Source organism: Thermobia domestica, chromosome 1 (genome assembly GCF_964235325.1).
Source record: "Thermobia domestica chromosome 1, izTheDome1.hap1.1, whole genome shotgun sequence".
Lineage (NCBI taxonomy): Eukaryota > Metazoa > Arthropoda > Insecta > Zygentoma > Lepismatidae > Thermobia > Thermobia domestica.
In genome coordinates, this window is record NC_137454.1 from 90,985,749 (window position 1) to 91,057,837 (window position 72,089).

General features: G+C 35.2%; 2 protein-coding genes across 4 annotated transcripts in view; both read left to right on the forward strand.

Annotated features, from left to right (window-relative positions):
- Nucleotides 1-2,001, forward strand: part of LOC145687261 (uncharacterized) — an 11,101-nt gene extending 9,100 nt beyond the window's left edge. The window contains exon 5 of the mRNA XM_081760737.1: nucleotides 1,454-2,001. Coding sequence (XP_081616863.1) covers nucleotides 1,454-1,564 — 111 coding nt within the window. The 3' untranslated portion in view covers nucleotides 1,565-2,001. The remainder of the gene's footprint in view (nucleotides 1-1,453) is intronic.
- Nucleotides 2,002-21,580: 19,579 nt separating this feature from the next.
- LOC145666276 (uncharacterized) lies at nucleotides 21,581-40,391 on the forward strand. 3 transcript variants are annotated; one of them, XM_081733339.1, is made up of 4 exons: nucleotides 21,583-21,686; nucleotides 24,940-25,030; nucleotides 30,085-30,310; nucleotides 39,768-40,391. In XM_081733339.1, exons 2-4 carry the CDS (start codon nucleotides 25,007-25,009, stop codon nucleotides 40,265-40,267), a joined length of 750 nt encoding a protein of 249 aa, XP_081589465.1. In that variant the 5' UTR covers nucleotides 21,583-21,686; nucleotides 24,940-25,006; the 3' UTR covers nucleotides 40,268-40,391. The 3 variants fall into 3 exon arrangements, with proteins under 3 accessions (XP_081589474.1, XP_081589465.1, XP_081589470.1); XM_081733344.1 differs by having other exon boundaries at nucleotides 30,103-30,310; XM_081733348.1 differs by lacking the exon at nucleotides 24,940-25,030 and having other exon boundaries at nucleotides 21,581-21,686; nucleotides 30,103-30,310.
- Nucleotides 40,392-72,089: the final 31,698 nt, after the last annotated feature.

Genomic DNA, 72,089 nt, shown 5'->3' on the forward strand with positions numbered 1-72,089 from the left:
ATTTCAAACTCTTTATAAACATCTGATTGGCATTATATTTCATACAGAAACATAACTTAGTTTATTGTTAATTTCAAATAACGTGAGGACGAGAGAGAAAGAAAGAAATGAAGTGAAATTTTTAAGTTTTACGTCCCGCGGTTATGCTAATTAGGCTAAAGGAGACGGTGATGATGAGAAATGAATGAAGTGGTGGAATGAAAAAAGTGGGAGGAAAGGGGAGAACCTCAAGAAAACCCACGAGCACGATATTTGTGCACCACAAAGTCTACACGGCGTGAGCTGGGATCAAACCAAGGACCCCAACCACCGGAAGTGAACGCTCTACCAATGAGACACCGCGCCCCCGAGAGAGAGAAGTAGATTATTATCCATTGCTGGCTATCCATAATTATCCAATTGTATCGGGCGTGGACGAAAGGTTCAGTTTTCTAGAATACGTAACACAGTTCGTAGTCCGACTGGGATTTTGGGGTATGCTTGGAGATCACACAGCGAAGGTTCAACAACTTGTTTATTAATAGAGTTGGTCTTCTTCCCCTATCTCCGATCATTAAGTTCGGAGGACTGTAGCGTAAACTAAAGTAATTTGTGCCTTTCAAAGTGGTATGAAAATGTTCTCGCCAATAATTCTCCCCCCCCCCCACACACACACTCTTCAAAGACACACGTTGGAAAGAAAATTAAGGTTACGCCAAGAACCCTGTTTTCGGAGTGTGAAGCTGAGCTACGACGTTTCATTACATGTGAACAAATACGAACTCGATACATTTATTTAATAATAACCAAACAGTGGCCGCGGTGGCTCAGTGATAGACCGTTCATCTCTGGTGCATGAGGTCCCGGGTTCAAACCTTGCTCCAACCAAGTGAACTTTGTGGTGAACTAACACCGTGTGCGTGGGTTTCCTCGAGGTTCTCCAGTTTTCTCCCACTTTCTTCATTACACCATTTCATTCATTTCTCATCACAGTCTCCTTAAGCGTAGCCGGCATAACTGTGGGGCATAAAACTCAAAAATTTCATTTCATTTTAATAACCAAAATCACTTACTGAGCATAAATGTGATCTATTCTATATTCTCTGTTGGTAAATGCTAGTGAGGAAGTTCTTAAGTCTATTTGAGGACAAGTTGTCGAGTTTTCGTAATTTAGTAGCTTCTGTCCTTGTTTGAACGTATCGTTTTTGCAGTCAGATATAAATAGCTTTTGAAAACCTTTGCAGCTTTTAAAGCATTTAAGAGCTTTTAAAACTTTGCAGTATTAGTATTACTTACCAATTTTTTAGCTTCAAAATAACATATATTTATAGGCGCAAAATGCATATGTCATTGTAAATGTACAATAAATAATGCTTCAGACTATTGAGGAAGAAGAAGTGTCTTTGTTCTTATATGTAAGAAAAATTATTTAAGTATGTAACATGATCAGTTAACCTCTCTCTGATTCCAACAGGTAATGGGTGATGTTCAACCTTTCATGGAAACGAGAGACCTGCAACATTCGTTGAGTGTTCGTTGTTGGCAATTACGGAATAAGGAGCTGCTTTACATACAGCTACGTTAAATAACTTTCGTCTGCAATATAGATTTGTGTGTTTCCTCCGAAAATGAACTCTAAGTGATTTGGCCCCTTGAAATTCGCGAAAACAACCTTCATCAATACATCTAAAGACTCCATTGAAGGATATTCTGTGTTTGAGCTTTAAATGAAGGATAAGTGTTGCTACTAGCATAAAATTTGATTTGCAAATTGAACAAACAGGCATTGTTACAAACAATTCCATATAATTCATTCAATTACGTATAACGCATGGTACTGAAATAACATTTGTTTAGAGAAACGTGATTCAAGCAAGCATAAAATATCAGTAGTTGTATCTGTTTCGACCACTATTGTTTACAGATATTTCATATCAGTTAAAAAAAAAAAAAAAAAAAAAAAACAATCATATCCAACAATAGTGTATCGTCTGTTTATCGTGAGGAGTACTTATGTCATATACAACTTTTTGCAGAAGAAGCCAAAGATGTTCCCCTTCCTTAGGGAATTCTGCGTTAAACACAAAAAAGTTTTAAAACATATGTCCACACCCTTGAGCACGTTGTCTAGCTCAGTTAAGAATAGTTTATAATTTATTTGAAAGATCTTCAATGCTGTTTGCTGGGAGTAAATTTATAACTTTTCTCACAGTTTTTTACCTTTTTTGTTATAAAGATTTATATTTGGCCTAAAAATGTTATTTTATTTTCACTAACCAGTTGATACATGTTAATATCATTGTTTAATTTTGCATAGATTTATATTTGGCCTAAAATGTTACTTTGTCTTCAGTAAACAGTTAGTTTCGTTATGTAATTTTGAAAAGATTTATATTTGGCCTAAAATGCTATTTTATTTTCAGTCAGCAGTTGATAAATGTTAATATCATTGTTTAATTTTGAATTTAATATTTTTGTTTAATTTTGAAGTCTGTATGGCTCAGTTGCTATACTCAGTTATAATAAAATTCTTGTGTAGAAAAGTATTGTAAGTACATGCTTTATATCCTAAATTCGTTCTATTTTTCTCCTAAAGTTGATTTATAACTTTGTTCATATATGTGTGTACATGTATTAGAACTTCATGAAAATGTACATGTATTCATGTACATGCATGCTATTCTAGGAATAAACCGACAAGCCTCGAATATGTGTTCAGGACCTCAGTATAAGAAAACCAAGTTTATTTGCAACTTTGGTCGGAAGCGCCTAATTATGCAGATGACACAAAAAGATAATTTAAGACATACAAGAGTGAAGAAATGCGTCTGAGCCGTGACTTGAACCCGGGATCTTCGTCTTACCATGCAGATGTGCTACCCAGTCCGCTCTCGGTAACAACAATACATTCTTTCACTCTTTATAACGATGCTGTTCCACAAGGTGGAAGAATGTATGGCTGTTCTGGGAGCGGACTGAATGGTGCAGTGGTAGCGCATCTGCATGGTAAGCGGGAAGTTCCAGGTTGGAATTCCGGTTCAGTTATATGTTTTTCAGTCTTTGTATATCTTTGATTTCGTACCTACAAAGGGTTTGGTGTGACAAAATTGGTTGTTTTCTCAATTTATCAATATATTAATGTAATTATTTAAATTGATCGTAGGATACTACATTGAATAAAACAATCGAGGAACTTTGCATACGGTTGAGTACCTCGATACGAGAGGGTTGTTTTAATTTGATCCGAAACGTTTGATTACGGAAAAGAAAGTATGTTCTACTTACCTTCAATTGGCCTCATTTCTGTAATTAGGCTTTTCCAACCGAAGTCGCAAATAAACTCTTTACTTATAGTGAGGTTCTGAACACGTGTGCGACGTTTCTCGGTTGTTTTATTCATTGTAGCCGCTCCTGCGAACAATTCTACTGATTATCTTAAATTGGCCCCAGTTACGTAAATATGTATTTCCGACCAAAGTCGTAGATAAACTTTTTTCTTGCATTAACATTTTAAATACGTATGCGAAGTTTTTCAGCAACTAGTTTCTCATTTATTTGAAAAATCTTCAATGCTGTTTACTGGGAGTAAAATTACAGCATAAGTTTTCTTTAAGTTCTTTACGTTTTTTCTTGAAGTTTTCAATTTGATCTAAAAATCTTACTTTCAGTACTTTAACAGATGTTAATATCATTGTTTAATTTTGAAACCTGTATGACTCAGTTGCTGTTTTTTTACTATTATTATTTACAATAAAATGATTTTGTAGAAAAATGTTGTGTGTAAATTCTTTATATATTAAATAGTTCTATTTTCCTCAAAAAATTGATTTGCAACTTTGTGTACATATACATAGAGTTTTAAATTTACATGTATTCGTATACATATTTCGTATGTTGCTTCAAAATGTATATGTAAATCTTATTTTTGAAGAAGTTCTTAGTAACTAGAAGCAATAACTTCTAACTTTATATGTGGGTTACCGCAAAAGTCATGGCAACTTTTTTTTTTTTCTTTCTTACGAAAATGGTCACGCATCAAAAACTTCTGAAATATCCAAATGGAAGGTTAGCATATACGTAAACGTTACATGTAAGGAATTGTGTAAACATACACATCTCCATCAGAATATAGCACGAGAAAAAAAAAAGTAAAAATGATTGTTCGTATTATGGGAATATGTATTTATATCCAATCTATACGTAATATTTACATATGTATTAACTTTCCATTTGCATGTTTAAAAATTTCTTGCTTTGTTACCATTTTCGTTAGAAAAAATTTCCCATGAATTTTGTGATAACCCTCGTATTATTTTCAGTTTAGTACCTATAGCAACAGTCTTTGGTAATTGCTACCAAATGGTTTGGTCAAATTCACTAAATACGCGTTTAGTATTTGCAACCAAATTATTTGGTTCCAAGAACCAAATTTCGTTCATTTTAACCAAATTTTTGGTATTCCCAACCAAATTCTACTTGTTTGGTCATTATTTGGTCAAAATTACCAAATGCATATTTGGTACTGGTAACCAAATAATAGGTTCCTGCAACCAAACAAATCGTGACCAAACGATTTAGTGCTGGTGACCAAGCGTTTGGTTGGCGCTATATTGACCAAACGATTTGGTACCCGGGAACTATTTTTTGGTCAATTTGACCAAACTTTTTTTTCAGTGTACATATGTTGAGGACTCCAAAATATTCATGAGTGGGTGATTGTTTTCCCCAACCATTTGTGAATATGGACAATATTAATTTTTATTATAGAACTCATTCAGAAGATCAGTTCTATGAAGTCATCTCTATCCACTCATATCTCCGTTTCGAAAACAGAGTCTAAGTTCTAATTTTGCTTATACAAATTTTTACAAATTCATTTACCATCAATAATACACTCCAGAGCTAAAATGTTTAATGGAAATAGTAACAAATTCATTTGCGAAGTAGTGATGTCGAATTAAAAAAAAATGCGTTCCTCTGGTTTACCTTGAGATCAAATAGATACACATATTTGAGTAAGCATTTCAAATTTATTGAATTGGTGCAGGTACAATGTAATATTTTTTTTGTTACAAATTGTCTAAAAAAATTTGGACAATTTTCATATGGATTCTGAATAAGCCTTTGGCCTGGAAGAGTTGACTTGGTGATAAATTGGCCGTTCGTTGAATAACAATTTCTAATCTTTATTCGTACATGATTTCAATGCAAATCATAAGCAAATTTTCCTTCCGCTTTTATGAATTGCGGGGAAATTTGGTTGCACGTTCTCGTTCGAATCGAATACTATTTTGATTGAATACAAAAAAAAAAAAAAAAAAAGGATTGCAATGCCCAGGAAGACTGCAATGAAAATTTCAATTTCTAGAAATTGGTAAGGTTGGAAATTCTAATTTTGAGAGTACAAACTGGTACTTACTTGGCACAAACTTTTGGTAACATTTTAATCCGAATTCGTAAACCAAATGTGTTGCGCGAGCCAAGTTTCGACGTTAATTTGGCTCCAGCATTGAAAATTCAAATTTCTCCAAATCGGTGAGGGTACAAACTCTAATTTTATTGGTAGAAATTGATACATATCGAGTACACATTATTGGTACTGTTTTCATTCGAATTGCAAAGCAAATAAGTTATGCGGGCCAGTTTCACCCGCCACCAAAAATCATAATTTCTCGAAATTAGTGGGGGTACAAATTCTAATTGCGGCGGTACAAATTGGTACATATTTTGTTCAAATTTTTGGTGAGGTTTTGATTCGAATTTGAAACAAAAATAAATTGGCCGGCCAGTTTGACCTGCAATTAAATTCATATTTCTTGAAATTGGTTGCTGTACAAATTCTAGTTTTGGTGATATCAAGTTGTTACATATTGGATACAAGCTTTTGGTACAGTAATGATTCGAATTGGGAAGAAAAAAGTTTTGTGCTCGCCAGCTTGACTTCCTAACAAAAATTCAAATTTCTCGAAATTGGTGAAGGTACAAATTCTTATTTTGGTAGTTCAAATTGGTACATAATGTGTACAAATTTTTGTAAGGTTTTTGATTTAAATTGGAAAGAAAATGTTTGTGGGTCAATTTGAACCGCCATCAAGAATTCAAGTTCCTCGAAATTGGTGGGACTAGAAATTCTAATTTTTGTTGAAAAAGTTGTACATATTGGGTACAAATTTTTGAACAATTTTGATTAAAATTGGAAAGAAAAATAAGTTGTGTGGGCAAGTTTGACCTGCCAACAAAATTCTGTCTGACGTGACCTGCCACACTCCACGAAATTTCTTGGGATATTCTAATTTTGGTGTTACAAATTGGTACACATTGGGTACAGAATTCTGGTACCGTTTTTATTTGAAATGGGGAGAAAAAGAGTGCAAGCCTACTTAACTCACCATTAAAAATTCAATTCTCGCGAAGTTGGTGAGGGTGCAAATCAGTTTTGGAGGTACAAATTGGTTCATATTGTTTACAAGGTTTTAGTACAGTTTTCATTCGAATTGAAATAAAATGTGTTGTGTAGGCCAGTTGACGTCATACTCCATTACATCCCCATTTTGTCGAAATAGGTAGTGTGTACAAATTCTAATTTTCGTGGTACAAGTGAGCGCATAGTAGGTACAATTTTCTGGTACCGTTGAGATTCGAATTTGAAAGAAAAATAAGTTGTGCAATCCAGTTTGACCCGCCATCAAAACTTAAAATTTCTCGAAACTTTCTCGAAATTGGTGGAAGTACAAGTTCTAATTTGGTGGTACAAATTGGTAAGTATGGGGTACCAATTTATGGTGCCATTTTGATTCGAATTGGAAAGAAAAAGAGTTGTGCGGCTCTGCTCCACCCGTTATCAAAAATCAAATCTCTTCCGAAATTGATGAGGGTACAAACTTTAATTTTGACGTTACAAATTTGTACATATCGGGTAAAAATATTTGATACCGTTTTGATGTGAATTTTAATAAAAAAATAAGTTGTGCGGGCCAGTTTAACCCACAACTCTAAATCTAAATCAAACTAAAACTCATTGTTTTACAATCCGCTACAAACCAAGTACTTTCATATGACAAACAAAACTCATGTGTACCCGGTGTATTAAGTCGTGATTTGAGGGCCTGCTTGATCTGGACCCCCATTTTGTATCGTTAATTTTTCATAATCCAGAACGGTACAAACGAAACAAACTACGGTACAATCCGGTACAAACGAAAATCTTTCAAATGAAACAACTAAATCGTTTGTACAACGTGGTGGATGGCCAGGTTCACACAGCCCCCCCAATTTTGTTTTCTTAATTTTTCATAATCTATTTTGGCTAAAATAAAAGTCTTTCTGGTACAATCCTGTACTAACCAAGTACTTTTAAGTGAGATACAAAAATCATGTGTACCCGGTGTATTAAGTCGTGATTTGGGGGCCTGTTTGATCTGGGCCCCCATTTTGTTTCGTTAATATTTCATAATCCAGAACGGTACAAACGAAACAAACTACGGTACAATCCGGTACAAACGAAAATCTTTCAAATGAGGCAACTAAGTCGTTTGTACAACGTGGTGGGGGGGGCCAGGTTCACACAGCCCCCCAATTTTGTTTTCTTAATTTTTCATAATCTATTACGGCTAAAATAAAACTCTTTGTGATACAATCCTGTACTAACCAAGTACTTTTATGTGACATACAAAAATCATGTGTACCCGGTGTATTAAGTCGTGATTTGGGGCCTGTTTGTTCTGGGCCACCATTTTGTTTCGTTAATTTTTCATAATCCAGAACGGTACAAACGAAACAAACTACGGTACAATCCGGTACAAACGAAAATCTTTCAAATGAGACAACTAAGTCGTTTGTACAACGTGGTGGGGGGGCCAGGTTCACAAGCCCCCCAATTTTGTTTTCTTAATTTTTCATAATCTATTACGGCTAAAATAAAACTCTTTGTGGTACAATCCGGTACTAACCAGGTACTTTCATATGACATACAAAAATCATGTGTACCCGGTGTATTAAGTCGAGATTTGGGGCCTGTTTGTTCTGGGCACCCATTTTGTTTCGTTAATTTTTCATAATTCAGAACGGTACAAACGAAACAAACTACGGTACAATCCGGTACAAACGAAAACCTTTCAAATGAGCCAATTAAATCGATCCTAGGACAATGTGGGGGGGCTGCGTGAAGTTGGCCCCCCCACTTTGTTTTCTTAATTCCTCATACTGCAGTACAGTACAAACAAAAATATTTGCGGTACAAACCGGTACAAACGAAGTACTTTTTATTGATATGCGGAAATCGTTTGTACCGAGAGGTGGGGGGGCCAGGTTCACAAGGGTAACCACGTTGCCTATCAAGAAGTGATACTGGAGTATAACTTCTTCAAAACTTTCAATCATGACGCCATGAAGACGCAAGTTTGATCAATGATTTATACCTAGGTAGACCGAAATTAACTTTTAAGCTGTAATTTTCGTTTGCCTATAAAAATGTTCAAAGACAGACATAATACCTACCACTCGAGATGAACAAATTTATACACTTGAGGTTAAGTTTACATGCGTAATATTCGAGAAAAATTCGAGATCGATATTTTTGTTTTATTCTAGTGGAAGATATAGATTATTTATTCACTGAATTTATTGTATATGTAAAACAATACAGTGGCTGGAGGCAATAAGATAGATGCAACGGAAAAACAAGGAGGGAAATATTTAAAAAAAATTACGAGAAAAAAAAACAATACTGAAGTCTGAAGGTATTTAAAAACAGGTAGGAATTTTGCTTAATACATGGTTTCAAGGAGAAATGTATTTTATGGATTTCATAGAAAGTGCACTCGGAAAGGAAAGGAATGAGAGGAAGAACTATTGTAGTAAGCGATGGATAATATCAAACCAAAACACTTACGGGGAACTTTAATGCATCGAAAATTCCCAGTTTAAGGCAAGCAATGTTGTGGAATTGGAGTCTGTCCTAATTTGAATCTCAAATCATCGTTTCGTGCCAAAGTCGTTACACCTGGAAGCCCAGCAGTGCACAATAACTGAGATATATGTATTAAGAATAATCTTGATAAGGATTTTTTTAATAATCATATTGTAGAAGAAAAAAATCAGCTTAGATATAATGGTGACTGACTTTACGTATTGACATTTTCAGGATTTAAATTTTAGATTTCTGGGCTTTCGGCATCTATGGCCATGTTAGCCCTTCACGTTTGAGGGATGACTTCCCTCCGCGAGCACACAATCCGGGGAAAGGGAAAGAAGAAACGATGGGGGAAGGAAGCGGCCTGGGACCTATAAGTTAGGTACCGCCCCGGCATTTGCCTGGTGTAAATGATGAAAACCCTGGAAAACCTCATTCAGGACGGCTGGCCTCAAAGAACTTTACACACTTTCATTTGACCGAGTGCCCCCACCCGGAATATTAACTTTTTCATCACGCCATCTATAGTATCTCACCCGGACTGTCCATACAATTCTTAACGATACCTTATTTATTTAAATTGTTCAGAAGTTTGAGCTCCACGGTGAAACTAATAAACGTGATTACAAATCCACATACGGATATATCAAACACAACACAAACCTTTTGTCTCCGCTGTAGTCGGGTGAAAATTAAACATAAAAATGAATGCTGATAGCTGATTTATATCTCTTATCATCATAAATGAAAATATTTTGTTATGAAAATAAATTGATCATTTGACACATTGAGTAGGCCTATATGAGTACCAGAATAGGCCTAAATGCAGTAGTATATGATTTTGACGAAGTGTACTGCAGTATGTGGTTACTAGCATATACTAGCACTATAAATCTTCTTCTTCTTCTTCTTCTTCTTCTTCTTCTTATTATTATTATTATTATTATTATTATTATTATTATTATTATTATTATTATTATTATTATTATTATAAATTGAATTTTCCCGGTAGAGTAGAATTAGAAACATCAAGATTATGCCTCCGAGTCATTACTTTCTTTTACTTTTTGTAAGAAAATAAAATTGCTATTCTAAAAGAGGAACAAAATATCCCCTAAATAAAAAAAAAAAAAAAAAACCAGAAGCGGACATTAAATATAATTAAATGAAGAGCACTTAATTTTGTGAGCTGTAAATATACACATATATAAACAAAATACTTTTAAATGAAGCAAATAAAAAATGAAATACGAAACTGTAGCAATCGTATAACGTTTCATTTAATAAAAGAGAGGAAATTTAATGAAGACAAAATAAATGTATTTAAATACAGTAAGTCAAAGTTAGAGATCATATGACGAACATGATTTATAACTCTGTGGTTAAATGAATGATGTAATAAAAACGAGTAATAAAACATAATGCAACTGGTTATTAATTAAAAAAAAAGAATTTCTATTTCATACAGTGTTAAAATATAAGATTTTTAATCGTGTATGTGTATATTTGTAACTATTACTTTCTGTGAAAATGCTCGACTAACAGAAAAAATTAGTGTAGTTTAGTTAGATCAACTTACATCATACTTTATTTATTTATAAGTAGCTGTAAGTGTCCGTCATTCCCAGGTCTTAAATTCAGAACCTGGATTTAAGAAAAAGAAAAAAAGAAAAGAAAAAAAAAGAGAGAGAGTAGTACATTGTTCGAATATTTATCCTGTGCTGTTCTGCAATTCCGCACACCAAACATGAAATTGTGATTGCATACATGCAAGTGGTTCTTAGAAACTGCTAGGAACGTGCATATAGGTATTATTTTTGCATACACATTCACACCCCGTAAATGTCTCCCCTATGTAAAAATCGAAAAAGCGCATATATGTGTGCTTAGATCTATTAAAGATCTATATGTGTATTAAATTTGGCGACTCTAGGATCAGGGGAAGATCCAGAACGGACTTCTGGAGGTGGGGGCGGTGGGTTGTAATACTGCTACTTAGAGCTACTTTTAAGAGCTCAAAACTCTGGGATGGGTTTTATTTTTATATAAAATAAGAAAGTTTCGTCTTCTGGGGGGTGATCGCCCCTGTCTAGGACATTCTTTTCGATGCGAAAAATAACACGCACATACACACTATTTCACTATTATTAAAGATTATTTGATTTGATTTCATTTCATTTTGTGTTTAGCATCCCTTTCAGCAGCAAGATTATTTGAAACGTGGACCTACAGTTTAACGTGGGATTGAAATCACATGAACTCTCACGGGGAATCGAACCCGAATCTCCCACGCCAAAGGTGCATACGCTAACCGCTTAATCATGATGGATCTCTTATTAAAGATTATGTTTTACCCTAATGTAAAGTGTGTTTTATTTAAATAATGTATCTCAAATGTTTTTCTAAATATTTTATTTTCTCCCTATTTATTAATACAAATTATCTCCTCGCTATTCACTGTAAGCTAAAATCGTGCTTAATTTAAAAGTATTCATTGTTTACACTTAACCTTTTGTTTGTTTGATCTCCAATCAACTTTCGGTTAAGCAAATATTAATGCTAAAATCTAAATATTATTATGGCCCTTGTCTTAATAATAAGTGGCAAAGCATTCTCATGTGAGATAAAGGGAGAAGGAGGCTACAGTTGATGGGTTGGTATCAAAACAGAAAAATCCTCGTACATGAAAACAAAGAGGTAAGCTGAACACCGTGAAGCATGGAAGTTTCCCAGTTTGCAACAAGTAACCTGCCAATACTGATAGGATACTAATAATGATTATGAATCATAATTATTCATTTTCAAATAATTAAATTGAAATGATTTTAGTTTATGTTGGAATTAACTCGTCATCACAATACTCTCAAAATGTACGCTAACTCTTTAGCCACGAGGGAGTTCAGGCTTCTCTTAACAGAAGGGGTGATGAATTACTCGGATTAAAAGTAGGCACTGACCATTAAACTTATCAAAATTTACACTTTGTAATGTAATTGAATTTGTGAGTGGAAGAACAGTACAAGTCTAAAAGAAGCCATTGTACTTCATGTCAAAAATATTTGTTGAATGAATGAAAATCGGTTCCTTATGGATAATAGTTTTCATCTTATTAGGTAATTTAAAAATAACTTAATCTGTAAGACGGGATAACATAATTTTATAATTGAAATATTCATGAGGTGTGACTTTGGATGTATACTGTTCTTCCACTCACCGATTCAATTTAAATTATTATATTCTTAATAAAAAATGCAGTTATATTTTCCCCTTAATAATTATTAATGTGGGATGAAACAAACCCCAAGCTAATATATTTTAGAAGTTTCTGTACGCACTAATAACTTATAATAATAATAATAATAATAATAATAATAATAATAATAATAATAATAATAATAATAATAATAATAATAATAATAATAATAATAATAATAATAATAATAATAACCCTGTCATTTAATTACTTACCGTCTCTTTCGTTTTTCTTCTTACAGTCGTTAAAAGCTCTTTTGATATTTTTGGTTGGATCTTTGCTTGGACACATGGCAATAAAACACACATCTAAATCCTCCCCAGCCCCAAATTATACTGAAATAGGCGCCACTCCTCATAGTTATAATGATTGCTACGACTAATTGACCCCAAAACAGATGTATTTGATTGTCAAGTAAGCGTTTTATGTTGACAATGAGAATTTACTTTGAACAAGATTAGGATATAGCCGGAATCGTTAAGGGATTTTATGTTGCACAAACGTTGTACCCAATAAACCTTGTAGTGTTTACAGATTTTAGCTTGTAAATTGACATGTTGAACTTAAAAGATATAGCTAACAGTTCTCACTCTGAACTAGGCCGGTAGCCAGCCCAAAAATGTAGGGCAGGCGGTAGAATTTAGGGGGGCCGACTCAACCATATAATAATTCATTTGAAAGCCTACCGTGAAAATTTTAGGGGAGGCAGTGAAAATTTAGGGGGGCCTGGCCCACCCTAGCCCCCCGTGGATACGGGCCTGCTCTGAACTAGTCAGGTGACTATCTAGTAGTTAAAGCATTGCATTAAAGAACTCAGAGATCTCTTCATTTTTTTTATGTATCACTTTTGAATTTCACATTTTCAATTATATTGCATGTAGCGTAGCGAAAAGAAGAAGAAAAAAACATGTTTTGGCATGTAGTTCATTTTTATATGAAATTTATTATTACAGTATTATAGGTAAAAGGTAGGGAAAATGTTAATGGCGTGTCCATTTAGTTTAACGCTATGAAAAAAAAAAGTTTTATATGCTCTTGACGATGTTGAAAATCAGTTATTTGAGGCCAAAGTAGTCAGTCAGAGAATCGTGTAGAAAGCGTTAATAATACCCTGTTTTTTTCTGACATCAATGATAGTGGTAACTGTAAAACTATTGTTTGTAATAACTAAACAATTATGTCAGTAAAGAAAATATAATTTACTCATAATATGTAAATAAAAAAAAAACGCACACGCAAAATTTGATTTCAATTTATTCGTACTTCAAACTGAACTAATTAAAGCGAATGATTCTCGCAGGATGTTAGAATATTTACAGCAATTTCTTTAGAGATATGTTTTAATGCTCTTAACGTTAATTTCCCTTACGTATGAATGTTTATTGCAGCACGTACAACAACATCTTTTGTTTAAAACTAACAAAGAATAATTTACGGTGTATTTTTCTTAATATAATTTACGCGTAATCATAAGACTAAACAAAAGCAAGAAAGAAAAAGAACGAAATAAAAAGAATACGAAAATGAAAACAATGCCAATTAAGAAATAAAAATATATATATTTGCAATTCTTTTAAACTCACTTAGAACACTAATTTGACGCCAATGCAATTTGTTTGTTCGTGTTAGTGACCTTGATGAAGAAGACAAAATAATAAAAAAAATGAACTCTTAACAAGATGGTAATGACTGTTTTAAAAAGGTAAATTAATTTAAAAAAGTAACAGTCATCTTTCTGTCTGCATCATCTTATGAAAAGAAACAAGAGAGAAACACACACATTGAAATGTAATAATAAGAAAACTGCAAAATGTGTTCTCAAATGAAGACAGAACTGAAATTAAAGACTCAATGTATTAGTGTGAATAAGATTTTTTTCGCACCTTTATATTTGTAGCAATAGTTAACTTAGTTGACAGTTGGACTCCACCCAAAAGGATGGAACTTTTTAAACCTTTTACAAAAGGATGCCGATATGCATATATGATATAGACCGCACCGAACTGAAATGAATACGCCCCGCCCCTGAGCTAATATACATTTTAAGAGTTCCTCGACGTTCGTTCGAATTTGCAATATATATATACTCAAAGGTCCATATCTTGTTATAGAAGAACTGATTGTGGTTGTAGAGGTCCTGATGTGATTTAATATGATCAATTTATACATTAGAATGAATACGCATAAACTAGTTATCGTTTTTTTAAACATGATTTTTATATCCATCACATTCCATATGGACATAACTTGTTCAAAAGAAAAATTATGATTTTCTTCATGATTTTTTTTTAAATAAAGGAAAGGTAACTCTATTTATGAATTATTTGTATATATATATATATATATATATATATATATATATATATATATATATATGAGGTGTGAATAAGTATCTCTGTATAGGTTCATGAACATGTATACTTATCACATTAGCTTGTCCTCTCGTCCTTCTTCTTACTTTGACAGAATCTTAAATTCAATAAAGGCTTGTATATTAAGAGACCCATCACGTCACTGTGAGAATATCAATGACCTTAATAAACCAGTTTGGGTCTTCATGTTTCAAACACACAGAACTATAAATACTTTATATATATATATATATATATATATATATATATATATATATATATATATATATATATATATATATATATATATATATATATATATATATGTATATATATATATTCATAATATGAACCGTTGTTGTTATTCTGTTTTTGGGTGATGTTGCAAGGTATGTATTTTGTAAGCAGTAAAATAGTTCTGTAACTTTTGTTTTTCTCTGATTAAAAATTTAGGAAGACACATATTTTTTATTATTCTTTCCTCATAAGCCAGAGATTTTGCATCAAACAACTTAGGAATTACATTATTTCACGTACTCTACTAGCTTTATCCGTACTTTTCCTGGTCTCATGCACATGTCTACAGGTTCAAATCCTGCTAGTAGTACGGTACATTGCCTAGCGTCAAAATCCAATTATTATTATTATTAAATACTCTGACTTTTGGCAGCTCCTGGGACTAATGAGGATTTTTTTTTCAATTTTGGGTTTGGGATTGGAAATGTTTCTTCCACTTTTGTCGATCTTCAGCTTCCTCTTTTAACTCCCAATATTTTATCCTATCTTTCAAATCATCGATCAGCTGTGTTCTTCTTCCTATTTCTCGTTTGCCTTTCATTTTTCCTTCTATGGCGGTGAGAAGAAGACAATTTCTTCTCAAGATGTGTCCAATCCAATTGGTCTTTCTACGAAGAATGGTGACTAGAAGTGTCTTCGTCTCTCCTATCCGTTTTAAAACATCTTCGTTTGTTGCTCTCTCTGTCTATATTATCTTCTCCATCTTTCTCCAACACCACATTTCGAAACTCTCTAAATATTTCTTCTCTAACTTCCGTAATGTCCAAGTCTCTGAACCATATAGTCCTATATTTCATATATAGCACTTGATCAAATTCTTCCATAGTCCAATATTAAGCCTGCTAGTTAAGAGTAATCTTTTCTTATTGAATGCTTTTTTGGCTATGGCAATTCTCGACCTGATCTCTGGTGCACTACGTGTCTTTCGTCAGAATACTTTCCAGATACTTGAACTGGTCTAGCTCTTCAAGTACTCTTTATTCTACTCTGACCTGCTAAATTCCAATTAGTGATATCAATCTTACTCTAAATGTAAATTCGTTCTTATTAATCCTGGTGTTCCTTGATGATTTAAAGCAAATTTTAGTTCGGTTTTCATGTTTCACGTCTATTTGCGAGGTTGTGCAAGAATTCATTATGATGTTGATGTAGTAAATATGTTAACATTTTTTCACGGTTAACGGTGATATTAACGGTGGGCATCCATATCCCATCGATTCATAAATATATGCTTCACTTATTCTTCTTTGCTATCGTCAGCAGTGTTTATTTTTGTATTAATAACATAATTTTTGTTTTTCTCAATTTAAATCGATTTGGAGACATTATATAAATTTAAATGGCAATAGATCAATAGATGGCCGCACCTACCATTTTCCTACACATTTAAATTTTGACGCTTGAATCATAATGCATAGGATAAAATATGTTAATAGTAAGTGATGGCATTTGTTTTAGAAAGACTGTGAAAAGTGCTGAAGAGACCATAGCACAGAAGCACAGGAAATAGTTGCGCTAACCACGTATTATCTAGTTGAAAGAGGCCATATTATCAATCATGACACCTCGTTTGTTTTAGTTTTTATTTCGGATTAATGATGGACGAAAAGAGTAGGGCACAGATATTAAAATCCATCGTAAAAATGCATTTAAAAACAACGCTTTGAAATGTGAACAAAAGAGATAAATTTTCATGGAGTAATAAAGTATTAACAGAAGTATAGAAAAATATACTTCGAAGGAGAAAAGGAGAAACAAAATGAAGAAATAGGTCTAAGATCTAAATTGCTGATCACTCTTCCTAAAGTTAAGAGTTATAGTTTTCTTTTATTAATGAATATTAGGAAAATTAGAATAACTCCTGACTGACTGACTGATCAATGCTCAATGCTCAATGCTCAAACAGCTCAAATCTCAGCTAGAAAGCTCAAATTTCTCCAGTACATAGGATTTGTAATTCAAAGAACCAAAGAGGAAGGATTTTTCTAAAAAAAATTCGACGAGGAAGAAGGGGAAATAGGAGTAGCTATTATATTAAAATGTCCATATCTCGGAATCTTTTAAGGCTAAAGACATGAAATTCGATATTTGAACTTTTTATTTAAAATAATTATATACGTGTTTCAGCATTTCCCCCCCCCCCCACATTTGATATAGGAAAGAAGTAAATAGGGTGCGAAGGAAAACAGGCGTGAATTACAATTATTATAATAAGAGTCTATACCTCGGAATCTCTTAAGGTTAGAGGATTTAAAAAATGCTATTTGGAGGTCTCACTTAGAATAATAAAACACGTGGTTCAACATTTTTCATTGTCTCTATTCTTCAGAGATTCCGAGATATGGGCATTTTAATATAATAAATGCTACTTCTGTTTCCGTCTTTGCTTTCCGACTTTCCAAACATCCTTTCTTAGTAGTTCCTTACATCATAAATCCTAAATTTGAAGTTTCTAGTAAAAGAGGTTTAATCTGGGTGTTGATCAGTCAGTCAGTCAGCTAGTCAATCACTCAAGACTCATAGTTTTATATGTAGACCCTATTACTGGGAATCTGCGAAGCCGAGTTGTTACAATTTGGGGTTTTCGTGTGCGTAGTGACTGGTTCTATTCCCAGTGGAAGAATTAAAATTTTCTGGGATTGAGGTAATTGGGAAATTATTGTGCTGCCAAAATATCTTGAGCCGTGGCAAAAATGCGAACTAAAGCTCACACCCTCACACACCCACGCGTTGAGCCAATAGGTGTTCAGCTCTTGCTAAGCGAGAGAAAGGGAGTGGAATTCCTTCAGCCGATAGCAGCGCTTGCAACGGAAGACTAGGGATCAAGTCAATGTAGTATATCTATAGTTGAATTCAAATGTACCAAACTTCGATCCGGAAAGCCATAAACAATGGTGACTGAGAGACGATACGTTGACCAAGCATCACTCAGTTCAACCTGCGCCAACTTGAAGCCATAGCTTTTCCAATTCTGATCTCAGGCTAGAAACTTTCTATTTCAAGTGTTCCCTCGCTGGCGCTGCTGTCGATGTGTGTTTTCCCGTAACTCCCTCGAAAGAGGAGGGACAAGTTATTGTTGTCGAGATCCTTCAATGGTTGGATGCAGATCGGGTTTGCCACATTGAATTACTTCAGGGGCTTTGCTGTGCAGTGTCTTGTTAGTAGTCTACGATCACCACACCACCAAGTCATCTTCACTCACAAAGACCGATCGACTGAATGACAAATTGGCAACATAGCAGAGGTCATTCACTTCTTTCCCCAAAGCAAAGGGAAGGTTTCCTCCTTAAGAGGGCGTCGGGGGTGAGGCTGAAATATGTTTGACATATTTTCCGAGGGCACACTTGGAATAGAAAGTCTCTAGGTTATGTAATGCCACATACTACTTGGTGCATATATAAATATATATTAGTTTTCTTGTGTTACGTTCAACTGGTCGTCTGCACTCTTAATCTTTAAACTCACATTGACACAACTGCTGCGTCAGGACTTTAAACCTCAGTGGCTCAGTCCCTAATTAAGATAGGAAGATGGTTTTGTACCAATTTATTCTTGAAAAATGCAGATTTCTGCCGGTATACATTTTATGTATGTGAGGGTGAGAAGAGAGTAAAGTTTGTGCTTTTTGTCTTTTTCAACAGTTTTTTGGGGGTCATTCCTCCTCTTGGGGTGGTACACTCATTAAAATTGGTACCATTGGAAACAATGAAGTAGGCCACTACATGGTAATATCATGTATTTGTACTACTTGTTTATATGGTGGAGCAGGAAGGGGGCAAAGTTGCCCATTTTTTTAATTTCCGTTTTTAACGAAAACTACATTTATTTCTACAACAAACATCAATAGCTCAGCCTCTAATTAAGCTAGAAAGATGATTTAGTACCAAAGTATTCCTGAGGGATAAAGTTTTGCATCAGTAAGCATTTTATGTATGTAGGGGGGTACCACGGCCGAGAGAGGGAGGTGAAGTTCGTTTTCAAATTTTTCATCAAATTTTTTTCATCAGATTTGGCGGCCATTCCTTCCCCTTTTGTGGTACATCCATAAAAATTGGTATGTGAAGCAATGAAGTAGTCCCCTACATGATAGTAACTTGTATGTGTACTTGTTGTTTATAGAGAAAGAGGAAGGGTCAAATTTCTCCAATTTACATTTATTTTCAGGACAGTTCCATATAAGACAAGATATATATTTCACTGAAGTGGTCTAGAAGCATCATTCTTGTTCGTATACATGATGTGTGCAGCAAACATGATTTACACATGGACGTGATACTATGGTGAGGGAGGGGAGAGAATGCCTATTTCAACTTTTTTCTGCGCATTTTTTTTCTTTTTTTAAATATTTCCTACATAAAACGAATTCATTACGCAATGGCAGTAATGGCTACCATTTCTTATATTATTATCACAAGTATCTGGCCTACACATTAGCATCATTTTGTCAGCGTAGTGTGACTGCAAGGGTTACCAGGGCCCCGCAAAGTCAATATTTTCATATGTTTAATGATGTTTTATGCCTGTTCTTCTTCTACAAATATGGCGGAAATTTTTCGAATATTACCTCGTTGGAATATGTGATTTATAAGCTTTCGAACGGTGCATAAATCATGACTCTGTGATAATTAGGGGGGTCACCAGAGCTCCCAACGTGAGAGTAAACCATTTTCTTAAAAACCCTGGCGGGCGTCTAAATGTTAATTGTGTTCCTATGCCGTAGACACTAATCATTGTTAGCTATCCATGTTGCAGATAGAGATGTAATTTGGAAATTGTTTAGTTAAAATATGTCATTTGCCTCTTGTAAGCTAGTCACTGCTCTTTGCCTTGAGTTGTATTGTATTTATCACAGTATTTCTTTTAGCGTATGATATGAGAAATGTTCATTATTATGGAAATGATAGTGACCAAAAAATACTCAAATTTTGAATTTGTGAATTTGGATCTTTAGAATAGTGTATAGTGTGTTATTCTTGGAAATTAAGAAATGTTCAAATACTTCGCTTGAATTTCTGTTGGTTTAGTTATACTCACATTGATGTGCAGAATTTCGTTCAGTAATTGCTGTTATAAAAAGAATATAACTCTGCTTGTAATTTACTCCATGCACAAATCCTGCGGAGAATGGGTTGTTTGTTAGAAAATTAAATTAACTTCTTCAATCTGATATTTTAGTTGTTTTAATCATGTCCAAGCACCATTTTAAAAAACGTTTAAAACATTTGTTTAAAACGTTTAAAACAAACTGAATAAAACAACAGCCCTCGTTTTAAACATGTTTTAAACATATCAACTCTGATTGAAATCGGAAATGTTTAATTTGAACATTTCCGTATTCAATAGAGCGTTAACTGAGGAGGTAGACTGCAATAAACTACATCTTCCTGTTTTTGGGGCCCCGGTGGCTCAGTGGTAGAGCGTTCACCTCTGGTGCTTGGGGTTCCGGGTTCGATCCCAGCCTCCGCCAAGTGAACTGTGGTGGACAAACACCGTGTGCGTGGGTTTCCTCGGGGTTCTCTCGTTTCCTCCCACTTTCTTCATTCCAACATTTCATCGTTACTCATCATCACCGTCTCCTTTAGCCTAACCGGCATAAGCGTGGGACGTAAAACTCAAAGATTTTTCTTCCTGTTTTTACCGTACGGAAATCAGTATTGAAACCGGAGGTAGTAGTAAATTTCAATTACTTCTGGTTTTGGTAGAGCGTTGTGGGTTATGATGGTGTGTTCTCTTGACATCCTGAATCGATTGGTAAAAACCACTTGTGCTATATATATATATATTACCATTTTTCAATTGGGAATAAGAATTGAAATCAGATATGGCTAATTTGAACCACTTCCGCCTAATTAGAGAGTTATTGCACAAGGTGGAATTTATTCTTGGAAAGGCGAATCAATTGTAAACACCCCAACGCGATAACTCTGATATTTTACTGTACGGAGATCAGGATCGAAATCGGAAGTAATAGTAAATTTCAACCACTTCCTGTTTTATAGAACCATAGAACCTTCTCTAACCTTTAAAGAGTATTATACAACCTTTTCTTGGGAAGCTGAATCGATTGCAAGAAACTGCATCACGATATATCTTACCATTTTTGCTCTTCGAATATCAGTATTGAAACCGGAAGTAATAGTAAATTTGAAGCACTTCCGTTTTGGTAGAGTGTTATGGATTGTGACAATATGCTGTTTTGAAATAGATTGCAGAAAACCTCTTACCGCTGTCTATTACCATTTTTTTGTCCTAATGTAGTATGTGTTGAAAACGGAAATTGATAATTTTAACCACTTCCGGGTTGGATAGAGGATTAAATGAGTAGTCGTGATGCATTGTCGTGGGACGTTGAATCGTTTGCAAAAACCGCTTCTCGTTATATTACCTATTTTGTTCTATGAAGAAAAATGTTAAAACTAAAAATGACTAGATAGATAGATAGATAGATAGATAGATAGATAGATAGATAGATAGATAGATAGATAGATAGATGATATAGATATATAGATAAATAGATAGACAGATAGTTAGATAGTTATGCTTTGCTTGCTTACGATGCAAGGGCGTCGTCTTTAGACCCTTGACTATAAAGGCTATGAATATATTTTTTAAATTATTATTTTCCTGGTTCCATTTCACCAATAGGACACATCTGTAAAACCTTAATGTTTCATGAGCATGTATTTTCAAACTAGCTATCTCTATTATGAAACATAATAATTTTCAAGTGTCACATTGTTAACAACAATGAAAAGATAATTTCAAAATTCTAATAACATGTAGTGGTTGCTCGGTAATAATACAAATTTCGAAAAGTACTTTCTTCTTTCTATTCTTCTTTTCTAAAAGTAATAAGGATTGTTATTTTGGTACATGTTGTTTGTAAAGTGAACAGGTGAGTGTAATACTTTGTTTTCAACCAACCCAACGTGCAAATCTTAGATGCTATCATATGTCCCATTTTACCAGTGAACATTCTGTGCAAATCCATATATACGTTTGTATCCTGGGAACGGAATAACCACATGTCTAGGTTTGAATGTTCCAATATTGTCATGTGACTAGCATTTCCCAATAAAATCCAAGGGAAATTATTGGATATTACCATTACCCTTAAAGTTTCCATTACGAGCATGAATGTCCCGGGATGTGTAACGTGTAAGACCTGTAGGACAGTGGTTCTCAAACTTGTTGTTACCGCGACGCACACTAAATATTAAAAAGGATTTTGTGGCCCACCTATTTTTATTCTAATACACATCGTCATTCTACGCAATGGTGGTGTATTTCAAACCAATTAAATTCTGTAAATCATATTTCTAATTTTACCATATAAAAGTAATACAAAGCTAACACTATTCTCAACACAATGTCCTACCCCTTAACAGATTTTGACTCACCAATTCTCTTTCCATCCAAACCCAGCATCTCTATTGACTGTAGAACAGGGCAAGGCTGTGAGTAACCACTTACTCTTCACCTCATTAACAAACACTTCCAATTTTCATTTTCTGAATAGTACTAACTTTACAACATATGTTTCTGCATTAAATAAAATTTTCATAATTAAAAGGAAAAACTTCTCGCAACCCTCCAAAAAACCGGTCTACGATTCACCAATGGGTCGCGACCAACACTCTGAGAAACACTGCTGTATGACATTCAAGGGATAACATGTGGACACATGTTCAGATGTTATAACATTTCTTTGTTGGATGCTGTTCATTGTTATTAGTATAATAATTTCAAAAGATTATAAACATGGAACAAAAACGTACATCATGAGATGCTAAAACTCGCCAAACTTTTCTAATACATTACTGGTTCTTAATATCATTCCAAACAGGCACGGCAGACGAAAACTTATAATCTAGTTTATTCACTATATTGTGTAACTTCTATTGACCAATAGTAGCGAACGACAGTCTGAACTTCTGGTATGTCAAAGATTCCCCGATATTCCACTTTATCGGGGATAATTTTGGAATGATATCATCTGTCCCCTTCCGCCCCCCCCCCAAAAAAAAAATATGTCTTGGTTCTCTCCTGACATATGCTAATATCGTTCGTGTGATACTTAAAAAAAAAAAAAAAAAAATATATACAACTTACGATGAAAGTGGCACGTCGCTTATAATGAGTGTTGACCTATATTAATTAATTAATTCTGGTTTTTAGCAAAATCAAAGGGTGTAACTGTTATACTGTAACTTTTCATAATGTGCTTCTATTTTTAGTGTACATCATGAGAGGTATGGTTTCTTTAATCTGGAAACCTGGGAACCTCAAGTATAAGCTATGTCATAGGAAACTCGTACACAAGATCTATGTCATAAACCACAACGGAAAGATCGCATATGATTAGATCATTTCATATTGATTTATTGGCCACGATGTTGATAGTCACTACACCTATATAAGAGAAGAATCATTTTTGTAGGAGCACCTAACGCAACAGCTTTGAAAATTAGAGCACGAACCCCACGGTGAAAATGGTTTTGGACCCCGTCGTATTGACACACGAAGTTTTTACAGGCGCGCACCCAGACATTTTTATTGGGAGAGGTCCAAATTCTCTAGGGGACGGAGATCCAATACTACAAAACACTATGTCTATGTAGTGTTGGACAGATATTATTCTGCACAAGAAAAGACTATAAATAATTGTAAAATGCTTCCACCTATATTTTCAGGGGAAAAAAGTGATAGAACTAGATTGTTTTTATAAGAGAAAGAGTACTGATGAAGTGTAAAGTCAAATATTCATGCTACATTAATCATTTCTCTGTTAAACAGGTACATTTTTATTCAGAAAGTGAAGGCAACAAGTGTGTACTGAGTTAGAACATTTTCAGGAAGGGCCGGACTTGATGGACCCGCCGTGGGTGTGCATTTGAGCCTTTACCATTATTCTCTAACTGTGTTATTAAACATCCTGGTAATTTGTCGAAGTAATTCATTCAAACGCTTTCTATAAATCATAATTGCGCCATTGATACTCTTAGGGAAGAAAACATAACATTGCACTGCATTGCGCTGGGCTCTTCTTTTGCAAATCTTTTTCTTTTTGCATAAAATAATCTGCTTCCTTCTGAGCATCGTTTTTAAGGAGTTTGGTTTACTGTTTGTATATTTACTTTATCCGTGTGTCTGTCCGTTCGGGAGACAAGTAATCTCAAGAACTACTTGATCGATCACCATCAATTTGAGCCAGGGTGTAGAGAGTCAAAAAGTTACAAACTAATTTCATTGATACAGTTAATTTGTAAACCGGAAGTGATAGAAATCCAATATTTCCGGCTTTCATATTTGCTCACTTAGAGCAAAAAGCGGTAATAGATAGCAAGGAAGTGGTCTTCCTGCAACCGATTAAGCGTTCCAAAAATAAATTTCATCTACTTCCTTAACTCTTTACTGAAATCGAAAGTGATAGAAATCCACTAAAACTTCTGGTTTCAATATTGATCTACACAAAGCAAAAATCAAATAAAACAGATGGTGAGTAGTGGTTTCCTGTAATCGAATTTGCATTGTGAGGATAAGGTACAGTCCGCAGCAAAAAAAAAAAAAAAAAAAAAAAACTGCAACATGAGCATGTAAGTTTATTGTGAAACGACGACGAAATAAGTGTGCAGTTGAGGACACCGAGGTTTCTCCTGGCGTGATTCGTGCCACTTAGCGTTATGTTGATTCTTTGCGCTGTTAGGCGTAGTTTCGCAATAAACTTACATGCTCATGTTGCAGGTTTTTTTGTTGCGGATTGTACCATCTTCTCTCTTAACTCTGTATTCAAACCACATCTGGTTTTATCGTTGCTCGCCATAGAGTAAAAACGGTAACAGATAGCGAGAAGCTGTTTTCTGCCATCAATTAAGCGTTCCAACGATATGTTCCGTCTCCACTCTAATCTCTGTACTGAAGCCAAAATCTACTACCACTCCCAAGGTATAGGGTCCAATTTTAATAGAAAAAATATCATACCATACAAACCAAACTTCTTTGCGTGCTGTACACGTGACACTACTACTTATTTTGTTTAAATGCACTGTTGTTGGGTGTGTTATATTTCGAAAACTTTTGTTCAGAATGTTACCCGAACTTGATCTCATTTTTTAAAAAAATATTTTTTGTGTATTTTTTTGTTTCAGTGAATGAACATACTTGAAACAAATTATAAGTGTATGAGAAACCGCTTGTCCTGAAAGAGGAATAGTAATGAACAGATTCGGCGAAGGAGAGGTAGGTATTTTTTTAATTTTTTTATTTTCGACTTAGCTCGGTATTTTGTTTGTTGAATTCTCAAAGAGCATTAAGTTGGATTTAACAAAGATGTTCTTTATCATTATGTCTGACGACTTCCTTTCTAAATTCTGCAGTTATCCTAATTCCATTTATCTCCCACACTTCAGCTATGTATTTTTCTCGCGACGCGACCACAGACTGAGAAACCTCAATTTAATTTAAACCGTACTGAAAAAATATCGTAGTGGTAAATTTATATTCAATTTTAAGCGAACACTCTCGTCTTTTCGTAAATTTATATTCAATTTTCAGCGAATACTCTTGTCCTTTCGTAAATTGACGTGAGAATACTTTAGATTATAACCAATATTAAGTGGGTATACATAATTTACGCCTCATTATATGTCTCATTCTTATTGTGGATCTCTTCCGCATTAGTTTTACTACGTGAAAAAATGAAAAAAAAATATTGTACCCTTTGAGGTAACTTCAAACTTCCGTATAGAACTATCGTTACTGTGTATAGTAAACATAAGTGCAATATATCATTGATAAACCCATATCTTAACTTTTCAGCAAGTTTCTTTTTCAATCGCTTGATTAATTTTGGATTCACAGTCCAACATGTCTTCATCATTTTGTTAAACATGTATCCCTCATTAGGTTTCCTATTGTTTCTAAATTAGAGCTAATATATGATTTTCTTGGTTATTTTCGTGATCACCGAGGTTGATTTAATCAATGTTACTATCAGCGTGGTCGATTTAGTAAAGGTTACGATCAATATGGTCGATTTACTCAAGGTTACTATCACCGTGGTTGATTTACTCAAGGTTACTATCACCGTGGTTGATTTACTTAAGGTTACTATCAGCACGATCGATTTAATCGTGGTCGATTTACTGAAGGTTACTAGAGAGAATTTACTACCGAAATCACTCGTTTTGTTCAAGATACATTTTCAATGTTGGCCAGTGTAATTTTTCTAACAATTAGGACCTGCATGTAGACACGATAATGTATTATTCTTTTCCTTTGTAATATAATTTTAACACAAAAGTTTACCAAATACTTGGAACTTAACAACGTATTTGGAAACAAACATTGAAGAAAAGAAAAATAAGTAAAGTAAATTTTTATTTGAGCACTTCTTAATATTATTTTAGATGTAGTCTTAATGAGTAGAATAGAATTTATTCAGTTGCTGCTTGGTAACATCGAGCAGCGACATCTCCAGGAATTAAAATTAATTAAGTGTAGGCGTCATTCAAGGGAATTGGAAGGGTTGCTTTACAAGAAATGGCGTTAAAGTAGGGTAAACATACCAGTTATTGGCACTTTAAGAGTATTTTTTAAAGAAAAAAGTAAATAAGCGTATTGTATCGCTACAATTTTAGGATTGAGTCATTTTATAAACTTTTACACCTTTTCTAAAGTGAAAACTAGTGAGACATAGCGAAAATGGAAAGTATTTATTCCTTTAAAATATATTTTTTATTGAGAACCTCAAAATGCCTAGTTGTTGGCACACACTGACCAATTATTGTCACCTGATGCCCAGTTATTGGCACCTCACCTTTACATAGTAGACCTAGGCTTACTTATCCTAAAACGTTTACAGTTATTGCAAGCATTAATTCATCAAACTATCATTAAGTAGTATACAATACGAATATATTGTAATTATAAAAGTATTAAAATAAAAATTGAATATATACCCATTTAAAGTTATGAAAAACTCAGAAAAATAAAACTGAGAAATGTTTGAACTACAAGGTTTTATTCTGTATTTATGGATAAAAATTACAAAGTTTCCTGTTCTTCCGTGATCTTAGACTACTTCGGACCTCAAGACAGACAGACACACACACACACACACACACACACATATATATATATATATATATATATATATATATATATATATATATATATATATATATATATATATATATATATATATATATATATATATATATATATATATATATATATACAGATGGTGATCAGAAAAATGGAAACACCTGTACTTGGCAACACGTCAGATGTATGGGTTGGCAGTGGTGTCGTGGCGCCCACAGCGCCGGACCGCTGGTGGTGGTGTGTTAGGTAGGTCTCCATACTACGTCAGGCGCAGTGGAACAGCAGTGTCCAGTGGCTGCATTAGACGGAGGTAGTGTAAAATGGGAGACCTCTCAGATTTCCAAAGAGGGCAAATTGTTGGTGCGCGGTTATGTGGAGTGAGTGTGACGGCAGTGGCTACTGTGTTAGGTGTGTCGCATGGGACAGTGTCGAAGGTGATGAAGGCCTACACAACACACGGGAAAACCACATCGGGGAAGCGGAACAGTGGTCGGAATAAAATCATGAGTGACAGGTCACGGCAGAACCGTCGTGCCATTGCGGAGCAAATGACGGTTGAACTCAATCAACACCTCCCCCACCCTGTTTCGACAATCACAGTCCGCCGCGAATTACATGACATGAACTTACGAAGTCGTGTTGCACGGGCCAAATCGCTCATCAGGGACCATAACGCTTTCGCACGCCGCAAATGGTGCCGCGACCATGCAACTTGGACCGTTGAGGACTGGAAACGTGTGATATGGTCGGATGAGTCATCCTTCACCCTATTCCCAACCACGGGCCATGTTTATGTGTGGAGAACGCCCAAAGAAGCTTATGATCTGCAGTGTCTCCACCCAACTGTGAAACATGGTGGCGGCTCGGTGATGCTGTGGGCCGCAATATCATGGTTTTCATTGGGTCCTGTGGTCACATTTAGCGGACGAATCACTGCCAACGATTATGTCGCAATTTTAGGAGACCACTTGCATCCTATGGTCCGGATGTTGTTCCCGGACAACGACGCCATCTTCCAGGATGATAATGCACCCATTCACACAGCTGGCGTTGTTGAAGCGTGGTTTGAGGAACATCGGGATGAAGTTCAACACCTCCCCTAGTCTGCCCAATCCCCAGATCTCAACATAATTGAACATCTGTGGTCCGTCTTGGAAACATGACTCCGGCCACCTCCATCCTCTCTCACAGAACTGGCCGATGCCCTGCACGAGGAATGGTGCAAAATTCCACTTGCTACCATTCACGACCTCTATGCCTTCATCCCACGTCGCATCAAGGCTGTTCTGAAGGCGAAAGGTGGCCTGACACCATATTAATCTGGTAAGTTGCAATTTCGTTCAGGTGTTTCCATTTTTCTGATCATCATCTGTATATATATTACATCTGTGTATATATATTACAAGTACTATTACATCTACTTCTAGTACTATTACAGCTAGTACGCATATTAAAATAGCCCTATTTTGTGTTTATATATATATATATATATATATATATATATATATATATATATATATATATATATATATATATATATATATATATATTTATATATATATATATATATATATATATATATATATATATATATATTTATATATATATATATATATATAAACAAACACAAAATAGGACTATTTTAATATGCGTACTAGCTGTAATAGTACTAGAAGTAGATGTAATAGTACTAGTAGTAGCAATTGTGGCCTTACTATAGAAATAGTGGTAATAATAGTAGGTATAGTAATACTAGCAGCAGTAGTAGTAGAGCTGGAGGCGAAAGTGGAACTATTAAAATTCGATTGGGCGATGGAGAGAGGATTTCTAAATAGACCCTACATGTATCACAGAAAAATTAAGGAATTGAGCAGGCGTAAGCAGTCGACTATACAAAGTATAGAGAAGCGCCAGAAGCATTATGTGATCCCAGGTTACCACTGTTCCTCAAAGAAAAAACAGTAATACAACCAGCCAGCCATTTTGTGTGATCTAGAAAATTCAGTGGTAAACGATGAAGAAAAAGAGAAGAGCAGAAATTGCGCGTTGCAGAAATGAAGGCGTTGGACTTCTGGAGTAACGAGGGAAGACTGAACTACAAGAATGTCAGTGCTTAAAATGTTCGCCTATGTTTATCTAATGTTACAACTGTCCTTTCCATCCGTGCAACTACAGAAATTTTCAACATTCAGTTTCACTGACTCTTTTTAGATTACAGTTTGTGAACATGAGACACTTGATAAAGATAAATTCTACACCGGCCCTGGAAACACCTTCTTGACAACATCAACATTTTAGACTATTCGAATAACCACAAAATGTTGCTCTACCCTTCTTTCTTCATACATTATCGAGTAACGGCTTTTAAAAAAGCCAAAATGAAGCGTAGACCTACGCATAAAAGTTCTAACACTGACTTTAAACTTCTCCTGGTCTACTAAGACAACGAAAATCAATAGTTAAAATAGGTACTATAAGTGCACCGAAAGTTTGTACCAATAATTGGCACTCTGAATGCCGGTACTTGGCACTGGTGCCAACAACTGGTAGAAATAAAGCTATCAAAGTAAGAGTGCTAGCATTGTAATTCTTATGCGTTAAATAGAACAATGGTAGTGTTAAAATATGAAAAATATATTTATATAAAAATGCCAGTTATTGGCCCCTGTGCCAAGTAAATGGACATTAAATATATTAGCAATACCAATTATTGGCACCCCCTGAAAACATGAAACGATCTGACCATTGTTGACAAGAAGAAGTAATCCACTTCTTTAAAGGTATAACTAACCGTTGAAAGACAATCATGTATTATACTTTTATTACAACAGTAAATAACAACAGAATAATGAAAGTGCATTTCTTAACCTACCTCCTTAGAATTGGGCAGAAATGTTGAAAATCAAAAAAGCTTTCCAAATACACGCAATTATTTCAAAACAAATGTCCAGCCAAGTTGACGCCACTTGCAATAACAACAACTAAAGACCAGGCTAAAGGGAGGGAACCAAACCAATGTTGTCACTTTAGTATATATCTTAATTTTTGATACTATTCTTTAAAATGCCAAATAACTGGGCAGTGCCAATTACAGGAAAGCTTACCCTATGCTGCCAATTAGAACATGTCTTCTTCTTCTTCTTCTTCTTTGTTTCTTTATAGTTCCTCAAGACGATGACTCTGTTTAGTTCTTTTTGTTCTTGCAGGCACGGAACGCTTTTGAGCAGCTCCTAGAGCAAATTATGAACAACAATCTTGTGAAGAAAGTTCTGTTGCTTGATTATATAGCTATATCTCTTTCTGCACTGTGGGCCCGAGATAACTTGTCTGCTGACAGTCAATACACGTATTCCTTAGCATATATATGGTATGATTTCACCTTTTCTTATGGCGTCTGTGGAATTCTCAGCTACAGTAAGATTTTTATTACATCTTTTAAATTTTCATTTTATTTCGTATTTTCTTCATGTTATTTAATTATATAACTTATGAAACTAACTTTTGAATGTTGTGTAGGTTGAATATAGTGGGATATTACATTTTTCTTCTAATTGCTGCCTTTAAGAGGCCTAATCATTGCGAAATTAAAATACCGCTAATTTTACAGTAATTATGTGATATCTTGAAATAGATAAAAGATAATCGAAATGTGGAACAAGAGCGCCCTAGAAAATATTATTTTGCATCATGTATTATTATTACGAGTCACCTGGTAGCTTACCGTTTGCAGCCATTGAGAAATAAATCCCGATTTTCTAAATGGCTGGAAATCGAAATCAGATAAGTGATTTGTGATAACAGTATCTCATGTAAAATAATATTTTCTAGGGCGCTCTTGTTCCATATTTCGATTGTCTTTTATCTATTTGAAGATATCACATAATTACTGTAAACTTAGCAGTATTTTAATTTCGCCGTGATGGGGCCTCTTAAAATCATATTCTATTGGTGCATGTAGACCCCCACCCAGGATTGTCACCTTTAAGACACTGAACGAACATGTGCAGATCGATGGTTTCTCAAACTCTTTATATATATATATATATATATATATATATATATATATATATATATATATATATATATATATATATATATATATATATATATATATATATATATATATGGAACAGTTTATTAAAAATAGCAGAAAGAAAAACACATTCATAAATGAAAATTGCGATGAAAATTTTAACCAGAAACACACGAAACATGAAACTCTTAGTGTTAACTTGGCGGTTTAGTTGACAAGAAGTTATGAACCATTGAACTGTTTAAATAATGACGTATTATTCGCCGCAATTTCACTGCTGCAGGTTGAAATTAAAAAATGTAACCAAGAATTTCCGTTGCATATTTTGTTTGTGTTTTGAATAATTTGATGTGGCACCATATAATGTGTCCCTCTTAGGCATAATTCTGGAATTTTTTTTGAAAATTTGGGATGTTCCACCTAATTCGGGAGAGGTGACAACCCTGGTAATAAGGAGCTAGAATAAAATTCCGGGAACTTTTGGGTTGCTCCTCGTAGTTAAACACGTGTTTCTGCGTTTTTTGATATATGTCCTAGACCAGGCCGGTAGCCAGCCCAAAAATGTAGGGGAGGACGGCTGAAGTTAGTGGGGGGGGGGATGCCGATCCAATCATATTATAGTTCATTTGCAAGCGTACCGTCAAAATTTTAGGGGGCCAGCAAAAACGTTAGGGGGGCCGTCCCCCCTAGACCGCCCTGGATACGGGCCTGTCCTAGACGAGAAGAAAAAAGGATGGGGGCTCTCATTTTTTAGAGAAGGGTGTTCATATCCTGGAATTTATTAAGGTTAGAAATATGAAATTTCTTGTTTTAGACTTTTCATTAAATGTAGTTGTAACGGCCCCAAAAGTACCGTTACATTTTCCTTGTCTTTGTTCGTAATATTAATTTATTAATTAGTTATTTTCTGTTCTTTGCTATTTTTCAAAATTGTTACATTAATATATTATATATGGTAGAACCTATGAAAGCAAGAAGTCATGACATTTCCTTGAAATGTAACGTCGTAGGATAGAAAATTGGGAGTAGAAGAAAAGAAAGTTGTATTGAATATTGAATATACATTTTTCCTTAGTGATTCTTGGTTTGTAAAGTATTTGTGTTGTTACATTATGAAGTTTTAAATTATTTCTGTCCTACGAATCATTCTTTACTTTTAAACTGCCATGAATAATTGAAATTACACCTGAAAATAGCTTATATAGTCAAATGTTATGGAACATGTTATGCAGCAGTTTCTAAAACAATCTAAATTTTGTACAGTAGGATATGGTAATGCCTTGTGAGTAAAACGTTAATCAAACATTTATCATAGCACATGTCTTAATGTAATTTAAGCTGTTCCTCCATAATATATTTATATATTTTAATTCAACTACTACTGCAACACGATGAATTGAAGGGAGAAATACAAAAGAATAAGTAATTTTGCTAAGATGAGATTTAATCGATATGAATGAATCAACGATGTAATTATGTATTATTGTTATAAAATATTGGATCATATGAAACGACGAATTATGAATTAAGAAGATTAATGTATGATATGAAAAGTATTCTTCGAGTTGATAGATTAATATAGTTACTCTCGTCATTCTCTACGTTGTGATGTTATGCAGAATTTCAGAGGAATAGTTAGGAAACTACTGTGCTATTGATGTCACACTTGCTGTATACTTCGTATAGATATCTATTGTAAATGCAAGTTGAACTTTAGATCCATTACCCTACTGTATATTTGTGGATATTAAAGTATTATTACTGATGGGAGATTGTTGAACATCGTTATTAATTGAAGACCTCTTTAGCTGAATTCCATAGCATAGACATATGAAGTTTAGATAATAAGCGCTCGTCGATGGTCATCCGCTTCCCTTTAGCTCCTGTTCTTCGAAAGCAAATCAGATGCGTTATTCACTTGTACTTTCTATTAAGATGGCGACCCAAGAGCTTACTTTTCAGAAGTGAAGGAGAACGAATTTAGTTGATGTCCACTTCTTGGTACAATACGAAGCAAAAAACCTGCAACATGAAAGTTTAAGTTCATTGTGAAACTACGCCAACAACATAGGCAACCAACCTAACGTCTTTGTGGCACTGATCACGCCAGGATAACCTTCGGCTTCGTCCCCCTGCACACTTCGTTTGGAGCGAGAAATGCATAGACCACGTGACTACAAATCACAAATTTCTCACAAGATGGAGTAATAGATTGAGGTTCTTCTCATTTCTCTTCTCATTTTACATCCTCAGTTTTAAAGAGAGAGAAAGAGAAAAAGGTCAACGTGATAAAAACTAAATAAAGAGGAATATGCGAAATATAAAGGAAAAGAAAACGTGCGCATATATTGACAAATGACACATGCACTTCAAAGGAGACCACCTCAAATTTTGTTATGAACCATATATAATAACTGTGAGAATCAGCAAACCACAAAGACATAATTACACACAGTAAGTGTTATATAACACATATTTATTTAAACAAATAAAAATGCTTGCAGAAAGCTGAAAATGTCTTTAAAATCTCAACCATAACTGAAACAAGAGATTATTTCTCTATTGTTTTTCTTCGTAGCATCCATCTATATGGAGAAATGAGAAAGAGAGAACATCTTAAGAGATTCGCACGTATACAATATCGGAAACTGCTAAATGGAAAAAATTACAGTCTTTGGATGGGATTTGAACCCAGAACCATAGTATTAGAAATCCCACACTCTACCGATGTAGCTAGTCTGACAGTAATACCCTGTTCCTCCATCATTACCTATGAAAGATGGAATGGAGTCTGCAGAAAACTACGTCTAACATGTCCACGACAGACCGCCTATAACCTATGTCTAATTAGTACTTAAAAAAGCTAGTTCTACACGTGCATAGAAAAGTAAAATCAAATGAGTAGTTAGTACACATCACTTTGTCTGTCTCACTCTATCTCTGACTATAGAAATCGAGGAAGAAGAAAAAAGTATAGAGGTGAGAACACAGGAAGAACAAGCAAAAATATAAGTTGCAGGAAACTGAATATCAAGGGGAGAGAGAGAGAGACAGAGAGACAGAGAGAAAAATAGAGGAACGGAGCAAATGATTTAATATACATCGGAAAAGAAGGTTCACAACTGTGCTACACATTTAATGTATTGAATACTCTGCAGGCCCGTCTCCACGGGGAGCTAGGGAGGCCGGCCCCCCCCTAAACTTTGGCTGGCCCCAATAAAGGTTTCACGATAGGCTTGCAAATGAACTATAATATGGTGATGAAGTATAATATGATTGGGTCGGGCTCCCCCTAACTCTGTTTCTTCTAAATTGCTTGCTAGATGACAAATATTAATTTGTAAAAACGTAGCAAATGCCCGCGTTGTCTTGTTTTCTTACTGTTTCAGTAATAGTGGAAAACGTGGTTTATGCAACATAATAAATTACTAATTTTCCCACAACAATCATGATTTTGAGTTTAACGTCCGTTCAGCAGCGAGACTATATGAGACGTGGACCTACTTATTAACGTGGAATCCGAACCATATGAGCTGCTGCCGGGAATCGAAGCAACCATGTACTGTTGGTAAGACATTTCTAAGCAAAAGAAAAAACTGATCAGCAAAATACATAAAACGATAGTCCTGCAAACTATTACTTAAAGAGAATTTATTCTAAAATCAATACATCCATGTGGCGGTATATAGTCGTAAAGTGATTAGAAAACTTAATATTAAACTGTCGATCACATTGTTTTAATTATTTGAATTCAATGTCGTATAGATTCGGTTTTAGCTCTAGATTTCAGCGTTCTCACTTCGATTCTTAACTTGTTGGAAATATGCATTAATCGAAATTATAAAGGTATACGAAATTTAACTAGCTAAAAGAAGAGAATAACATAAAAATCCGGATTAGAGTACGTCGTCGCCAACATGTGCTTTTATTTCAGGGAGCATAAAGTCGAGAAGATCAACATTTTTTTTACCATGAAGTCGGCCTATAATTCGATCGATACCACCTCAACCTGCAGTCTCGCATATCCATCCCCAACAGTGAATCGTCACATGACCCATTCGCGCTGAACGGGACATATATTGTGGATCAAACCGTCTTCCAGATGGGCGATACACACGTGTTGGCCCAAAGTTTCCAGTGGAAAATATTTTCTCATCTGTAAAGACAACAGTGTCCCAGTGACAAGTAATATTTAGCTCTGCAAACGCCAGTCTATCGACTTTGTGATCTTCTGTCAATCTGTCCTTAACAGCAGCCCGGAAGGACCTTAAGCCTGCGGCCCGAAGTCGCCGTCGAACTGTAGTTACATCACCTGGAAAGGCGGTAGACTGCTGCAGTTGTCGGGCACACATGAAAGGCTGTCGACAGCATTGATCAACTAATCGTTGGTCTTGTGTCGGTGAGGACACTCGTGGCCGACCACTTCCAGATTTTCGAGTTAGACTTCCAGTTTCCTCATATTTTTTTCCACCATCTGAACGCTGTTGCACGATGCACGCCTAATCGAGCGCCTGCTTCAGGAACACTCAATCCCGCATGTTCAATAAGAGCGATAACACTCTCACGTACAGAATGATCATATTGCGCCATTCTTACACAAAAGTAAAAGTGCTAAAAACGTCTTTGAATATAGGATAATGCACAATATTGCTATACATGACGTCGTTTTATGAAAAACATGCGCAGAAGAAGTAGATGTGCCTGTAATCAACTGTTGTTGCACGCAAAAATACTCACTCACTGTTAGTAACAAAATATTTTCCATTTTTTTTTTTAAATCCAATACATTAGAATATAGTAGCACTTACTATCTTTCAAGAACATAACTTCCATCGAGTGGTGGGCATAAACAAAAGCTCGTAACTATGCAACAGTTAACTTCCATCAAAACCCCCGAAGCACTTTACAGATTTAATCTGATTTATTTGTGCAATTTAACATATAAGATTACAACTTGTCTGGAAAATTTGTTCATACTCGTCTAAAACAGTTCTATTCTATTATTCGCCACTCGTATACATTATATGACAAACAACAAAACAGAAACAAGTAAAGTGCAAATACTCTAGACAATATTTTTCAAAACGTACTAGAGAATTAAGATATAGCCGAGCGGTTTAGTAGAGTAGTCTACTACCTCCGCCTTCTCGTGTTCAAACCCACCTGAGGTTTGTGTCTATTCTCTGCTTTTTTTCTTGTGCTTTACAACGAACGTTTTTTCTATAATTCCTATAAGCTATGACTTGCAAACCCTAAACAAAATACACATGTTTATTGTAATACTCTAATTCGGATTTTTATGTTATTCTCTTCTTTTAGCTAGTTAAATTTCGTATACTTTTATAATTTCGATTAATGCATATTTCCAACAAGTTAAGAATGAAGTGAGAACGCTGAAATCTAGAGCTAAAACCGAATCTATACGACATTGAATTCAAATAAGTAAAACAATGTGATCGACAGTTTAATATTAAGTTTTCTAATCACTTTACGACTATATACCGCCACATGGATGTATTGATTTTAGAATAAATTCTCTTTAAGTAATAGTTTGCAGGACTATCGTTTTATGTATTTTGCTGATCAGTTTTTTCTTTTGCTTAGAAATGTCTTACCAACAGTACATGGTTGCTTCGATTCCCGGCAGCAGCTCATATGGTTCGGATTCCACGTTAATAAGTAGGTCCACGTCTCATATAGTCTCGCTGCTGAACGGACGTTAAACTCAAAATCATGATTGTTGTGGGAAAATTAGTAATTTATTATGTTGCATAAACCACGTTTTCCACTATTACTGAAACAGTAAGAAAACAAGACAACGCGGGCATTTGCTACGTTTTTACAAATTAATATTTGTCATCTAGCAAGCAATTTAGAAGAAATAGAGTATCAGGTCCGTAGCCAGCCCAAAAATATAGGGGGGGGCGGCCGAAGTTAGGGGGAGCCCGACCCAATCATATTATACTTCATCACCATATTATAGTTCATTTGCAAGCCTATCGTGAAACCTTTATTGGGGCCAGCCAAAGTTTAGGGGGGGGCCCGGCCCCCCTAGCCCCCCCGTGAATACGGGCCTGCAGAGTATTCAATACATTAAATGTATAGCACAGTTGTGAACCTTCTTTTCCGATGTATATTAAATCATTTGCTCCGTTCCTCTATTTTTCTCTCTGTCTCTCTGTCTCTCTCTCTCTCCCCTTGATATTCAGTTTCCTGCAACTTATATTTTTGCTTGTTCTTCCTGTGTTCTCACCTCTATACTTTTTTCTTCTTCCTCGATTTCTATAGTCAGAGATAGAGTGAGACAGACAAAGTGATGTGTACTAACTACTCATTTGATTTTACTTTTCTATGCACGTGTAGAACTAGCTTTTTAAAGTACCAATTAGACATAGGTTATAGGCGGTCTGTCGTAGACATGTTAGACGTAGTTTTCTGCAGACTCCATTCCATCTTTCATAGGTAATGATGTAGGAGCAGGGTATTACTGTCAAACTAGCTACATCGGTAGAGTGTGGGATTTCTAATACTATGGTTCTGGGTTCAAATCCCATCCAAAGACTGTAATTTTTTCCATTTAGCAGTTTCCGATATTGTATACGTGCGAATCTCTTAAGATGTTCTCTCTTTCTCATTTCTCCATATAGATGGATGCTACGAAGAAAAACAATAGAGAAATAATCTCTTGTTTCAGTTATGGTTGAGATTTTAAAGACATTTTCAACTTTCTGCGAGCATTTTTATTTATTTAAATAAATATGTGTTATATAACACTTACTGTGTGTAATTATGTCTTTGTGGTTTGCTGATTCTCACAGTTATTATATATGGTTCATAACAAAATTTGAGGTGGTCTCCTTTGAAGTGCATGTGTCATTTGTCAATATATGCGCACGTTTTCTTTTCCTTTATATTTCGCATATTCCTCTTTATTTAGTTTTTATCACGTTGACCGTTTTCTCTTTCTCTCTCTTTAAAACTGAGGATGTAAAATGAGAAGAGAAATGAGAAGAACCTCAATCTATTACTCCATCTTGTGAGAAAATTGTGATTTGTATTCACGTAGTCTATGCATTTCTCGCTCCAAACGAAGTGTGCAGGGGGACGAAGCCGAAGGTTATCCTGGCGTGATCAATGCCACAAAGACGTTAGGTTGGTTGCCTATGTTGTTGGCGTAGTTTCACAATGAACTTAAACTTTCATGTTGCAGGTTTTTTGCTTCGTATTGTACATACGAAGAAATGGTGGAGCATCACATAGTTAAATACACGTTTTAGCGTTTCAGCGTTTTTAGATGTTGGACCTAAAAAGGAAGTGAGCATGCTTCCCTAAAATGACCATAAAAGACTCCTAAATTTTGTGCTAGACTTTTTTCAGATGAATTCCATGTGAAAAGTGCAGAAGGCAAATCGCAAAATATTGGCTTTAGTATTTGCTAGTAAATAAATAATGCGACCTTAGCTTCATTATTCTTGTAAATTCGGATACCTTATGGCAGGTTCCTCAACCTAGTTCATATTACGACATTTCCTCTTGCCAACGAACCCCGTAAGTAATTTTCCGTTTCTAATAAGAATTTTAATTATTGTTGCTTATCCCTTAGACGAGTAGTTGTGTTTGTACGCTTCATTTTGAATTGTATTTTAATATGTAGCTTTGGTTGTGTTTGCATGTTTCTTACATTTCAAAATGCAGTTTTGAATCAGTTTTTATTTTTCAGTTGTTTTTTTTTAATGTTTATTTAATATTTGTAGTTCAAAACACTTGTTTAGTATGTGAGGTGTGTTAAAAAGGTATCGAACCTTTTGGTTGGCCAAAATACATTTATTGATTTGGAAATGCGAAACAATAATCTACTTTAAAGTAGTCTCCTTGGTAATGCATGCACTTCTTCCAACGCTCCCGCTATTGTTGGAAACACTTATGTAAGACAATGCTTGGAATGGTGAGCAACTATGCCGTCGTATTCAGCATAAGGTCTTCTCTTGACTCAAATCGGGTCGCTTTTAGTGGCATTTTTAGCTTGATAAACAATCAAAAGTTACATGGAGCCATTTCGGGTGAGTAGGGAGCTTGACGACACACAGAAATGGCGATGAAAGCCTGAATCAATGTCCTGTGCGATGTTCAGACGCCATTGCTTCCGCTCCATTGTTACCAGCTTCGGTACAAATTTCGCGGTCAGTGTCCTCATGCCCAAATTCTCGTTCAAAATTGAATGTACCGATCCGATGCTTATTCCCATATCGTTTGCAATTTCTCGGATTGTGATACGACGGTCTTGCAATACCACAGCCCGCACATGCTCAATGACATTGTTATTCCGGCTTGTTAAGGGCCTGTCATTTTACACACACACACACACACACAAAAAAAAAAAACTGAAATCCGACGTCCGCTCGCTACACGTCTTCACTCGTTGGCTGACGGCCAGCGACTGATGCTTTCTTTGAGCGGGAAAAAAATCACGACTGTAGATGAGTGTCCCCTCTACACTGAAGAAAGTTTCCCGTGCTTTATTGCTTTAAGCGGGAAAAATGAATCGATACTTTTTGAAGACACCTCGTATTTTCTGCTATATTTGACAATAAGTATAGACACAATCATTGTCTATCAAAATAATCTCTAAAGTATGTTTTACAGCTACTATATTTTAATTTTATTTATTTTTTCACCTTGCTTCGCGATCTCATACGAGCGTATTCTTCTCGCGACTCTCATGCCGAGAAATCCCGTAGTATGGGCATATTTAGAGGTAGAATGTACATAAAGTTGGTTACTAAAAATTATTAGTTGGTTCATTGTAAAATTTTAAATACTTGATATTTCTCCTTGCAGTGTATCGTGATTACCAGTTACGTCTGAAAAATATAATCAATGCCATCCTATGGGATACTTTTATGATAGGATTTCCGTTTATGGTGGCTGAGATTTATAAGAAGTCAGGATATCCTCTGGAATCTTGGGTGCAAGTCGTTTGTGCTCTTTGCCCCATCATTATGGCTCCATCTGCTCCAAGCACCACTCGCACCAAATATCACACTCAATGGAGTTATTTGACCCTGTGGAACGTTCTTGCCTTCTTGGTTATAATGATTCTGAATAACAATCCTTTAGGAATCACTTTTACTATTGGTATATGCTCCATTTTAATCTCCAAGTGTGCACGATCTTTTATACATTTTGAAGTGTTGTTAGTATTTCATTTGCCGGAGTTATGTATGTGTAATATACTCTTTGAAAGGAGCCTGTTCTACACTCCGAATAATGCTGAATTGCTACATACCGTTCAAGAATTGAATGTCACGTCAGCTTTTAGATACAGAGATTTACTGTAACAAATATTGTCCGTTATGTACCATCTTTGATTATTAATTTGTTTGGTAATTATTTTGTTCTGTACTTGAATTTCTGATAATTATAACAGTTTGTTAACTGTATTAATAAAAATATAATGTAATATTGTTTTTTATCACTTCATGACCTGAACGCCTGGACCGATTTGCATGAATTTCTAAGCATAGTTGGTATCTACCTAGAATTTGGCTTGGGGGCATGGTGGATCATTAGATTTGGGTGCGTCGGCCCCCCTGGATGGATCCCAGTTAGCGTCGAGTGAGCTCTATGGTGGACAGAGCATGGTTTTAAAAGTGTCTCTCGTTTCCTCCCACTTTTTCATTCATTATCATCGTCACCGTCTCCTTTAGCCTACAAGGCACAATCGAGGGACCTAAAGCTGTAAGATTTCATTTCATTCTATTCCAAACTTTTTTTAGTGGAACCTAAAGCTGTAAGATTTAATTTCATTCCATTTCAAACTGTCTTTAGTGGGACCTAAAGCTGTAAGATTTCATTCCATTTCAAACTTTAAAAAAATCATTCACTTGCATTAAAATGTGTATAGGAATGGCTTAGGGGGAATTCAATATTTGTGACAAAATCAAAATATTTCAGCCAGCAACAATATATTCATTAATTATATTACCTTTAAATACAAAAGAAGATTCATATACACTTTTAAAGTATTTCGCAGAAACTTATTTCCCTCGTGGGAAGAAGAGGCATTTCAGTTAGTCAGTTATAAAATATGCTAAGTGTGCATTTGTGCCTATAAGTATTTGTTTGTTTCATTTAAAAGCTACCAAACTAATTTTAATAAAATTTAAATTAATGTTGTCACTAGAGTAATTATAGGCCACCAAGATTCTAGAGAACAGTCCAAGAGCGTAAAAGATATTAAATATTTGAGTAATTATGTAACTAAAAGGATCGCCAGTTTTTTGTCTTTCAAATTTGATCACAATGTGCTCCTGAAGTTCCGAATATTGTTTCCAGCGTGTGTCAGACTATGAAAACCTCAAAAAGTTACTCAAAATTACGATGGAGTTTACCGTCTATGAGCAGAGTAAATTAAAGATCCCGCAGGTCTTTGGTCCAAATTTGACCACACTATGTTCCTGCACAGTAAAAAATGGTTGTGTTAATTCAACTCAAATTTAACACAGGGCAGTGGTTCCAGCGTGACTACCAATATGCGGTGTTAATTCAACACAGACCCCGCGGTGTTAACGTTTAACACAGACGCAGTGTTACGTTTTTAACACACAACCGGTGTTGAGCGGTGCTAAATTCGGATCTGTGTCAATACTTTCGGTGTTGTATTTTGAAAATAATACCACATTTCCTTTCCTGTTTTAACATTTGTCTCATCGTCTCATTTATAGGGTTGGCCATGGACTTTTCAATTAAGATTTTGTTTACATTTTGACCCGCCGACATTTTGCACAGGGTTGTCGTAGAGAGTCGAGACTTGCTCCATTTTCTTTCATTTTACAACAACTTTCAAACAATGTGCTACTTAACCCCCGTTGCTTTTTGGAAATTTTGAGCTGTAGCACGTCTGAGGCCCTGCGGGGTACCCTGGAGCAAACTTTTTACCCCAAAAAATGTGGCCTTGAAAATGATAGGACATGTGTCGCTGAGTTTTCCATTTACCCAGCCGCTTTTGAACAAATGACTCGATTCAAACTACTCTGCCAGTTTTTTTTTTTTTTTTTTTTTTTTTTTTTGTAGTTTTTACATTACAAAATATGTTGTAACTCACAATATCCCGCCCGGTGGCACGTATAACTTTGAGATTCGTCTAGTTATATCAAATGCAAACACAATTGTCTCGTTCGGATCTCAGCGGAGCAATTTCGTGACCCTCGCTTGTTATATTATAAAATGACATTATAAAATTTTCAACAAGCATGTCGGGCTAACTACAAACTTTTAATATTGCAGTCCCTCCCCGCTGCTAAACGTGAAAACAATTTTCGAGAATCATGTAAAACACGGTAATCTAAAACGTGATGTTCAAGAGAAAAATCTGTCATAGCTTTGTACAATTTACGGATTTTGTGTGGCTTGAAATTTATAAAAACAGTATTTGAGACCTCAGGAAGACATTGTGACCACATTTGAACCAAAAAAAAAAAAAAAAAAAACTCAGATTCTTTTATCCGCACATCTACCGATATTTGTAAATATCCAATATTTTTGTTTTGTTTTATTAGTTGACTAAAATAATAATTCTCTCTGGAACTACGTGAAAGTGCCGTTTTGAGACATGAAAAAGTAATTAATTAAATCTCGACTTTTGGAAATCTATTTCATGGCGGTAGTGAAAAAATCCATTTCCATTTGAAAATTCATCCTAAAATTTTACCTACACTTTCACAACACCGAAATCCAACAGTTACAGAGAGATACTAGTGCTGTTACAAGATTTGCAATAAGCTCCAAAAAAAAGAAAATGTAACGAAAATAAAATGTGTGAAAAAGTGTATTCGTTGTGAAGTATTTCCAGGCCGATTGCTTTTGTTTATAGAACACAAAGAGTGTTTGTATTCGGCACCAGTGTATGTACCTTTGCACCTTTGTAATACGCAACACAGCATTATATCAAAGTGATAAGCTTCCCTTCACAATGAAGAATCATTGGGAGCAGGGCCGCCCACAGGGGGGATGTATGGCGCAAGCTGCGCCATTGAGAAAAATTTTGGGGGGGATTTTACTCTACTTTCGAACTAGCAATTTTACTGTCGGAATAGCATTAAAACACGATTTGGAGAAGCTAATTTTCAAAAATTTTCCGGGGTGAACCCCCGTACCCCCTGCTTCGATACTCGATGAATGAAGTACCGCGCAAGTAGCCGTATGAAAGGAAAGGTTGGTTTGTTTTAAGAGAGAAGGGCCGCCCACACGAGGGATGAATGGCGCAAGCTGTGCCATCGAGAAAAAAATTGGGGAAGAATTTTACTCTAATGTCGAATAAGTAATTTAGCTGTCGTCAGAATAACATTGGAACACGATGCGATTTTTTTTTTAAATCTCGAGAATGAATCCCCCTACCCCTGCTTAGAAACTCTATGAATGAAGTACCGCGCAAGTTGCTATATGAAAGGATGGGCTGGTCGGTTTATCGCTTTGTGTAGCTAATTTACCCATTTTCTGCTGGGAGCATTTATTTATTTCTTATTTATACCATGTACGACACTTAATAAGTAATGCTGTTCAATTGCTACATAATGTATAATAAATGAATTAATGATAATATTTTGTATAGTTTTCTGTTTGTGCGATTACATTTTCCAGGGCCTGCGGTAAACTGAAAACAAGCTCAAAAGTGGCATCACTTTGGGGGGGAGTGCGCCATCAGTTTTGGGGGGGATGGGCACCCCTGATTGGGAGTATTAAATACTTCAACCATATTTGTTTCTTTCAGTCCATTGATTTACAAGGGAAGGTATTGCCCTCTTTTCTTCGTCATAGACGTTTTTCTTTAACGGTGTCTTTTTATTGATTTCTTCTTTAGGTATATTTAAATGCATCTTACTTTCTAAAATATAAAATTGTCTATTATATATTCTTAATATTTTTTAAAATGAAATCTAATTTAAGAAATATCGCATTTATATATTAGGGATGGTGAAGACAAGTTTTTATAAAAACGGAAAACCGATTTGTAGAGAAACAGAAATACCGACATTTAGATAGAAAACCGAAACAGGTTTTGATAGAAAACAAATCGGTTTCTGATAGAAAACCAAACCGATTTTCAATAATAATAATAATAATAATAATAATAATAATAATAATAATAATAAGATTTTTCTTAAAATGTACAGTTGGAGATAACAAAGTAAGTTTAATTGTCAAAAAGAAAGTATTAGAGTTAGATATTTCTCATCGTACATTCCGTAGTACTTTCGGCTCGAAAGTGTGGTGGTTTAATGGTACATTGCCCTTATCGAATGTTAAAAGTGTCTGGTTTGACCTTGGATCACGTAAAGGGACAGTAGGATCTCTAGTTGTCCCGGTTTGGACCATATTAACCAGGAAATCTATTAATTCCCGGAAGAATTTGTTCCCAAGGACGGTTAAAATCTCATAATTCAATGTTCTATTTCTTATGCAATTATATGCTGTAAAAATTGAAATCACAAGACGAGTTATATCTTTCAATTTATCGTCCCACAATTATCACTTCTAGACTAAGGGAGACGGTGATAAAGGGAAGTGAATGATAATGGAAGAATTGAAGGAAAGAAAATTTTGGAGGAACGGAAGTACCCCGATAAAACCCACGGATATGATGTTATCCACCTCACACTTACTTACCGGGGATCGAATTAGGGACCCCACGTGCCAGAGGTAAGCGTTATACCACTAAGCCAGCGTATCCCCAACCGAGTAATAAAAATTGAAATATATGTATCAATAGTAATAAAACTAATTATGTAATGTTTAGAAATATAGCTTTAACTTGTAGTATAAGGTCTTTCTTCCTACAAATCTGTCTTGTGGTAGGTATGTTCCCCATTTCTTAAGTCAGCCCTAAATAAATGAAGATCCACAAGGCTGTCGTTAATTATTTGACTCCGAATAAGTTAACTTTAACGGACAACATAGAAACCACAAGTTTTGTCAGAGTTCTCTCTGGTTTCTTTTTATTCTTTTCATTCCAACAATTTTTCAATTGTAATCCACTTCTATTCATGATATATTTTGATTATCGAACAGGTAATAAATATTGATATAAATCGTATAAACGTTTTCCTTTTATATATATATATATATATATATATATATATATATATATATATATATATATATATATATATATATATATATATATATATATATATATATATATTCGAAAGTGCCAATCTGATAATTAATGTCACATTATGTAATGCGTTCATTCCAAAAGCATTATTTCAGATTTTTGAGAGGGGCAGGACTGTTTCTAGAGTGTCACTTTTTTCATTAGTAGATCTATACGTTTTTTTTTTCAAAATGTGTTCCTCAAATTCAAGGAGGAAAATGACCTTCCTGTTCTCCCCTAATGACGCCCATGATTCTTTCCTTTCCAAGATCTCCCTCCTGGCTAAGCGGTTAGCGAACGTACCTTTGTGTGGGAGACCCGGATTCAATTTTCGGTGTGTGTTCATATGGTTCGGATTTCACGTTAAGCTATAGGTTCATGTCCCATATAGCCTCGCTGCTGAAAGGGACACTAAACTGAAAATCAAAATCAAATCAAAACTCTTCCCCCTCCAGCTTGTTAATATCCCGAAAAACTGTTACACACAGAGGGGAGAGAGAGAGAGAGAGAGAGAGAGAGAGAGAAGGAAGATGATTTTTAGTTTACAAAATCCGAAATGTCGAAATTTAGCATGATTATGTACCACTCACAAGATTTTCTGTATCAGACTAGTAACAGGTTTATTACTTACCTAAAATCAATCTTGTACAGATAGACGGAAATCGTATATATTCTGTCGTCACGTCCAGTATACAGGCAACCATGGTTTTGATAAACACTATCTGACATTACTCAGTACAGAACTTCTCCAGTGGAACACAGATTGCAGTTCTCTTGCCGTGGTAGGAGCAGCGCCAGAAAGTCACCTGTAGCCGGAATCTACGACATTTCCTTCTAAATGCGCTCGATTTTCAATCATTGCATGAATGCTGGGATTTATTTAAAGTTGTCTTGCGGAAGGTCTATAAGCGTCTTAAGAAATTTCGTACAATTAGATACGATTTCTCTGTGCGAAAAAAGTATCGTTTTCATTACGTGATGATTTTTGCAAAATTTATTTAGGAAAGACTTCACGAGGAACGATGGTTGAATTCAAATCTCCTTGTATGAATTTACTAAACTGCAAGTATGAAGGTTGTGCATGTTTCAAATACTTTCTGTTAACCCTATTTCTCATCGACTAGAAAATAGACTTCATCTACTAATAATATATGAATATTTAAAATTTGAGAATAGGACAATTGCGAAAAAGGGTGGTGGTACGGTTGCTATATGTTACTTATTCATAAGTTATTATAAATAATATTATTTCATAATTGATTGTTAAATCCTTCCTCTTGCAATGCTGTAAATGTAATGGCTTTCCTTCAACGAGACGGATCTTCATTAGAAGAAAGATATAATTCTTCTATTAAACTTCAGCATTTAGCATTCTAACTTTGATATATGGGCACAGCTACTGCCAGTAATCTATTTTACAAGCCATTCTGTACCTGCTGAAAATGATAGACGAACAAGTTTGTAGGCCTATCTTCAATGGAGAATGTTAAAAGAAGTAATCTCAATAAAAACATTAAACAAAGGAAAAACTACATGAACTTATAATTTAAGTGAGATACTCATCAAAAATGTCCTGTACCCAAAATTTTAACCCCAGCTTGAAGCAACGAGAGGATCTGGGAGAGATACATATCGCATACTGCCTCACATTTATCTATTTTCAACCAAACTTTCTGCATGAAGCAATCAAAGAAATATAACAAAAACCAGCTCGTTGTATTTCATATAACACGAAGAAATGGAAAGAAATACGTATGCTTGAAACACATTCTGGTCACATCTTTCGTGTAAGAAATGTTACTGATAAATACGAGAAAATAATCTTCTAAGATTTTATCTTTTAAAAAAAAGAGAGAGAGATAGAATATGAACTTGGCTTAGTTTCTAATACGATGTACAAGTATAATAAAAACTACTGAAGACAGAAAAGGATTTTATTCTAAAGGAAATCAAGGCAAGAGGCATTATTCTTGGATGTTGAAGTTGGGAAGCTAAACACACCACTGTCTTATGTCCTACACGGAACGAAAGATAGTTCTCGACTTATGTAAATAGATCCTTACAGTGTTCTTTGTGGAAGCCGAAATTTACAAGAGTAGGATTTACGTAAAATTCATCGCGTGTTCGTATACCTTATGACATGTGTAGCTTTGCCAAGTTAGCACACAGTGCATGCTTCACGCACTAACAGCTCCCAAAATAGAATTTAGGAAATTTTAATACTACTTCTTACCTCAGATTTAAGTGATAATCGCAAATTTTACTTATATCGGAATACGAAAGTATGAATTTACGTATGTCAAATTTACGAAAGTTGAGACTGTCTGTACTAAAGAGTACGGTGACAGCTGAATACAAAACATAGTTCTACAACAGGAGAATGTAGAATAAGTAACTCATACAAGATGCTGCCAGTTTGAAGATTGGCTCAGGAGAGCAAATACTGAGTTCGAGACGACGTATTCTCTTGAGCTTTGAGTTGCGAACAACTGTATTCTTCGTAGGCAAGTGATAAAATGGTAAACAATATTCAGAGAGCCAGCGTGCGAGAGAGACGGGTTGCGGAAAAAAATGAGAGATTCAGAGTTCGCTGGTTGTTACCTTGGCAATGGAGCTGGGCTACGCTGGCTTCTCGATGTTTTGAAGAATAGTTGTCTTTAGTCAACTAGCTAATATAATGTATCTGTAAAGAATCCAACTAGTATATATCTTCCTAGGGCCTCGGTGCTAGCAGTGGAACCTCCCTACTTCTTCAGTCCAATTTATTCGATAAAGAACGATTCTGACAGATTCTAGAACTTCTGCTAAGAACATGTGGTCAGTCTAGGCCAAGGTCTAATGTCTGTACTCCCAGCTTCAAGCATCACTTAAGATGGATCACCACCCTAAAGTCAGTAAATATTTTAGCTCATTGCCTTAACTACTGCGCAATGAAACGTTATATATTATAAATATTGTACTATAAGATAATGTTTCAGCTACAGCACAAGACAGTGATTCATTTGGTTGTCTCTCTTGATATCGAAAAATGTAACAAATAAAAGAAAATATTTGATTCATTTTAAAATGAGCACACAAGATGGCACTTGCTGTAAGGTCTTACAAGAAGTGCTCAGTTTTACGAAATGTTTATTTGTACGTGTAAAGTATTTTAAAGTAACGATCTTATTACGAAATATATATATTGTTTGACCGTTTTTCGTGTTACGTTTCATATTTTATTTAAATATTAATTTACATGTAAGGAAATAGACTTTGAGACGAAACTTAGCAGAACGCCATAATGCGATGTTGCCAAATTTATACGTTTACTGTAGTAGTCATAATGAGAAAAATCCTGGATTCTAGCGTTGCAGTTCGAGAAGCGGAATTGAGGTAAGAGTCAAAAACTAATTTCTCTAGTAAGTATCCAAACAGAATTCCATGGTTACTTCCTTAATTATCTGGCATAAGTAAACACTCGACACTACCTGGCAACGCTACACTATTTAAGCAGCGTTTAGCATATCACTGGGAACACCTAGTGATCGACCTTAACAAATCCTAACCATCTGCTTATCAGCAAGTCCGAAAGCAGTCCTGGATTTATAAAGAACCCGGGATTAGATAGAGTGAACGGAGTCGAAGGAGGTTTCTCTGTTTTATTTCTGATGTTATAACAGTATTATAGCATGTTACAGATGGAAAGAAAAAAACATTATACAGCATTATTCAATTCAGTCGGTTACAGCTCTCTTGCAAAGAAAATTCGTTGAATGCATCAATGTTCATGAATAAAAGAACGAACAACAGTAGAAAAATAATGAGAAGGGGTTGAATCAACATAGTTTTATCGGCTTTAATCAATATATAACAACTGATCAATACCACAAATAATTCACACACAAAGATTATAAAAACAAAAATACTTTCCTCATAGCAGTTCGCTAATTATCGATTATTGGTAATAATCAATAATCAATCGATACTTGATCAGACGAATGATGTGGATAAAATTCTCATCTTTTTAACCCTTTCAAGGATAGTGGTTATATTTCTAACCACCCACTGTTTCATAAGTTCTCGCTGCATGAATGAATGGATTAGTGGTTACTTAAACAACCACCGATTGTTTTCTACAGCGTACATAAAACTTATTACCCAGGCAAAGCAGCACGTTATAAAATCATGGCATGACACTAATTGTAAGAAACTCAATAGAACGAGATATTTGTGTTGGAACTTACAGGGAATTTTGCCACTTAAAGAGTTTTAAAGTACATATTCTGAGGCATGCTAGAAAGAGTAAACAAAGTGTAAACATATATTTTCATAAAGTTTATTATTATTGACTTTAATATTGGTGTGTTTGTGTTTTGTCATTCTAAGAGTAAGTAGGCCTACAATCACGTAAGGACATTTAAGTTTAAATAAATAAATAAGTATGAGTAGCTAGCAAGTTATATTGATTGAAGAACATAGTCTGGGGTCCGATAACTGTAGTAAGTTTTTTTTCTTTTTTTATGCTCAGTTCTTGGAGACGAGTGCTGATACAATGCCTCTAAATACAGACCCTAGTGATCTTTTAAAGTGAGTACTTTGTTTTAGGATAGTGAGAGCTTTGGTTTACATTTTATTGTTAGTGAACTGCTGGCTATATTCTCAGCGTTTCTACTATATATATATATAGTAGTACCACTGTGTTCAAATTTGAGCCACTAGATATAGTACGGATATATTCTTTTGTCAAGGAAAAATAACGTCTCTTGGACTGTGTCATGTTCATATTTACACTGTTGAAAAGGGGATCGAACAACTTAAATGCTGTTCAAATTTTGGAACTTCTATAGGATTCTGGTTATGATGATTTGCAAATGCAGTGAAAGATAAAGTCAATCTTAAAGATATTATGCATCAATTATTTCTGTGGATATTAAATATTGTCAATATCTCTAGAGTAAGTTCTAATAAATTTTCATAGTTTTTTGTTTTTGTTTTGTTTCCCAAAATTGCCAACGAGAAAGATTTACAAATGTTAGATTAATTATTGTAAGTATAAGAAGTTACAGATCTTTTGAAAGAGCAAGTTAAGTAGTTTTCAGAAATGACTTCAATATTATTTAAACGAAATCTTATCTTCGAAGTTTTGAGAAAATACGAAAAACAAAACCTTCGTCTGCTGGGAAAAAAGATATTTTAGAGTTCGTCCACAAACAGTTAATAAAATGGCTTTACAAAGGTATTAGAACTTTGGTAGAAATGACAAATTTTATACCAATAGCCAACAACAAACTTTAGGGTACGAATGTAATGCTTAAGAGAGCACGGAATGACTATTATATCTTATAGTTCTGTAATAAGCGTTATTTATAAGGTCAGGAAAATCAAGGAGCCCAGGTCACTCTAGCATCCTTCCTTGCCGTACATATGACAAATCAAACAATTATTCAAATTTAGAAAACAACATTACTTTTCTGAACATTGTGTACAACATAGGAACTTTTATCCAGTTATGTGTTGTGATTCCATCTCGATTGATAGGTGTAATTGTAAATACGTTACCGACAAAAATGAAATGTTAGAGGGCAAAAAGCAACATGGGGAAAAAGAAAAAAAAAGAAAATATGAACGTGACAATAATGGATGGAAATGCATGTTCATCTCCTGCTAACGAGATCCAAATTGGACGCCAGAGGGCCTTACCAGTTCGCGTGTAAACTTCATTACAAGCAGAGTAAAGCCATGACTTTGCTCAACAGTCGTCAAAATGAAGATATGACATTATTGTTACGTGTTTTCATATTGTCTTTTTTACCTTATTTTTTGTTGCGTCTCTTTAATATTGTCAGCTGTAACTTGTTACATTCGTACCATTACTTCTTCCTTTTTATTTTATCATTTGAAATATGCCATCCAAGCAATTTTAACGTAATTTGTCATAATATTTTGTCACGTTAATATTACCTGTTTTATAATGTAAAATGTTACTCTAATATTTTGTAGTTTCGCAAGGGGGAAAATGTTTTATATCCAAGCATCACAAAGGGTGTCTCAAAAAGAATGCCGGATTTAAGAAGTCCGTTATTTTTATTTCTTGTTATTGGCAACATTGTTTTTGCATTTTTATTATCATCGATCATTGTGGTTATGTTGTGATACTGTGCTTTTGTTTTCCATGTTAGTGTTTGTGAAATATCATTATGGAAAGATACAACACGGAACAGCGAATGTTGGGTATTAAAACTCACTACAAGAATGGTAAAAATTTTGCGGAAAATGTTCGGAAATTCTGTACAATTCTTGGACACAACAATGCACCAAGTGAATCTATTATTCGTAGGTTGATCAAGAAATTTGAACAAACCGGTTCAACAATAGACATCAAAATCCTTAGACGCCCTCGAAGTGGACAGAGTGAGGCAAATGTTGCTGTGCTTGATTCTGTTACTGTAAGTCCGGGAAAATCATGTTGCCGTCGTGCTCAAGGAATGCACATGTGCTCAGCAATAATGTACAGAATCTTAAGAAAAGATTTGCACTTATACCTGTACAAAGTTCAATTAACACAGGAACTTAAATCAGCGGATAATGGAAAACGACGGCAATTTCTGCAATGGACCCAGGAAAAGGAACGAGAGAGCAATGGTTTCAGAAAGCACATCATCTTCTAAGATGAAGCTCACTTTCATTTAAGTGGCTTTGTGAACAAGCATAATTTTCGAATATGGTGATCAGAGAACCCAAGAGTAATTTACGAAAAAGACATGCATCCTCAGTAAATTACGGTTTGGTGTAGTATTTGGAGTGGGGCTTCGGTACTTACTTTTCTGAAGATTAGCAAGGAAGGGCTGACACGTTGAATGGTTTTCGTTTTCGTGCGGGGCTCACTGCTTTCCTTTGGCCCCGTTTGGATCAAATGAACATCAAAAAGATGACGCAACTTGCCACATTTCAAAAGACATAATCGCTCTGCTTCGTGAAAAGTTCCCGTTACAAGGATTAAAAACCTACCCATCTTGATCTTGTGATCTGACACCTTATGACTTTTTTCCTATGGGGGTACGCTAAGTTACAAGTTTACCAGAACAAAACCTGTATTCTGTTGGAACTCGAACAAGAAATTCGACGTGTCCTCGACGAAGTTGATGGGGAAAAGTGTGAGCGCGTGATGGTTAATTTCATGGACTGAGCGATCGCGTGTAGGGATAGTAGGTGGGAGAGGGGGGGTCATATGCCCAATAATGTGTTTTAAGTTTAAACCCCAACACCTGCTGAAGAGGATGGTGTGATTTGTTTGCTTCTTTCATATAAATAAATTCGATTTATAGTAGCATCAAATCCAGCCTTATTTTTTTTGGGACACTCTTTATATTACTAAACCATCCAAACTAGTCAACAAAAGATTTTGGTCTTCACATAAAACTCTTCATTTTCTTGGGTTCCTAATCTCTTGATTGGTTCGCCACATTTTTTCTTATTCTGAGCTAAACTGCATTTCCGTAAGTTTTAATTTCTTCCATCTTGAATGGAGAATACATAAAATTCTCAGCTTCTTCGACCAGCAATCTCTTGATTGATTGGATGTAGCTTTTCATTCTTCCTTATCCTGAACTAGGCTTTTTATTTCCTCGTAGTTTTCCTTCCTTCAACTTGTATAGTACTCAGGCTCTTCTAGGTCAGCAATCTCTTGATTGATTGGATGTAGCTTTTCATTCTTCCTTATCCTGAACTAGGCTTTTTATTTCCTCGTAGTTTTCCTTCCTTCAACTTGTATAGTACTCAGGCTCTTCTAGGTCAGCAATCTCTTGATTGATTGGATGTAGCTTTTCATTCTTCCTTATCCTGAACTAGGCTTTTTATTTCCTCGTAGTTTTCCTTCCTTCAACTTGTATAGTACTCAGGCTCTTCTAGGTCAGCAATCTCTTGATTGATTGGATGTAGCTTTTCATTCTTCCTTATCCTGAACTAGGCTTTTTATTTCCTCGTAGTTTTCCTTCCTTCAACTTGTATAGTACTCAGGCTCTTCTAGGTCAGCAATCTCTTGATTGATTGGATGTAGCTTTTCATTCTTCCTTATCCTGAACTAGGCTTTTTATTTCCTCGTAGTTTTCCTTCCTTCAACTTGTATAGTACTCAGGCTCTTCTAGGTCAGCAATCTCTTGATTGATTGGATGTAGCTTTTCATTCTTCCTTATCCTGAACTAGGCTTTTTATTTCCTCGTAGTTTTCCTTCCTTCAACTTGTATAGTACTCAGGCTCTTCTAGGTCAGCAAACTCTTGATTGGTTTGATCCAACTTTCCATTCTTGCCTATTCTGAGCCAGACTCATTTTCTTCTAGATTTTCTTCCCTACGTTTGATCAGTATATTTAAATCGCGAACATCATCCGGATATTTCTCCGTTTAGCATTTGCAATAGCATTATTCCCACACGTCTCACAATGTATCAAATCATTCAACCCTTTCTTTTTGACCGAATACCTCTTTTCAGTATACTACTTCTTTCTTCTAGTATTTACAACATTCATTTCATTCTTTTACACCCATTTCATTTGATATAGCTATATGATGTTCCACATTCTTCGGTTACACCATATTTTGAAGGCTTTCATTCTCTGTTTTTAATACATCTTCACCTAGACCCCATACTTCACAACCACTCTGCATACACATGCTTTTATCAGACCTTTTTCATTTTTATGTTGATATTTCCGATCAAATGTTTTATTACTTCTAGCACCTATTTCTTTTGAGTTAAACTGAATTTTACAACTTGCTTGTCATTATAGCTTGTCATTTTTCTCCTTAAATAGCATAGCTTCTGCACCTCTTCTGATCATGTGATCTCCTATTTTACTGTTCTTCATTTCTCTTGGAGATTCTTTTCTTGCACGTCTCATAAATTTCCTTAGGGAAAATAAATTCTCTCTACGGAAACTTAAATATCCTAACAATATCCTTTAATATTACGATAGTAATTTATTTCTTCTGCTTATAAAAATTAATTTTTACGTTTCTTTTGCCCACATAGTTAGGGCGTAGAGAAGAATAATTAACTGTTGTTTTGGATTAAGGATTCAAATTTCCAATTGAGCTCCTCATGGCTAAGCGGTTAGCGTACGCGCCTTTGGCGTGGGAGACCCGGGTTCGATTCCCGGCCGGAGCTTATGTGGTTCGGATTCCACGTTAATCAATAGGTCCACGTCTCATATAGCCTCGCTGCTGAAAGGGACGCTAAACTAAAATCAACTCAACTCAACTCAAATTTCCAATTAGAACTTAGTTGTGACTAAATGATTAGTTATGGCCTTTGATGCAAAAGTTCCTGAGTTCAGTTCTCTGGGTTACGTAAACTTTCTCAGTGGTTTTCCTCTAATATCTTTTTCCCTTGTGAGTACGCCATTGATTAAATTTTTTTTCTTTCATAACCGTATACATTTTATACACACTTTTTTGGCTATCTTCTACAATGAGAACGTTGGTTATGCCTAGGAGAACGAATGATAAATGAATAAATCAAAATTAATTCGGGGGGCACATGAGACTTTGAAGAGGGCCGGTGCACTCCCAGGTCCCCCTCTAATGCCATCACTTCCGCAAGCTACGACGAATTCATTTAGTGACAAGGTTTCAATAGTTAAATAATGGAGTGCCCGCCTATGTTTCATCATGTACTGGATTCGGTTCTAGGTCAAGCGATGAACTCAAGTGTGTGAACTCAAGCGTGTGCATCACTTTCCTGTGGATCACAAAAACAACATTCTTTTCTCATGTACCAAGTGATAATATCACATTCCATAGAAGTACAGAAATCTATATATTCATACATCTGTACAGTTGACTAGAAATCACACCTCTTGGTTATTTTACCTTGTATTGAAAAATGAATGATCGTTATTTTCTCAATAACATGATTGATTGATTAAAGTTTAATTCCCCTTTTCAGCACTGTAGCTACATGAGATTGGATCTAGTACTTTTATGAGTCAGTGGAATCCAAAGGGCTATTCTGGTTTGTGTTTGAGGTGCTCTCTCCAGTGAAATTGAACTCGGGGTCACATACATTAGAAATTTGGCTATATTTACCTAGGTAATTATTAATTGTATCTAATAAAGCAAAGTTAATTTCTCTAAAAAAAAAAGTACTTATAAAGGATCAACCAGAATTCGTTTAACTTGCAGAATACATTCTAATAACTTACAGACCGAGTTATCTATCGTACAATGTAATTCATAGCGCATTGAAAATATTTCACGGAAACAAAATAATAATAATAAATGAATTAAGCGGAGCGTTGGCAAAGCTTATACTATTCGAATCGATTGGCATTTATGTGCCTGTCTATCCACATAATTTTGATGAAACTTGATACGTACCTTCCTTCCACTTGCGGAAATAACTCTATTGTTTGGCGTTGCAATTCATTAAATATCAAGAGGGTAAAAGGAGGTAAAATCTGCCCCATGTAGCAAACATACATATATAAATGTATGCTAGTCAATTTTCCGATCCCAGACAGCATGTTTGCTTGCCTATCGCTTTTATTTGATTTTATTTCGCTTTGGCTTATACACAAAAGCTTATTTCTGCTTAGCGCAAGCCGTAGTGCGGGCAACCCACGCTTCGCTTGCGAGACGCTTTTCTTTAGATTGAAGTAAAAAGCTAGCGCGCTTTCGATTTTCAGTTGTTCTCAAAATCCACGTGACGCTGACCTCCTTACTTTCGGCGATAAGGTAGTGTTCGCGTTGTTAGTGTCTTGTTAGCATTCAGCTTGAATAAAGGACAAACTTAATTATTTTTTTAATTGTTCCGTCTAGTACTCTAGTACTCTAGTCCCACGTACCTATAATATCGCTCTTTATTTCCTCATATTTCGGTAACTATGAGGCATAGCGAATTGTAGTATTTACGTATAAAGCATAAATGTGAACATAGATGGCAGCAGATTTGAGCCTACTTATTTCGCGAAAGAATACAGAACTGTTGCAGATATTTTAATATAAACTTCAAGTTTAACTTACAGTTTACTATAAACTTTATCTGAACGCTGTGTTTAAAGTATAAACATTTTTCTGCGTTTTTATATAAAAAGGTAGAAATTTCAAGTACTCGCCGCTAATATATCAACATGTTAGATATTTGTAAGAAGCAACGTCACGTTGCGTGTCACAACTAAACCGTAACAATTATGCTTATTTTGATGTTTTGCAGAAGCGGATGGGAGACTTGGGTGTTTTCATGGTGTGCATATGCTTCAATAATTGGGGACAATATATTGTAGCATAGATTTAGTCAGATGGTTAAATTATACTGATTTCATACTGTTTTATCTAAATTCGCTTAGTGCAAGATTCCATATAACTTCTTTGGCGTGTGTTTCGCTTGCAATAAGCTTAATAAAGCTTGCCATTGATGAGAATACGCTTATACTTGGCTTGCGTTTGAGATAATTTGACTTGTGTTTAACTTGTGAAGACAAGCTTGCCCCAAGCCTTGCCCAGATGTAACTAACTAGCTTGCCACAAGCTTAAAGCAAGCTAATTGGCTTGCATAGTATAGCTTGCGGCAAGCTAATTTACCTTGCAACAGCAAGTTTGTGGCAACTTGCAGCAAGTTTAAATTGCTGTCTGGGATATAAGCCACATAAAAAATTCAATTATGACAAAACTTAATGGATATTTTCTTTATGGCATTGGAAATATCTCCACAGCTTAGGGTTAAAATCTAGCAAAAATGCAAATGTGAATTCACTCTCCCTCCGTCTATTTCAAAAATATATTCAATGATATTTTTTTTTTTTTTTTTTTTTGTTTAAAATGTTGGATTTTGGCCAAATATGTTGTACACTTTCTTTGAGGCTCCCTGCAGAAATTTAATATCAGTAAAAAATAAAGTATTGGATTTACCCTCCAACATCTCTCTTCTCCAATTTCCAATTTATTTTAGAGTCTCAAGATGAATTTTGTAAAATTCATTTGGGTTTGAAACAATACGTATACTCTACATTTTATTTGTCTTTTACATAATTCCCAGTGCTTGGAATGAAAATCAGTCAAGTGTAAGTCATTTGGAATGACCCCAATTTAAGAAATATGTTCCACAATTATTTCCATTGCAATTGCCCGATTTTGGTGCGACATGTCGTATATTTTCTTTTAAGGCCTCATAACCATTGTTTCTGTATGGAGCTGAAATCATTATAGAAGAAAGTAATGGTGTTACTTTTCCCCTGTTTTTTTTTTTTCAGATCTCTATGACAATTTATATAAAACAACTTAGTTTTGATAAATAATATGCATAGTTTCTTTGACCATTTTCTGTAATGCCCTTGTGCTTCGGGTTAAAATCAATCAAGAATGGGCGATGAACTTAACCCTTAACTTGGTGAAGATTACTCCCATCCCCTCACTCCTGATTAAAAAAAAAAAAAAAAAAATACAAAATATTTTTCGCAATATTATTAGATTTTCATTTAATACGGCGTATACTTTTTGAGGCTTTACTCTCATTTCCACTGCATGAACTGAAAATATATTGAGAACGAGAGTGAACGTCCTACCTCCCCCATAGTTTAAAGAAATATTTTCTATGATAACCTTCGAAAATATTATTGAATTTTAACGATGGATGTGTCTATTGAGGTTTTTCACATAATTCCCACCCTTGCGGTTAAGTCAAATATACTTAACTGCACTTAACCACCAACTCCGAAGATTTAAATGAACATTCTGCGATCACTTTCGTAAAACAGAATTTTGTCGAATATAGTCTACTATCATTCTGAACATTTCCATCATCTCAGGTCACGTCAGATCAGCAATTCTGGATTGATTTGACACAGCTTTCCGTTTTTCCTTATCCTTGGCCCGGCTTTTCACTTCTTTCTAGATTTTCTTTCCTACACGTTGCATTATTTGGTTCGAAATTTTCAATCGCAGTGTTCCTCTCGGTACCTTTCCTTCTGCTGTTCTCTCCATAACTACTAAAGAGATTCCTTCATGTTTTACAATGTGCCCAATCATCCTATCTCTTATTTTCGGAATGTTCTTTAATATATATATATATATATTTTTTTTACCTACCATTTCCAATACTCTCTCTCATTTGAAAACTTTGTCCATCCATCTAATTTTAAATATTTCCTTACATTTTGATTTTGTGTCCCACCCCCTCGACAAAATTTTCTATAAGAAAGCGCGTTGAATACCTCTTTCCTGGAAGAATATACTGAAAAGGGGAAAAAAAATTCTGTCTCACCGATATCTGAAGATAATGAGATAGAGATAATAGTATAAATTGCCAGCAGGAATGTAAGCGAAATAGGAAGATACCAACCAAATAAATTAAACTTGTTTAGTAATAATGTATTTAATTGTATGTTTAGTAATAATGTAAGGACTGTATCGAAAAGTAACTATCAACATGTATCATTAACAGGAATAAAAATGGAAGGAGATCTACAAAGGAAAAAGACAATTTGTTACACTACGGTACTTGTTGAATACAAAGAGAAAAAAAGTATACATTTACAGTTCGTGTCTGATGAATAAACGAAGCTTTCGTCGAACACCACCCAATAGTTTCTGCACAATATTGGCGGTGCATTTTCTCATTGCGTCAGACCAATATTTTCTGAATTCAGCCATGTTCCTGGCAGCTTTACCACCCTGTTTGACATTTTTCTTCACAAGTACCCAATACCGTTCAATAGGTCGGAGCTGAGGGCAGTTTGGTGGGTTCACCTGTTTTGCAACAAAATCCACTTTGTGTTTAATGTACCAATTTAGCGTAGTGGGCCGTCGCCAAATGCGGCCAAAACAATAGGGGAACACTGTGCTTTTTATACAAAGGGAGCAATCTTTTTTGTAGGCATTCCTTTTCAAATATTTCGGCATTAATAGTTCCCTGTGTATAGAAAATTCCAGATCGTAAGGCGCACGAACAAAGTACTTGCCGCACGAGCACTTTTGGTCCACATTTGTCAACTGAAACACATTTGACCGAGTCATCCACATCTTCATCTTTGACTTTTGTATAATATTGAGGGCCAGGAAGTGTTGTAAAGTCCTCCTTCACGTATGTTTTATCGTCCATCAAAACACATTGTCCTTCCCTGCTCACAAATCGTTCATACAATTTGAGAACTCGTGATTGTGCTCTCAATTTCTGCTTAGACGATTCTTTGGCTATATTTGTTTTCTGTAGGTTTTCAAATTAATCCTAGTTTTAATTCTTTGAACCATTGCGATCGTAGTACCTGCCTTTTTCGCTAAGTCGCGAACAGATAATGATGGATTTTGTTTAATTAACCTCACCACTTTCTGGCCCAGTTTTAGGTAACCTGCACCCTTTTTCGCCCCGATCTCGGCAAATCTGTAAAAGTAAAATGATTACCAAATTTTTCAATAATAGTTTTCGCACTTGCATGTTGCACTTTCATCTGTTTTGCTATCTGATTGTAGGTAGCTCCTTTTTGGGAACACCATTTGTGCAGAAATTTGCACCTCACTTTCCTCGGAATTCGTCCCATAGCCTATGCAACTCCTCACACGGCATTCAACATGGTACAGCAGCTAAGTACAACTTGCGAACTAACCCACAGACTGTGTGGACTCACTTTCAGCTGCCTGGCCCGTGCCTACCAGCGCTACCAATGTTGATAGTTACTTTTCGATACAGTCCTTATGTAAATATGATAAGAATAAGATCTAAATGTGTAAAAAAAAAAAAAAGAAAAGAAAAAGGAAATGTATTACACTGGTAATTTGTTTAATACTGACAATAATATTTAAATACCTATATTTTCTGTGTAGGAAATCTCTTATTTTCTAAATCAGTGGTTCTCAACCATTTTTGATTGACATACACTTTAGTGACTGTCCATACCACCACAACGCTTGTTTCATTTTTTTAAATTACTAATAATAAGAGTTACAATAGTGTAAGATCGTAAGTTTCTATAAAGCAATGACTGGAGGCGTTGACTGGTATACTCTGTCTGAAAATCAATTTTAACTAATAATTTCATGATTTCTAAATTCAAAAATTTCGCTACACATACTAATGGACTTTAGGATACAAATATGTGTCACGACACATCGGTTGGGAACCACTCCCTTAAACTCATACATAAATCCTTAAATGGTCACTTCCCGCCGAGCTGATGGCTATCGCCTGTGCATTTGGTACACGTGTTAACGGGTTCAATTCCAGGTGCGAATAGATGAAAGTAAACGCTTAACTTCAACACACAAACAAACAAACAAACAAACAAAACAAAACAAAAAACAAAATCCTTAAGTCTGCCAAGACTGGAACTAAACAAGAACAACGAAAAATCCGAAAACTTATAAGGAAATATTCTAAATTAATTTAAGTTAGTTTAGGTGTTCAATCTAATAACAAATTTTCTCACATAACGCCCGAAACCAAAAATAAAATAAGTATTTAAACAAAACAACAGTAGGATCAGTTGAACAAATCTGAAGGAAGTTGTGAGAAAAAGCAATAGCAATTATGACAAACAGGAAACACGAAGACAAGAAACTAAATAATAAATACGAAGAAAGAAAAATAGATAGATACGCTCTTAGTAAGTCAACATCTCAATTTCCCCATGGAAACGCATCAACGTTATAAAACTCACTCTTTATTTTTTATTTTATTTATTTTTTCTTAAAGGAAGTATTTTCACTATTGTCGTATTTCTCTTTCTGTTCGTTGCGTAGTAACTTAGAAAAACACACACAGTTGATTAGACAAAAACAAGGAAAGTTAGTTTATGAAGGAGATAGTTTCTTCTGGTTCTCTAAAAATGAATGAATAAAAGCTGGTATTCCTTTAGTTAATGAAACATGTTATTATGAAGCAATCTACTACACTTTGTCATAATTTCGTTGGCTTTAAAAGAAGGTAAATTACAAATATCTTGATGAAATCAATTAAATCAAATGCAATTTCTATACAACTTCTGATAAAACAGAGAGAAAAGAAAAAAAATACTTGATTTATTTATTTATAGGAATAAGCATCTGTTTCGATGTTCTGTAATCGGCAATAGGTATCTCACGCACGTAGCCAGGATTTTGTAATAGGGGGGGGGGGGGCATGATGAAATACCGTGGTTACACACCAAGGGCTCGATCCATCTAAACTATTTTATTGGCAACATACCCATATTGGTTTGTTAAAACAATAAAATGAGGATATGTTAACAAGTATTTTAATACATTTATAACAAACTATGGAGAAATCTAGAGCACAAGATTTTTTAAAAAAAAGTATTGAAAAAGGTATAGTCTTCTGAGGGCATTCGAACTCTGTTCTTCTTGTCTTCTTTCTTCTTCTTTTTATTATCTTCATTTAATGTCGTCAAGGATAGCAACAAGATCTCTTTCGGCAGTAGACATTCTATAATATGGATTAGTGTTGCTCCGAAATTGAATATTTCTTTAACAAGTGTAACTGGAATCTATGTTGCCATGCTCATATTATTGGTGATTGGGGGACTTTCTTAAGTTCTACCTGAGAGTCTATCTTATCTCGATCGGAGTCTTGATCGAACCGGTTTATCGATCGTCATTTGTAGTCCATATTATTAGCATGGATCTAGATGGAAATCGGAATACTCTCTTACAATAATATTTATTTTTAACTTGACCCCCCCCCTTCCCATGGGAAAGGAGATAAAGTTAAAAATGAATATTATTGTAAGAGAGCATTCCGATTTCCATATAGCTCCAAAGCTCCTCATAAGAAAGAGTAACCAAACGCTTGCTGTAGTCTTTTACTTTTAACGCTGATGCTTCTTTATCTCGTTTCTTTTTGTTTCGTCCTTATTTTTTTCATTTCTGGTCTCGAAGGGGGGGGGGGGGGCTGGAGGTCCGGACCCACCTCTTGGCTACGTGCCTGGGTATCTGGGTATCTATATATATAGGGTGTTTCAGATAAAACGTCCAATGCTTATAAATCCGAAATGGCTGAGAATAAAAGCATGAAACAAAAACTGAGATAGGAAAATGTTATAGGGCGCATCACATGGTGTTGTTGTGGTGACCCACATGGCCCTCCTTCAAGGGGGCCCAGGGGCCAACTTCAAATTTTCGAATAGGAACATGTATTGAATCATACCTCATTCAATAGTACTTGAAAAACGAAACACCTTTTGTAGGAAACAATTTTCGATTTGGGCCACCGTTTTTAAATGGCCGCAAAAAGTGGGTCCTATATCAGATAAAACGTCCAGTGCTTATAAATCCGAAATGGCTGAGAATAAAAAGATGAAACAAAAACTGAGATAGGAAAATGTCATAGGGCGCATCACATGGTGTTGTCGTGGTGACCCACATGGCCCTCCTTCAAGGGGGCCCAGGGGCCAACTTCAAATTTTCAAATGGGAACGCGTATTGAATCATACCTCATTCAATAGTACTTGAAAAACGAAACAACTTTTGTAGGAAACAATTTTCGATCTGGGCCACCGTTTTCAAAATGGCCGCAAAAAGTGTCCTGTATCAGATAAAACGTCCAGTGCTTTTAGGTCTAAATCAGAAACGGCTGAGAATAGAGAGATGAAACAAAAACTGAGATAGAAACGATGATAAAGCATATCAAGTGGTGGTGTTGTGGTGACCCTCAGGAAACTCCGTGAAGGGGGCCCAGGTGTCAACTTCAAACTGATACAGGACTTTTTGCGGCCATTTTGAAAGTTTTGAGTGACACTCTGAAAGTTTTGAGTGGACAACAATGAGTTACCGCAATTGGTTGAAACTTAGATCATTGTTTAAGTGGTGCTTAGTTGAAAACTACGTTAAATTTGAAAAAGGTCCAACAAACAACTGACTCAGTACTTCTCCTAGAATGGAAGCAGTTGTTGCGCTTTGAATCATACTGGAGGTGAAAAGATAACATTCTTGTGCAATGATTTTCTATGATTATGAAGTAGAGTTAGACAAGAAAGCATCCCATGAAAGATTATGGTGTGCATTTGGGGATAGTTGTCCTTTACAGATCACTGTCCAATGCCGGTTTGCAGAGTTCAGGAGGGGAGTGGCTCACTTGGAGATGAAAATTGTTCTGGTAGGCCAACAGCAGATATTAATGTGCTGAAAATGGAGCAGATGTTAAGACAAAATCCTAGATGTATGTACTCTCACTCAACATTGGATCAGCAGCAGTTAACAATTCCTGCATGAAAAACAATGTAAGAAAACCCTACAGTCTTTGGACCCCTCACTAACTCAACGATGAACAAAAAAGGACGCGAGTGATGCCGTGAAATGTTGGACAAATTCGAAGCAGGGAGGTTGAAAAACATTTTTAATATCATCACAGATGACTAAAGCTGAATATACTACTACAATCCAGAAAAGAAGCGGTGGTCATCAGTTTGGGTCTTCTCAGGTGTGGGATCAACCCATCCCTCCTCAAAAAAAAAAAAAAAAAAAAAAAAAAAAAAGTGAAAAAATGTCGAAGCGTTGGGACGAAAATTATTTGCTCTTTCTTCTCAACCAGTGGCCCTATCGTTGCAGTTTTGCTGGAAGAACAAAACGCAAGATGTTACGAGACGAAATGCCTTTTCAAATTGTTTGAAGCGGTGAGCATGAAACATCCACAGTCAGGTCTGCGGGGCCTCCTCTTGCACCATAACAATGCATCTGCACACGCCACTGGACAAACAACAGCGTTTGTGACTGAGCTAAGAATGAAAACAAAGAGAACACACGAGAAATATGTCAGTCTCCGCGTTGCACTATTCTGAAATGTTACATTGTTCAACCTTGCTTTTAAGAGATTGTAACGTTGGTTGTAACCAGAGCCGTAGCTAAGGGGGGGCCAGCGGGGCGCCCGCCCCGGGCGCTGATAGCAAGGGGGCGCCGAATGAGCAAGGAGAAAAGAAAAGTGGTGTTGGACATGAGTAAAAGACGAGTCGCCCCCAGAAAGTATTGGCGCCCAATTGGATCAATATTGCTGTCGGTTATCAATGAAATACGTAGATTTCTGAAAAATTTTTTGCTCGCTTCGCTCACAATGCAAGAGTTTAAATAAGTCAAAACAAGTTTTTACGTATTACTTAGTGAGTTATTTAGATGATTTCTTCATGACATGTGGTATACAAGGTGCCGAGTAATGACTTATAGTGTACGCAGGAACATTTTCAAAATCAGAAAACAGTTGAGAATGCTCCAAGAGCATTGTCAGAACGAACTTAAAAAGAATGGAGAGATGATATCACGGGATCGGTAAGCCTTCTCTTTCTCGCAAAAATTAACAAAACAGCATCTCTCTATGACTTACAGTTCTCGAGATATTGTTGCTTAAATATCTAGAAATTCGGAAAGTTTGGCCAATATCTGGGGAACAGTGACCAGTTGGCCAATAGAGAGTTAATCAGTGGCCACCGGTTACTATTTGGTACCAAAATGTTCACGATTCTCTTAGATATTGATCAACTCCAATATGATCTTTGTGTGACTTATGGTTCCCAAGATTTGGCTCCTTAAATCTCCTGAAATCGGAACTATCCTTTGGCCAATTATAGAGAGATGATATCACGAGAACGGTAAGTCATAGAGAAATGATATCGGTGTCAATCAATCCCTAATAGAATGTTAAACATTTTCGTACCGATATTAACTGATGGCCACTATCCAACTAGTCACTGGCCATGGCCACCAGTTAACATTTGGTACCAAAATATTTACCATCCTCTTAGATATTGATCAACATCAATATCATCTCTCTACAACTTATGGTTCCCGAGCTACGGCTCCTTAAATATCTAGAAATTGGCCATTTTTTTTTTTCAATATCACGGGAACGGTAAGTTATAGAGAAATTATATTGGTGATAATCCATCCCTAAGAGTATGGTAAACATTTAGGTAACGATAATAATTGGTGGCCACTGGCCAAACCAGTGGCCAGTTGGACAGTGACAACCAATTACTATTTGGTACCAAACTATTTACCATCCTTTCAGATATTGATCAACACCAATATAATCTCTCTATGCAGATTGGTGAATGCCAGAGAAGTATGATGTTGGAAACAAGATGGGTCCTGGGGGCGAAGCCCCCAACGAGGTCTGGGGGCAAAATTCCCAGAATAGACCTATATTCAACTTTGTTACTGCGTGCATGGGGATCATAACCTAACACTTGCTCTCACATTCATCCCAGCTCAATTCAAAAGCAGCATTGCATCCAGAATGCGGTTTTCCTATAACATTTTCATGCGCTATATTTCTCAAAAGTGCCAATATGTGCAGGTTTTCTCTTTGCATACAGTAAGAGCAATGCTTCCGCTACGACATATTAAAAAATCACAGATATATTATACCATATTTTCTACTAAAATGCCATTCTATCGTTTGACCATAGTTTATATGCTTTCAGTACCACAGCATTTTCCAAATATGATATTAAGTAGGGGATTATCGTACGGATATGATAATGATATTAGCATCATTCCAAATATGATTATTGACTACATCATATCAACATTCTAAATATACAAAACGATACATACATGTCGGTCGTCTCACCATGTTTACCAGCCACTGAATATCTACACGCAATGTAGGAATTGTCGCATTTAAAGTCAATTTCCTATCTTCTGTCACTAAGCAGCGCCTCTCCGGCTTCGGCGGATAACCAAATTTATACGTCCCATGAATTCATTGTAAACTGCTATCACTTCTTTTCCTGTACACTATCTTATGTGTACACTATTAAGGTTTTATTATAACAAATTATATCGAGTCAATCTTTTGCTTCATTTGTCGAATTTTTGCTAAGAATTGCCTGTTTGGCCCCAGTGTGCGACGGTGAGAATGAAGGTATGAAAGTGAGAAGAGTGAAGAGACATTCAAGCTGCTGTTTACGCGGAAATATTCAAACTAAATGGAAACGAGGGGAACAATAACATTTTCGAAATTCAAGCAGTTGTAGAATAGGGGCTTAAGGGATCAGAACTTAGCCCAACAAAATTCGACCTTTTCGGACACTAATCACTACCAATTGTTACACAATGATTTACTTCATGTAACACAATGATCTACTTTTAAATCCCATTGACTTATCAAATGCTTCCAATTAGGAGGAATTTATTGGGGTCATTTTTCATCAACATTTTGTATCGCCGGCATATTATTTTGTGCATACGTGTCTAGTTGTGTGATGTTTTTATCTATCTACATACATACAAAACATAAGTACACACACTCTTTATATATGTACGTGTTAGTGTATTTTAATGTGTTAATTAATAATAAGTACCTTAAATTCGGAACTTTCGTTCATTAAGAAATTAAATAATTACTATAATTTCAGACATATTTAGTAGCCAAAGTATATTTTGGATTTTAAGTACAAAAATTGAACATATTCTTCACCTCCATCGATCAATACTTAGAAATTCACAAAGAAGGATCCTTCTGAATTTCCATTACATTTCACAAAATATTTCTTACCGTAAAAAGATCGAAATTAAAATGCTATTGATGTGGTCACATACAGAATAAAATTAAAAACTTTAAAATTATTACTGGAAATTAATACTGTCACCCATTTCGAACAGTTTAAAAGCACATAGTTTTTAATGTATTGAAATTTCATTTCTTTTCTATAGTATGAAACGCTGTAAATAGTACTAACTTTCCATAACTGTTCTCTTACTGTATACAACCAAAGGTAGTTTTGTCAAGTTTAACAATAAGCCCAAAATGATACTCTTGAAAACAGCTCTTATTTGAAAAACGATACATAATCATCGTTTTTGGTTGTTGCAATGGTCTTTCCAAGAAGATTAATAAAAATTCAAAGTAGCATAACAATAAAAGCTGCTTTATGATATATATGTATGTAGGGGGCGCCAAATTCTACTTCGCCCCGGGCGCCGAAATCTCTAGCTACGGCTCTGGTTGTAACAAAACAAAGAGGGACAATGGGAGTTTCTTAACAAGCGGCTAATGTTTCACCGCGTCACGTTAATTTCTAATAATATACAGTCATGCTAATAGATATGGCTGCGTGCGCTCCTATTTGCCTGTCTAACGTTGACAGAAATCGATACGTGCGCTTCTACTTGCCCGTCTAACGTTGACAGAAATCGATACGTGCGCTTCTATTTACCCGTCTAACGTTGACAGAGATCGATACGTCCGCTTCTACTTGCCGTCTAACGTTGACAGAAATCGATACGTGCGCTTCTACTTGCCCGTCTAACGTTGACAGAAATCGATACGTGCCCTTCTACTTGCCCGTCTAACGTTGACAGAGATCGATACGTCCGCTTCTACTTGCCGTCTAACGTTGACAGAAATCGATACGTGCGCTTCTACTTGCCCGTCTAACGTTGACAGAAATCGATACGTGCGCTTCTACTTGCCCGTCTAACGTTGACAGAAATCGATACGTCCGCTTCTACTTGCCCGTCTAACGTTAACAGAAATAGCTGCGTGCACTTCTACTTCCCTGACTAACATTAATAGAAATCACTACAAAATCTCCTACTTACCTCCCTTTTCGTTAATAGAAATCGCTACGTGCGCACCTACTTACCTGCCTAACGATAATAGAAATCACTACGTGCGCACTTACTTGCCTGTCTAACGTTAACAAAAATCGTTACGTGCGCTCCTATTTGCCTGTCTAACGTTAATAGAGATCGCCACGAAAGCTCCTACTTACTTGCCTAACGTTAATAAATGTCGCTACCTGCGGAATTGTTGTGTATAAAAAAAAATCCGTAAATAACTGCATAAAACATGATATGGATGTTTGATTATCATACTATAAATAAATAAATAAATAAATTTAAATTGTTAAATGTACACAATAAGGAATAAGTAAGCATGATTTTAACTTATAGTGTAGAACGGGTCGAAAGCTTGGGCACAAGAACTAATGTAGATAAAGAGACCAAAAAAAAAAAAAAAAAAAAAAAAAAAAAAACGTGTAATTGCTGCAATAATAGTGTAAGAACACTATAAAAACGAAACAAAAATAATAATACACGGTTTATCTTACAAGCATTCATAAAAACACAATCTAATAAAAATCGTGGTAAGAGATACATGCAAGCAATGGAGGAAGAGCATTCTTTGCTATTAAGCCAGACAATAACAAATACTGATGTCTTTCTGATAAATGGTGCAAGGGTTAACAGCTATCTTTGGTGGTCACGATTTGCAACTTGACTAAATTGCATATAATTTACTTCACGTTACGAAAGGCAAAATAAGAAGAGTAAAAGAAGATTAGCATCTTCTGTTTCCTCAGGCCTTGTTATGGAAGTCGTAGAAAGGGAAGTTAATATTACAATGATAGGTTGATTTATCGCATTAAACCTATATATACATATAGGCTATTACAAAGCACAGTATGCCGTTTAGGTAACATGAGGACATTTAAAAATAGATTAGGACGTGTAATATATATAACAAGTATAAAATTAGATTTTCCCATATCTGGCAATGTTGTTCAACTTGTTCAACTACAGGTAGTTATGGGTTCGTTTCCCGGTGGGGCCACTTGGTCGAAAAAGTGTAAAACGCTCAGGCCAGCCATCCTGAATGACGTTTTACTGGGTTTTCCTCATTCACACCAGGCAAATGCCGGGGTGGTACCTAACTTATAGGTCCCAGGCCACTTCCTTCTTCCCCCAATCCTTTCTTCCTTCCACTTTCCCGGATAGTGTGCTTGCCGAGACAAGTCATCCCTCAAAACGTGACGGGCTAAATGGCCTCAGATGCCGAAAGCCCAGAAATCTAATTTCTAACTCTACAGGTAGTTACAAAATTCTGTACTAAGAAGTTTTCTGATAGGACAAAATCAATCGTTCTTCGTCGATTTTAGGAAATATTTATTATAATTACTCATCATTACATTTACTTAACCTGTATTAGATTAACGATCTACCTCAAACTAATGTGCAACAAGTTTCCTCCTAACTCATCTTCTAAATAGCAGTTACTAATCTCTTACCTTCAAAAATCTGACTGTCTAAACCTAACATTGACAGCCCTAAACTAAGGATCTGAATAAGAAAATATTTCATATGCATTCAGGGCAAACTAAGATCTATTTCAGTGGCCAAGTTTATTCGACATCGAAGGAATGCTGTAATTCGCGTAGGACATTTTTTTTAAAAAAAACTTTGGTTGTTATTTCTTTAAAATTGAACTTGGAGTATAGCATTTTTTATTATATTGCATTTGGAGCATACCTAGATTGCTAGCATTAGCTTAAATAGACTACATTTTAAATTGCCTATATTCCTAATGTTGAACGAAACCATCTATAATGTGCTATGAGGTACTTTGGGAATTTTTATCATTGTTTTGGAATCTCAAAGCAGAACTGTGTACGTAAATTTTTAACATGTAAATTTCTTTAACACAATTTAAAGCAATTTTTAACCTGTATTTTATTTTATATTTAATGTATATAAGTATATATTCGTATAGCGAATATTTATTTTATTCTAAACTGTTTAACAATTCTCACGCTGAAAGAGGATAGGATAACTAGATTATACCTTACGTATTTGATTATGTTAATTAAAATCAGGAAGTCTACAAGTTGAGTGCAGCCACTTTTGATGTACACACTATCAGTTCATTTGAATAACTTTGTGAATGCTTGTTTTCGAATCTCGATGACTTTCACTGATTTTGCCTCTCTGTCTAATTCTGACAGATTGTGTTTAAGATTCGCTGACTTACTGAAATTACTGATTTTTTAATGACTCTCCAACTAACTGCCTACCACAAAGTAGACTGAAACATTTATACAACAAAAGGTGCTTACAATGCAGCTTGTGGTTCCCAAAATTCAGGCTGAAATCATTACACGTGAGTATTGAAACTTTTCTGAAAAAAAAAAAAAAAATCTTGGATAACCAATATATTTTATAAAGATTATGCATTATGTAATTGCTCAAAATCTAACATAACTTTACACCACGCCGTCTGATGTAATGTATATTAGTTAATAGAAAAACATACAATTACCGAATGTTTACATTGACAGAAATCATTTTAGACAAACTTACATCATTATCTACATTCACAAACTGTTCTGAGAAAATGAATACCAAACAAAAACAAACTTTGATAATGTTCCATAATTGAGAATTAACATACACAATATTTCTAATATTTCTATACATAATATTTTCATTTAAAAATGATATTAAATTATTAAAACTCCTTAACAATATATTCTTTTTGTAATTGATTTTTAAGGAAGTCGGCTTTCCTACCAAAACCGTTTTTTAATATTTACCCTGTTTGTACGTCCACCCAGGAGACAAAAATATTCTCAAGAACTCTCAGCATCAATTTTGACCAAGATATAGGGGTTCAAAAGTTAAGAATCGGGTTCGCTGATAGAGTGATCCACCCAGTTGATCCTAAGATCCGGACAATCAAAAATTGGTTCCCTATGTATTTCTATAAGAATAATTAGGAATACCATATATCCTTGATATAGACTATACACAGTAGCTGGCAAGATAAGCGGGTTAGTATAATGCTCAGGATGCAAAATACTAATCTCTCCGTGAAATATAACGTTGTAATGGAACTAAATGTCTTTCTACTCGACAAATGAAAACATTTTTTTTCTATTTCCAAGTATTCATTTATCCTAAAGTATACTTCACTTGAGGTAAAGTGCTATACGTAGGCGTAGGCTTGGTAAAATGTAGCTTCTTAAGAAATTTGGTTTATCAAAAACCAAACAAACTACGTCACGTTGTATATACTCTGACATTGTTACTTGTTTTTAAAATTTTTTTCTTGTACTCCAATACTTTCATGATTATATGCTGTAAAAGCATCTTCTACATAGCTCAACCATATTTCTTCTCATCGAAAGCCATAAGAAGAATTTAGAAAAGTTGATTTTTTATTATACATATTTAGGTTTCTTTATACTTACTAAATCCTAGAATTATAATGAAATATACACAATGGTATAATACATTTGCTTGTTTATCAAATATCATGATACAAGCTGTAAGGCCAATTTGCACTAAAATTGTTGACAATTAACGAAAACAAAAACAATGGAAAAGAGATAGAACAGGCAAGAGATTTTAAAAAGTATCATTCCGCCACTCACATAGTGGAAATGAGAAAAAAAACTCAGTTCGAACGTCGAATTTGAACACGGGACTTCTAGATTGGGATGGAAGTAAGCTAAAACAATAGTGTATGACTGATTGGTCGTAACTCATTTTTACACTAGAAGTACCATGTGTATCTACTTTGAAGAAAAAAGAATGGAAAAAAGAAAAAAAAGAAGAAAGAAAGAATTCTCTGGTTCAACCCCCAAAGTTCGGTGCACTCCATATTATAGGAAAGGTGTCTAAAAGAAATAACGAATTTAGATAACATTAACTACAGTTTTATACTGGTGTTTTCTTGAATTTGAGCTGATAGGATAACTTTAGCAGAGAACTCTGTAATAAATACCTGAACTGAATGAATACAATAAAATATATAATTACGAATTGTAATAATTTTGACCCAGGAAACAAGAGCAATATATATATATATATACAGTTGCGGATTCAGGATATGATCAAGGGAGGGGCTAAGCCATAGTTTGCCGTTTTATCCAGTGTAAAGCAGGACTGAAGTCCATTTTATCCAGTGTAAACCTGAGCGTCAAGGGGGGCTATAGCCCTTAACCCCCCTTGGATCCGCCCTTGTATATATATATATATATATATATATATATATATATCATACACGAATAAATAATTTATCCCAGAGGCATAAAAACTATTGAGCGCGTTAGATTGACAACGAGTGACATAATCTTTTAGACCCACAAAAAGTTTTCTCGATTTTCTCGAAAACTACGCATGAAAATTTACTCTTGAGTCTTAATTATGTCATCTATCAATTTATATATATAATCTTTAAAAAAATATATTAAACAAAAATAAGTTTAAGCATTAACCATAATTGTGTACTACTATTTCATTAATCATATTACCCACTCATTAGTGTCGTCC

Excerpts from the sequence above, each read along its gene's own strand:
- LOC145666276 (XM_081733339.1), top strand. The coding sequence starts at position 25,007 with ATGAACAGATTCGGCGAAGGAGAG. Across the intron at positions 25,031-30,084 it reads ACAGATTCGGCGAAGGAGAG|TTCTTTTTGTTCTTGCAGGC; the intron begins GTAGGTATTTTT and ends GACTCTGTTTAG. Across the intron at positions 30,311-39,767 it reads CTGTGGAATTCTCAGCTACA|TGTATCGTGATTACCAGTTA; the intron begins GTAAGATTTTTA and ends TTCTCCTTGCAG.